General features: G+C 32.3%; 2 protein-coding genes across 5 annotated transcripts in view; one reads left to right on the forward strand and one right to left on the reverse strand.

Annotated features, from left to right (window-relative positions):
* Positions 1-1,466: 1,466 nt before the first annotated feature.
* On the forward strand, positions 1,467-33,183 carry LOC115883717 (facilitated trehalose transporter Tret1-like). 2 transcript variants are annotated; one of them, XR_004050437.1, is made up of 3 exons: positions 1,467-1,752; positions 14,774-16,332; positions 16,469-16,974. XR_004050437.1 is itself a non-coding variant. In XM_030902117.1 (3 exons), exons 1-3 carry the CDS (start codon positions 1,701-1,703, stop codon positions 33,028-33,030), a joined length of 1,461 nt encoding a protein of 486 aa, XP_030757977.1. In that variant the 5' UTR covers positions 1,499-1,700; the 3' UTR covers positions 33,031-33,183. The 2 variants fall into 2 exon arrangements, 1 of the variants encoding a protein (XP_030757977.1); XM_030902117.1 differs by lacking the exons at positions 14,774-16,332; positions 16,469-16,974 and adding exons at positions 23,432-23,714; positions 31,905-33,183 and having other exon boundaries at positions 1,499-1,752.
* Positions 33,184-59,113: 25,930 nt separating this feature from the next.
* The window catches only part of LOC115883729 (zinc finger protein DZIP1), a 21,461-nt gene continuing 8,485 nt past the window's right edge, over positions 59,114-72,089 (reverse strand). For all 3 annotated transcript variants that reach the window (XM_030902138.1, XM_030902137.1, XM_030902136.1), the window contains 2 exons: positions 67,739-67,899; positions 59,114-59,976 (listed from right to left, as the gene is read on the reverse strand). In XM_030902138.1, the coding sequence (XP_030757998.1) occupies positions 59,571-59,976; positions 67,739-67,899 (567 nt within the window). In that variant the 3' untranslated portion in view covers positions 59,114-59,570. The remainder of the gene's footprint in view (positions 59,977-67,738; positions 67,900-72,089) is intronic.

Genomic DNA, 72,089 nt, shown 5'->3' on the forward strand with positions numbered 1-72,089 from the left:
TCAAAAATCGCTAAACCGATTTTAACCAAATTTGGCACAAAAATACTGTGGCACCCGAGAATCTGGCCATTAGTTTTTGGTGGGGGTGGGAGGTTGGTAAGGGGGTATGGGAGGGGATTAGAAATTTAAAAAAATCGTAACAGCGCCCTTCATTATGTATTTTCTGTGTAAATACTAGCACCTCAATAAAAAAAAATAATGTGTTCTTATTTTTATCTGACTCCGTAAAAAATCAAAGATGCCGGCTTCTTTCATAGCATTGCCACCGACCGCTGTCGGGTTTCTCGGAAAAAAACCTACGTCGCCGGGCGACAACTAAAATCCAGTTAATATTTTATTATAATCGATCCTGACGAATAAATGAATTTGATAAATGAATGAATTTTATAAATGAATGGTTTTTGCTGCCGAATTACTAGAATACAATGTTTCAAGGCAGATGACGGATCTATTCGATAATTTTTAACGTAAAAAACTATAAGTCTCTAAATTTTACGTTTAAAATCGTAACTCCAAAATTACTGTAGCTAGCGAAACGCGGTTTTCAATTTAAGATTAGGAATAATATTTGCAACAAAATTTGTAATAACATCAAAATCAGTCAAAGTTGCAGTTTTTGAGATATTCCGTGTTTCCGTAGTCCGTTTTTGAGAAAATCCGTGTGGAGAACTCCAAACTCCCATCGGACGCGACCCCAGGTGGCGGATAGGGGAAATAACCACGGACCAAAATTGGAAAAATTCCTTTACTTACTTTGAAACTAAAGTGCCTACCAACTTTTTATTAACATATTTTAGTATGGTTTGGTTTGGTTTGATTTGGCTATACGTGCCTCCTGGCGCCAATTAAATTTTTAATAATTTGTATAGTAATAAATTTATATTTTTTTATAAATTTATTACTATAAATTAGATTAAATAAATCATTTACTAATTTCTTACTAAAAAAATTAAAAAAAATACGTTTATCGCATCGAGGAGATCGAAATGGATAATATATCTAGATATAACTTTTAATCGGCCCTCCCCATTAAGTAATTTAATTTTTCCAACAAGAGGTAAAAAAGTCAGTGGCGCACATGTTTTGTTAGAAAAATATCCTAATGATAACCCATATGCACATCCCTGGTAAATCTATCCACACTTTTTTAGCGTTTAAATATCTAGCACTTATAGTAACTTTTACCTTCAAAATTTCATTCAAATCGCTAAAAGCGGTCGGAAGAAAATTATAATAAATCGAAAAAAAATCAGATTATAACCCGCTGTAGCGAAACAAAGCAGAATCGGACCTATGTTGATATGAAAAATAAATCCTATTTTTACATGAGGAACCTCTACACGAAAGATGGAACATGCTTTTTGAAACACCCTGTATGTAAATATGAATTTTAGTAAAATAAGAAAAAATATTATATTATACTTCGAATGTGTTTAGTAGTGATTTCCATTTTTTCAAGCAAAGTCCTACTTATATACCCCGTATAATTTCAAGCCTGTGCTGTGTACGGCAGCCTTGAAACTTAAACATACAGTCGTATTTTTTGTGCTTCAGGTTGGAGAACTTTTGTTTTCTACAACAGCTGTTCGTTCGTAGTAGTCAGTAGGCAAAAAGTTATATTTGAGATGTAAGCGGTGCGCTGGTGCTTGGAAATTTTTTATTATTAATTCGTCCGTTAAAAGTGTAGAAAAAACTAAATAATGAATTATATTGGAGGCTCCCGTTATCTACAGTACTTAGCAACAATATCAGGTAAGCAATTATTAATATTTTGTTTAAACAAACGTGAAATGATGGAAAATTTGCATAAATAAATCTTCTTATTATTCAAAAAAAAAAATATAAATGAACAAATAAAGTGTAAAAAATACAGAACATAATATACGCTTAAGAAATGCTAATTGCATACATTTCATAACTGAAAACTGAAGAAAAAATTTAATTTCCTTTTTTAATGTTACATACATAAAAAAATATTCGTTTTTCATTTAATGCTAACGGGTCAAGGTATGATACCTTCCGTCTTAATATGGGCAATGGGAAATTTAAAATATTCCAAATTTAGAAATAAGATAAGATTTATAAAACTTTATAGCGAAAATCAAAAAACAAAATATTTTTCAATAAACTACTCAAAACAATATGCGATTGTAAAAAAAATATTAATTTCAAAAACAAGACACTTTGATGACACATCCCTGACTTACGATTTGAAATAGTATGGATACTGTGAAGAGAAATTCGACACAATAAGCCTACGCGCTGACCTGTAATTTTTAGTCGGCCGACTATTTGATTGCATTGTGAGCGCAGCTCCATAAGGATATATTGATTACAAATATGCAACTAAATAGTCGGCCGATTAAAAATTGCCTGTAATTGATAATGTGATCAAATATTGAGCCGATCGGCCCCATAAGAATGTATTGTTTTCACTTTTGCAACTAAATAGTCGGCCGACTAAGAATTACATGTCAGTGCGTATCCTAATTATCCTAAAAAACTCACAACAGAAAAGCAGAAAAATGCATGCTTCATTTAGAAATATGTAATAATTACTTTTATTCAAATAGTCGATTAGTTTAAAAATAATAATATTCAAATAGCTCAAAAAGCAAACTTGATTAAATATCGTTTTAGACAACAGCTTATTTTAATATTTTCGATTCTTGTGAGACTAAAATACAAAACTAGCAGGATGACATGGCATTATTTTGGAAACACAATAAAAGGACCTACAAGAAATCGCAACAACTTATTTGCAGAAACGCAAAAGTGAAACTATAAAATAGTCAGATAACTTTCACCACACTGACATTTTAACTAATATCAAAAATTTAAAAAAAAATTATACAGGGTGGTCCAAATTGTGATGCAGATAAAAATAGTAAAAAAGTTCGTATAAAATAATGTCCCAAAATGCTTTGTTTTGGAGATATACAAAGTGTAGAAATTTCATATTTATTGCGTTTTTTCTAAATAAATTTTACTAACGTCCATATTTGGATGAAAATTTGGTGTCTCGATATTTTTTGAGAGAGACGAGAAATTCGATTTCCGCTAGAATGACTCCTACTTATAGGGGGGCGCTACCTATACAGGGTCCTACAAATTCGAGGTACGAGCACTGGTATCTCGTTAACCGTAACAGATACGAACATGGTTAAATTGGAGCAAAGTTGCGCTTTGGGATGTTCACCAAGATGCCAGCAAAAAAGTTTCAAAAATTTCAAGGATTGCTGAGTTTTTATGAAAAAACTTATTTTTTTGAAAATCAATTTTATTTTTTCTTGTCGTTACTTTTTAGAAAATCAAAAAACTAATTACACGTTCTCATAGCCACTTTATTAGGGCTATCTGATAGTATTTTTATATTTTAAAATTAGTTGATAATTTTTGAGATACAGAGGCGTACTTGTTTTTTTTTTTAAATACGCATTTAAATTTCAGGTTTTGAAAGAACTCGGTCTCCTCAGTACAATGATATGCCACACTTAATTTTTTTTTGTATTGATATTTGAACACAATTTATTTAAACTAATTTCAAGTCCGGCTGTGTTAGTTTACATATTTAATCTTTTCATCGTTACAATATTGATAAGCTTTGAAACTTAAGAATAACGTGGGGTAAAACATTGAGTACGGAAAATCGAATGCAATAAATTAATATAAAATAATTAGTATAAATATAATATAATCAGGGGCGGATCGTGAATTTGTGGGGCCCTGGGCTGAAACTACTTAGAGGCCTACCTAAGTGCTTAACTAATAGCCATGTCAAAAAACTGTTTCTATAATGATATATTATTATTATGTATTCTTTATTGCACAAAAAAACATAAATGTTACTTAAATCTACGCAAGTATTAGTTGTACAAAAGGCGACCTTATTGCTGTGGTAACAATCTCTTCCAGGCAATCTTTGGGTGAGAGAGAAACCGAAATAGTGATATTATAATAAGAATAAAAAAAAATAAAACAATTTTATTTATTTATTATGAATTAGTAAAAGAAATTGATAGGTTGCAGTCACAGAAATTGACAGTTATTTGGTCATCACATTGCAAGTCTTTTGTTAGATCACAATTTATGGAAAGAAGTGATAAATTATTTAGTCGATGGTTTGACATTGTTGTCCTATATTTATTTTTTACATCTTGGAGAAGGAGCGTTCTGCTTCACAGCTAGTAATTGGCAGTGTTTAAAAAAAATTTAAAATGGTATAGCAGTTAGGGAACACGTCAATAAGTTTATTTTCATACATGAGCATAAAATGTCACTGCAGGAGGTGTAAGACTCTGGCTTAGATTGGAGTAAGTACGATTTTAATTGAATGCACTCATTCACTAAATGCTCGTCTACGTCATCGGGATAGTAATCGATAATATGACTAGCAATTTCTAAATCTATGTTTTTGATATTTTTGTCTTGCAAATCCATTAAAAATTTGAATTTTTTGCTATAAGTCTCATATAGACTTGGCTCCTTTTATTTAAATCCATAATCAGCTTATCCAACGCAACGTTTAACGTGTCTCTTTTAAATCTTTCTGCGCCGTATACTGAGAATTCACCTGTAGACTTATCTGAACATTGTGGAGTAATGCGTCTCTTGTTTATGTCATTGTAGTCTATTCCCACACTAGTACTTAATTTTTTAGCTTTCTCTTCGTATTCCTTTAGCTTTTGATCTGATTGGTGTCGTATGTTGTTCTAAAAGTCTTTTAATGACAGAATTAACTTGTTGCCTTTACAAATGTCTAAACCAGGGCTCTGTATTTTTTTTTATTAACTAAATGAAATCTCTCCAAAACTTCTTCCCAAAAGATAATCAAAATTGCAGCCTCGAGTTTCGCCATTTTATTGAATAAATTTCGTGCCTCTTTCCGGAAATCAACTTTCTCAACCTCATTTTCGGTGAAACTTTCGAAAATTTTCATAATGTCATCATAATTATTTTTTAAGGCTTTGACAGCATCATAGTGGCAAGACCATCTGGTCTGGCTTAAACTTTTTAACGTGAATTTTAATTTTATTTCACGATTCAACAGTTCCCACCTATGGGTCTGTTGTTTTTAGCGGGGTCTGGGGGCCCCTTGTAACCTCGGGGCCCTGGGCTACAGCCCAAACAGCCCTTAGGTAGACCCGGCCCTGAATATAATATAAAAAATCAAATCATTTTCCCAGAAGATGGGTTGGAAATGGTAGAGCAGTATAATGTCCAGCGAGGTTTCTGGACCTATCGCCAAGGGGCTACGTTATTTGATGTCATTTGTAAGAGTGAAATCAATTCATCTCAACATTTACAATAAAGAGTACAAAATGCATTTGGAAGTATAAGAAGAAAGTTCAAAGAGCTATAAATAAAATTGAGCGACAAATTAATTTGTGCAATAGGGAGGGTGGTAACCCTTTCGAACATGTAGAACATTAGAAACTAGTTTGTAGAAGTTGATTTATTTATAATAACTACGATTAATATTATGCATATTATTAGATCGCACAGTAAGATTTCCAATTCACAATAAAAAAAGTTAAAAATAATAACTTTAAATTTCTGATCTGGATATTATTTATCTAAATCTTCCAATTGGCTCGATTTTCCTTATTCAATGTTAATTAGCGCTGATCATTATTTTTGCGATGAATATAATCAGATTAAATAATTTAAGACACCAGAGACGGACTTTTTTTAAATAATAATTAAAAAGTTTTGTTGCTGTTAAAGTATCCAAAACAAAAAAAGTATAAAGTGTGGCATATCGTTGTATTCAGGAGACCGAGTCCTTTCAAAACCTGAAATAAAAAATGCAGGTCCGTATTTAAAAAAATTAAGTTGGCCTCTGTATCTCACAAATTATCAGCTAATTTAAAAATCTAAAAATACTACCAGATAGCCCTAATAAAGTGGCTATGAGAATGTGCAATTAATTTTTTAATTTTCTAAAAATTAACGACAGGAAAAAATAAAATTGATTTTCAAAAAAATCAGTTTATCCAAAAAACTCAGCAATCCTTAAAATTTTTAAAACTTTTTTGATGGCATCTTGGTGAACATCCCAATACGGCAACTTTGTCCCAATTTAACTATGTTCGTATCTATTACGGTTACCGAGATACCAATGCTCGTACCTCGAATTTGTAGCACCCTGTATACAGGGTGCCCCAGAAAAAAGTACAAGTATTTTAAGGGATGGTAGATCTCGATAAAAGAAACATATTTTTTCTTTATCGTTTTTCAAATAAGTCCAAAATAACGGAGTTATTTTACTTTGAAAATTTCTAAAAAAAAAATATTTTTTGCTAAAATTTTGAGAACCGCTGGATCTTTTCTGGATTTCCTTTCTTGTAAATTTAATCTACTACGTATGTTGCCGTATTATCAAGAAAATATGTTTTTTAACTAAAAACTAAAAAAATTTCCAAAATTTTTTTTTTCGTGTAAAAAACCAAACCAAACCAAACTTCTACACCCTGTATCTCCAAATCGAAGTATTTTAGGCCATGAATTTATACGAACCTTTTTACTTATTTTTATCTGCAGAATATGCTGCCGAAGTTTCCAGAAATACAATTTGGACCACCCTGTCATAAATGCAATAAATTATAAACTGGATATATAATGAAATAATGTCTGTAGAGCTTTACTACCTTTGAGGTGGGTTCGTATCTTGAAAAGTCACCATAAAATATATCAAAATTTAATATAAACTCTACTAAATTGTATCCTAAGTTAAACAACACAACGAATATTCAAAAATAAAGAAAATAATATACATTATAATCCTATAAAATAAATTACAATGACTTTGCGGTTGATGCATAAATGATGTGGTTTTTATATCTCAAAATTTTGCTGTACAATGAAATCGTTTTATTTTCTATACAGAGAACAACAAACAGAAAAATGTTTATTCATTATTTACGTACCACACAATCGAAAAACATTTTTTTTTGGAAATAGATTTATGTGTCTGGACACGTTCGATCCTTTTTTAATCTTTCTATAATTAGTATTAATTTTTGACAAGTTTTATGTAAATTTTTAGTAAATCACATCTAGAGATTGACCTCGCCAAAATTATAATCGATTGTCATTCCTCAGCCGTCTTTGACGCCGTTTTTCGAACATACGGTATATACAGGGATGTTCACCACATACGACACAGAGTATTGTAGCTAAACGGTTAGATTTTTACAAATTTTAAGTTTTGGGTTCGTTGAAGGACTATTAGAGCTACAATTTAAAAATATTTTTACAGATACAGAGTGTCCCAAATAAATAAAAAATATCAAAGTATTTTAGGAGAATCAGATGCATAATTTAATTGTCTATCAAATTGTATTATACCACTTTTTACCTATCCCTTCAAGTTTTCGTAGAAAATGCATTTTCTTATAATTTAGACCTCATTTATCAATATACCCATGGAATATTGACATTTTAGATTGTTTTTAAAGCAACAAATGTACACAATGTACAGGCTAGTAATATTATCGTTTTTAACAAAATGATAATATTATTAGCCCATTTGTATGCAAAAAACTATTTAAATCTTCATAAAAGAGTATACCATTAATTAAATATACCACCATTATTTCCGCCCAAATACTAATTAATTACATACTTAATTATGTTCGTGAATAAATTATTCTAAATAAATGTGGATTTGAATAAGAAATCAATAAAATAATAAGTTATAAAAACGAATGTCTCTGTTGTTACAAATAAGCATTTGTCAAAAAATGAAATATTATTTTTAAGGTGTTACTTTTTACCACACTGTCTAATACACATAAAAAATTCAGTTTTTTAGTTTTTGGAGCAATTATTATTAATCAACGGAAACAGTCAATTAATGTAGTTTGAATATTGGAATCATATTAATTGGTCCTCTTTAACAAATATTTAAACAGTTTTTTTTTATTTTTTTAATGAAATAAACAAGCTATATCGACAATATTAGTATCTGTACTCTTTAAAAATTTGGTACATCTTTAAAAATAATCTAAAATGTCAGTATTCCGTGGGTATATTGATAAATGAATTTAAAATTACAAGAAAATCCATTTTCTACGGAAACTTGAGGCTATAGGTAAAAAATGGTATAATACAATTTGATAGACAATTACATTGTGCATCTGATTCTCATAAAATATACAGGGTGTTCCATTTAAATTAAACAAGTTATTGCCGTTTAAAGCTAGTAATTATTTAAAATAACATTTTAGACACTCTGTATAAGGTAGTATAATTTTTATTATTGCAACACAATAACTGATCAATAAATAAACTTCAGTAAATATTTAGTATTAAAACTTTGATACCCTTGGAGAAATGAAGCCTTAAAATTTTGACTGCAATTTCACAAAATTAAAAATATTTCAAAAAACGGTAAGGTTTAAGTGTGATAAACCTTTATCAAATTTACCTTTATTTTAATCGTAGAAACTAAAAATAGTCCTTAACGAACCCAAAAGTTCCATTTAAAAAAATACAACTTTGATATTTTTTATTTATTTGGGACACTCTGTATCTTGTAAAAATATTTTTAAATTGTAGCTCTAATAGTCCTTCAACGAACCCAAAACTTAAAATTTGTAAAAATCTAATCGTTTAGCTACAATACTCCGTATCGTATGTGGTGAACAACCCTGTAGATATCGGTCACATCTTTTGTAGAAAAAACGACAGATCACTTATCGACAAGTAATATAAATATTTTCCATTAAAACCAAGGTTTTGATTAGCCCAGAGGAAAATATCTAATTACTTAACTTTGTCAATAAAATTTATGGATTCTAAAAATACTTTTGTTTAATTTTTGTTCTGCAGTCTCCGTCTCCGTCTAATCATCTTAATTAACCTATTTTCAAATTAATTTTTTAATTATAAATATTAATCATATAACTTTTGCTCAAAAAAAGGTTGACATGTAGCAAGTTTAATATTATTTACTATTATACCGGGTACATCTCAAAAGTGGCTCACCCCTATAACTTTTTATTTTTTCAGATAAAAAAACGACTTTTGGTATGTTAGTATATGACATAAATTAGGATTGATTGACGTATTCAATTGTTTTCGGTCACTTCCTGTTTCACCGGAAATGACTACAACTTTTGATTTTTAAATGGCATTCTGGATATTTTTTATTTTATTCGATAGAAAATAAAACGCTGAATAGAATGACATATCATATGTAAATTTTTGACATTTTCGCATATTTCGGTTTATTTGGAATGATAACTTGTGGTTGGTAACGAAAATTTGACTCGAAATACCAAGTGTGTGGTATCAAATTATTCGCAAAAAAATGCTTATGAGCCACCCTCGTTCCTTTTGAAAAAATTGATATGATTAAAAATACGATTTGAGTATTTTCTATCTGGCCAGGAAAAGACACAAAAAACATTAGACGATCAAATTTATTTTCTAAAGCCCTTTGATTAAGAATTAGTGTTTTTAACATAGCCATGGCACTCTAGATTTAATTTTAAAATACGATTTTTTATTAAGCGAGAATGTCAAAAGTTGACATATGACATGTCAATCTATTCAGAATGTCATTTCCTATCGAATAAAGTAAAAAACTGCATTTAAAAATCAAAAGTTGTAGTCATTTCCGGGGAAACAGGAAGTAACCAAAAACAATTGAATACGTCAATCAATCCTAATTTATGTCATATATTAATATACCAAATCTCGTTTTTTTATCAGAAAAAAATAAAAAAGTTATAGGGGTGAGCCACTTTTGAGACGCACCCGGTATTCATCAATATATATCAATAATTATAGTCTTTTCTAATTAATATTTGACACTGGCATAAGAAAATTATCAATAAAACCAACGCTATTTATATGATATACATTATAACAATATAAGGCTCAGATTTTTATCTTTTTATCTCTGAATATTATCTATTTGTCTATTTATTAACTCCCAGACTAATGAAAATTTGTGTCAATAACACTTGTCACAAAGAATTTGAAAAATGTATCAGTAATATAATAATTTAGCGGGTTTATGGGATTATTAAAACCAACAATGAAAATTTAGACTAAATATAATCAAATATATAGTTCATGTGAAGCTAAATTAAATTTTGTCTGTTAAGTACAATCGATTTTCTGAAACATATGGTGTAACATGAATTCCTTAGAACGTGACACAAAAATCAATTCAAAAAATGGTTATTGGTACTTGAATATATTTTTTCAAACTACTGCTTGCTTGAGATTTAAAAACTGGCGTCTCTAAAGGTCATCTGGCAGACTTCCATAGAGAAAAACGTAAGAAATATTTAGGTTATACAGAATAAAATTATAATCGCATTAAGCAAATGATCGATTGGTGGTGATGGTTGAGTACCAGTGAATAATAACTTTGATGAAAACTGACTGTTGTAGAAAAAATTAATTGAAATGAAATCTGACCAGATAGATATTAAAACAAGCTTTTGGACTTAATGACCATTCTGACCATTTGGGAAGGAAATATGTCAAAATAAAACACTAATTCACCACAATACACCAAAATTCTTTACGTTTAACACTGGACGCGCATTTTGCTAATCATGTTTAAGCATCATCAGCAGATGTTGTAACACCAAAGATTTCAACCCCTAACTCTAAGAAAATATTTCATTTTGAATTCTGCCGTATACCTACATACAGGGTGGCCCATTGAAAACGTTCCACAAGGCATAACGGCCAGAGTGTTTTTATTCCAAAAAATCCAAAAACACGTCAATTTTGTTTGTGAGGGGGACAACTTTTGCCCCGAAAATGATTGCGAAATCTTCAACCCTCTAAGCGGAGGTGTCATCCCCCAACTTTTTTCCAATGGGAAGGGGGGTCAAGTGGCACCGCAATGAAAAGAGCTTTCTATTCCCTATATTTCCCCGCTTCGTTTTTGGAAATCGGTCCAGTCATTGAGAAAATATGAAGGATTGAAATTTGAAAAGTTTATTTAAACATTTATCAGAGTAAATGATAAGGATAAGTTCCTTCGACTAATTTGCTGTTTTTTGTTATTATTTCTCGATGTTTACGCATTTTTTCACTTGCCACAAGGTTGAACAATCAGGTGCGGTAGTTGCTAGATAGCTGTTGTGGGATTTGTGCGTTGAAGTTCTTCTCAATAACGTTAAACTGGCCTACAACAGGATTTCCAAAAATACCAGCCCATACATTCAATTTCTGAGGGTTTTGTGTGTGCACCTCGTGAAAAACCCTGGGGTTGTCCTCAGCCCAGTACCGACAGTTGTGCCGATTAACTACACCGGTCATAAAGAAACTCATCCGAAAAACACACATTAAATAGGAAATTATTATCATTCGCCACTCGTTCACTCATAGTTCAACAAAATTGCAAGCGACGATCAAAATCGTCTTCGTTAAGTTCTTGTACCAACTGAATTTTGTACGAGTGGAACTTGTTTTTTTAATATCCTTTGGACACTTGTACGATTCACGCCGGTATCATTGGCTAATTTTCTTGTACTCAGCGTACTATCCATGGCAACTTGGCCCAATACGAATACCTCCATAGCTTCATTTACTACAGGATTTTCCCTTTTTGCCTCTTTTTATTCATAACGGAACCAGTTTCGCGAAATTTTGCTACTATAACTAGCGAACAATTTTGCCATAAAAGTGTTTGTCAGGATAGCGTTCATTGAATATGTGCGCAACCCAATACATTCATTATTTTTAAAATAAAGTTCGATTATTTCCACTTTTTCTGCAAATGAGTACACCATAATTGTTAAAAAGTTTAATTTAATTAAATTATTTATATATTTAGTATTTTTTTTAGTATAACGATTATAATTTATCATCAAATTTAAATCGTTATACAGTCTTACATATCTATTCAATCGAATATACGATACGGGTAAAATTCCAAACGACTGGCTAAAATCAACTTTTATAACAATTCTTAAAAAGGCATCTCCAAAAGACTGTAGTGACTACAGACTTATAAGTCTAATGAGTCATGCTCTGAAACTTTTTCTTCGAGACATGCATGCTCGTATATACTCGAAATGTGAAGAAAAAAGCGGAGATACACAGTTCGGCTTCATTAAGGGGCTGGGTACCAGAGAGGCTTTGTTTTCAATCAAGCTACTAATCCAGAAATGTTATGATCAACGCCAAGATGTCTTTGTGTGCTTCATAGATTATCAGAAGGCTTTCGACAACGTTAAACACGATATTCTCCTAAACAGACTGCTCGAGATAGGAATAGACGCCAAAGGCATTAGAATCATACAGGAACTATATTGGAACCAAACCGCAGAGATAATAGTTAACAAAAATTTATCCACAGGTACCTTCAATGTCTGTCAAGGAGTCCGCCAGGGCTGTATAGTGTCACCAATACTTTTTAATATATACGTCGAAAAAATATTTCAAATGGCCCTGGAAGGAGGAAGTGGAGGAATTAAGATTAACGGAGTTCCAATTAACAATATAAGATATGTAGATGATACGGCAATACTAGCACGAACTTTAGAGGATCTCTAGCAAATAATAAATAAGATAGTGGACATGGGAAATCGTTTCGGTCTTAAAATCAACGCTGCCAAGACCAAACTTATATATGGTAATAGGACGCCAGCCTACAATCAACACCGCATTGACCGTGGATGGAAATATTATAGAGCGAGTTCCACGATTTAAATATATGGGTGCCATGATCAATGAACGATGGGACTGCGATGAGGAAGTTAAACTTAGAACGAATTATGCAAAGTCAACATTTTTTAAACTTAAAAACTTCCTATTAGCACGCAGTCTCTAACTGGAGACTCTGGACTCTCCGGAGACTCTTACGTGTGCCATGGACCGCACATGCAACCAACGAAGAAGTTTTAAGAACTGCAGGCTATGAACGAGAAATGCTTAATATAGTTAAAGAAAGGAAAGTCTCATACCTCGGCCATATCCTTAGAGGAGACAAATATTACATTCCTAAGCTGATTCTACAAGGAAAAATAGAGGGACGGCGAGGCCCAGTAAGAAAACAACATTCGTGGCTAAGAAACATACGGGATTGGTGTAACATCAGCGACGCAGCCACCATATTTCGAAGAGCCGAAAACGGCACTCTACACATTGTATGAAGAGTACAGACAATCGCCAACGTGCGGCTAAGCACAAGGCACAGGAAGAAGAAGATACAGGGTGTCCCAGAAATAAGTCCAAATATTTTAAGGGGTGATAGATCTCGATAAAAGAAACATATCGTCCCATTGATGCCAAAAGTCACTAACTTACTTTTTATTACTTCCGAGAAAAATGCGTCTAAAGAAGAATTGCATTGCATAAAGATGTTATAGTTAATAACTATTCGGTATTAAAATAAAACATAAATAGCCAGAAATCGTAGTTAATGACTTTTGCAATCGATTCTCCGATTCAAAACATAGTTAGTGATTGAATTTGGTTGTTCGGAAAAATGTTAGTTAGTGACTTTTGGCAGCAATAGGACGATATTTTCTCTTTATCGTTTTTCAAATAAGTCCAAAATAACGGAGTTATTTTACTTTGAAAATTTCCCAAAAAAAATATTTTTTGCTAAAATTTTGAGAACCACTGGATCTTTTCTGGATTTTCTTTCTTGTAAATTTAATCTAATACCAATATTGCCATATTATCAAGAAATTATGTTTTTTAACAAAAACTAAAAAAAATCCAAAAAAATTTTCAAAAAATTTCGAATTTTCAAATTTTTTTTTTCGCGAAAAAATCTTCAAAGGCGTGTTTCTGGGGTTGAATTATACTCCCAGTTAAAATATTTGCACTTATTTCTGGGACAGCCTGTATAACAACATTTATATGTTATTGTTTAAGTAGATTCTATAAGATTGATTTTTTCTGCATATTTTATGACAAAATGTGACGTGTATTATAGAAGTCTAATTTATTATCTTTACAATACGTGCTTGTGAAATATTAATAAAATGATAAGGACTTATCTTTACAAGTATTATTAATATTTTACCTAAATTTAAAATGTACGATAATAAAAATCTTCCAATGTGCACTAATTTGTATACAATACCTACTTACTATTAGTTGATTAAACTTTATTACTTTCGCGTACTTGTATTTATAATACCGAATGATCGAAAAAAAAACGACGTCAAAGACGGCTGGGGAATGATATTCGATTATAATTTTGGTGAGGCCAATTTCTAGAAGTCATTTACTAAAAATTGACGTAAAACTTATCAAAAAATAACACTAATTATATTATAGAAAGCGTAAAAAAGGACAGAACGTTTTCAGACACACTAATAGATTTCCAAAAAATATGCTTTCTCGAATTTGACTACATCATTTAAAAAGCATTTTTACTCTATATAAAAATAAATTAAAATCTTAAGGCTAACTGGCAGTAAACGTAATTAAAAAATAAAGAAGAGTTCGGGCCAATTATATTCGCGTCCAGTCCGAATGTATTATCTTGATTTTTCTATACGTAGTACCGTCCCTGCGTGCACAATTTTAAAGCTATAAGCTAAATTCCCTCCCGCTACCAGTCTAGGTGGCCGCGCCGGCCCTGGCGCGGCGGTCGGTATTCATTCGTCTTTCGTGCACGGTGCAGTGCGGATCGTAGCTCTCCGATTTCTTCGTCGTAGTCGATGAAGCCATTTTGTTTATTCTCTACTCATTTTGGATATTACTATGTAATATACGGTGTTCTACAGCTAGGTAGAACACAAGGAACAATATGTAAGTATTGTATAATATTTATTTTTAGAGAAAAACGAAGTGGACGTAAATAACGGAATATTAGAATTAGATAAAAGAAGAAAACAATAAGAATATTATATATATCGGACTGTTGTACTCTCAGTGAGACAAAGTTCGTACGTGTAAAGAATGTCCTTCTCCTTGTAAGAGGAATTCTCATTTATATAAGGTTCTATATCTCGCAGTCAAGAGAATATTATAAATGCCAAAGTGTTGCATCTCCGAGTGAGTCAAATTTCGTACTTTTAGAGGATGGCCATATGAGAGAGATTCCTTTTATAAGTCAATATTGATATCCCACTATCGAGAGATAAATTACAGGTATCACAGGTAAGTATCTTATAATATTTATTTTCAGGTAATTAAATAATGGAGGGAAATAATTGAAGTGGAAGCAAATCTCTAAATGTAGAAATTAGAGGCAAGGAGGAGACAATGGAAGTAGACAAATGGAGAAAGCAATAAGAATATCGTATATATCGAACTGTTGTGCTCCCAGTGAGACAAAGTTTCCTATTTAGAGAATGCCCTTCTCCTCGTGAAAGGGATTCCTATTATATGAGGTTAGAAATCTGGCTATCAAATAATATTATAAATATCGAACTGTTGTTTTCCCAGTGACGCAAAGTTTCCTATTTATAGAGAATGCCCTTCTCCTCGTGAGGGGGATTCCTATTGTATGAGGTTCTAAATCTCTCTATCAAGAGAATATTATAAATACCGAAGTTGTGCCGAAGTGTTGTATCACCCAGGGAGTCAAATTTCTCATTTTTCGAGAATGGCCGTCTCCGTGTGAGGGATTCCTTTTATAAGTCATTGTTGATATCCCCTATCGAGATATTAATTACACGTATTACCGGTGAGTATCTTATAATACTTATTTTTAGGAAATTAAATAATGAATGGAAATAATTAAAGTAAAAGCAAATTTCGAAATATGGAAATTAGAGGCAAGGAGGAAACAATGGAATTAGACAAAAAGAAAAAATGAGAATAACATATATATATCGAACTGTTGTCCTCTCCGTGAGACAAAGTTTCGTACTTACAGAGAATGCCCTTCTCTTCGTGAGAGGGATTCCTATTATATGAGATTCTAGATCTCGCAATCAACAGAGTACTATAAATGCCGAAGTGTTTTATCTCCCAGCAATGAAATAAGGTATGAAACAAAATTTTGTACTTTTAGAAAATGCCTATCTCTGGAATGGATTTCTTTTTTTATGAGATTTTAGATCTCACTCTCAAGGGAATATTATTTATATATTTAGGTGCCAAATATTTGTATCTCCCAGTGAGACAAAATTTCGTACTTTTAGAGAATGCCCATCTCCGTGTGGGAGGGATTTCTTTTATACGTTATCGATAGCCTTATCGAAAAATTAATTACACGTATTACATGTAAGTCTTTTAGAATATTTATTTTTAGACGAATATTGGATGGAAATAAATAGAAGTACATCCCGAAATGTGGGGATTAGAGGAAAGGAGAAAACAAAGGGATGAGGAATATTGTATAAACACGGACTGTTCTTCTCCCAGTGTTCTTTTCATAGCGAGACAAAGGTTAGTACTTTTAGATAATCCTCTACTCCGTGTGAGAGGGATTCCTTTTTTAAGATATTCCAGAGCTCGCTATCGAGATAATATTATAATAACCGAAGTGTTGTTGTCTCAATGATACAAAATTTTTTAATTTTAGTGAATGCCCTTCTCCGTGTGAAAGGGATTCCTTTATAAATGACGTTCTCGGTCTCGTTATCGTAGAAGTAGATTTCACAAAAGAATTTCAAGTGATAAATCTAAAAATTTTAGACCCTCAAAAAAAAAACGATATATTTCAACAGGAAAACTCCCCCACACATTATATTTATAAGGCTGTACGTTCAAAAAGCAGGACAGTCGTTATTTAAGTGTCACTATCTCATAACAGATCGAACACAAGGTCAGCAACTAGGAAGAGGAAAATAACCAAATCTAGCGATTTGTGCAGTTTGTTGGGGGAAGGGCAATCCAAAGAGACTACAGAACATTCGACTCTTCGATGATGATACATTCTTCTTCGGGAGACGAATTCAGTCTTAGCCAATGATCTGGCTTCAGCACAGAACAAGGTCCAACTTTTATATCTGAGAAAATATTTTAGCTCCCTAATTTACCAAGGAGCCATGGCATGTCGCCTATCCTCTCCTGTGTCATAATTGTTAAGATGAAGTCCAGCATATTTTCGAAATCAAACTCTTAAAAAAAAAAAAAAAAAATCTGGGTTATAAAATTTAACAATAGTCGTCGTAGACTTAATATTCTTTTAAAGGAAGAGAAAAATATTCATAAATATAATCATGGAACAAATATGGACGGTTGTTATAGATACCGGACGCATAGTCCTAATGTGGTTGACGGTATCTTGTACGAAAGGTATCAACTATTTTTCCCTCTGAAGGATCTTCAAATGAAAATCATGAGGAAGAAGGACCTCTGGATAAATTTACTTTTGAACCTTGCTTAGAGGAAAAGATACAAACAACGGAATGTATCCAGATATTTGTGACAGATATTCGAATATGTCTTTACCTTCCTTCTTTGAAAAAAGGGGGGGGTGATAGATGAGGCATGAGCGGCCAATTCATTAGGTACCCTCCAGTTTGCTGCCTTGCCAGCCTCCTACCATAAAATAGGCGACAACCAACTTAACGTTGACCTCCAAGTCATTAAAAGTAATCAACTTAGCTGACCAGCTAATAATATAATAACTCAAATATGTATATAATAATAAAATAGCTAATATCCTAGATTTTCATAGCTAATATGTAGTGTGTGTGTGTATATATATAAAAAGGAAAAAAAAAACGTCTCCTATTTTTCTCTATTTTGGCTAAAGAAATTTCTCTATTTTGGCTAAAGAAATTTCTCTATTTTGGCTAAAGCTATTCTAATGGAAATGTAAGTTTTATTCTAAACCTTAAGAACACGTAACTGTGTCTCATTTCAAAAGGAGGTCCTTATGATAACGGCTGTTAAATGCTAATTTGTTTATGTAAATCTTTGACTTTTATATGTTGGAATACTCACCATCTACATTTAGAGTTTATATTTACCCATTTCGGTCTATAAAAGCAGTGTTGTGTTTTGGCCAATACTTTATACATTTTTTGACAAAGTGACAGACTTTGTGCAAATTATCGAAACAAAAGTTAGTTTTTTCTTACAGCTTACAGTATATAATATATATTTTCTCCTCTACAATACACTTTCGAAAGAGATGATTATAATAACATTAATGTAAACTTTCGCAGACTTTGATTTTTTTCTTAAATATATCTGGATGGTTTCTCGTTGAAAGAGGCTTTTGTAAGATATGATGTGTCTAAGGTTTACTGCATTAAAATTTTACCATAAATGTTCCCTAACAGTTCTACTTTCTTATCTAGAAATTTCGGAAAGAATAGACATATCAATTAAATCATAAAAGTAGAAATAGTTTTCTTGCAGTTTTACGTATATAAATAGATTATATAATTCTTGCCGTGAACTGCTATGAAAAATAATAAATCATATATTGGTTTCACGTTTAACCTTAGATATCAGAGACAGATGTCAGTTTGTTTTTAGTCAGTATATAATTATATATGCATATCATAGTTACTGAAAATTATCAACAAAAAAAATAATACAAATAATAATAAAACTTCTGGTATAAAATTGACGCAGATCAATATCTGTGTCTACTTTATATCAATGTCCACAATATCCATACCAATGTATGGATCGAAACCTAATATATATGATGACTCTGGTTTAATTCATCGACGTAATTAAAGCATTTTGGAAAATAAATTATTGAGAATCTTAATTTCTTACTAAAGGCTTAAAAAGTAAGGCCTTTTAAATATTAAGCAATGGGTTATAAACACCTTAAAAATATATATATCGGTTAAACCTCACTATAGTCGAGTTATCCACGCAGTTCTACATTGAGACAGGGATTTCTATCGACACGATGAGTTAACTGGTTTATAAAGTATAATTGAACAATTTTGGCAGAATCCTTTATGGAAGTGCCATCTTATGGGTTTCTGTCTCTGCTTAGTATGCATATATGTATAGGTTAAATTGTCACAATTTAATAAATCCATGTATTGATGGCCGTTAAATTGGTTTCATCTTGGTTGCATTCAATAAACATATTTATAATTTCAGCTATTTTTGTCTCAAAAAAAAAAAAAAATGCTTTCTGCACCACATTCATTAATTTGCAACCATCAGTTCTTTAAACATCTACGTATAGAAAAATCAAGATAATACATTCGGACTGGACGCGAATATAATTATACGATCAAACGAACTTACCTGAAGTGAAGTTCGATCGTAATTATATGAGGCGTCCAGTCCGAATGTATTATCTTCCCACCCCTCCCGTTTTGCCCCATGGTCGCTTGAATTAATGAATAAATATTTGAAAAATGAATACCGACCGCCGCGCCAGGGCCGGCGCGGCCACCTAGACTGGTAGCGGGAGGGATTTTAGCTTATAGCTTTAAAATTGTGCACGCAGGGACGGTACTACGTATAGAAAAATCAAGATAATACATTCGGACTGGACGCCTCATATAATTACGATCGAACTTCACTTCAGGTAAGTTCGTTTGATCGTATAAGTAATAACATCTAGAGTTTGATATCGCCAAAATGATCATCGGCTGTCATTCCCCAGCCGTCTTTGACACTGTATTTTTCAAACCTTTAATATAACAATATCGTACGTATATCTAAGAAGTAATTGATTCTTAAGATAAATCATTTCACAAAACGAGGAAGTAATTTCCGTTTGCCCTTGAATAATGTAATTTTTCCTCTTGTCGTCGGACTAATGCTAATTAAGAATACATATTGAACCATAAGCTATAGTGTCAATATGAAAAAAGGAATATGTCTAGAGACTGTTGACGAATAGAAGATTAGGATTAGTATTTTGCACTAAAAATAACTAATAGAGCAGTCAAGAATGTAAAATGTAATAAATTATTATTTGATATTGTGTATATTTCTCCTCATATAACTTTTCTATCAAGACACTATCCGTCAAAGCGTAACCACCGTAATAACAAGGCCGGACAGCTGTGACGTAAAAATCTCGTGACGTCACCAACTGGAGGCGCAACTTTATTTAGCAGCGTTGATAATTACCCGATAAAAGTTCAAATTGTGGATCTTTTTTCACTCACCAAATAGATTTCGAAGTTTTAAACCGTCTTTTTCCGAGTTATTAAAAATATTATAGTATATAAAAATAGTTTTAATAGAATACGGAAAAAATCATACCAGTCAATAAATGTTTATCTCTCACTTTTTATCAATCAAATTTAATAAAGGAATATTTTAATTTCACAATAGTGTATAATATGAGAAAAAAACAAAAAAAAATAGATATTCTTTATAGTACATATTATGCATTTTATCGATATTTTACGCCCCCTACACCTACGGCGCCTGTCGTAGCACGTAGCGGAGTGGTATTGCCGCAGTTGACAGTCATCGATTTATCGGTAGGTGTGCGGACGTGGTAAGTGGTAATTATAATCGATAATAGAAGGGTGAAAAAAGTTATAAATCTGTAAAAAGAGGTGTTTAAACTATAAAGTTATTATAAGTGTGTGCAATTATACAGTTTAAAAGGTATAATACCTTGGGTTTCCAAAAGATGAAATTACTAATATAGTTTTATTTGAATATACAGGGTGTCCCAGAAATGAGTGCAGATATTTTAACTGGTAGTATAGTTCAACCCCAGAAACACGCCTATGAGGTTTTTTTCGCGAAAAAAAAAATGTTGAAAATTTTATATTTTTCTTGACATTTTCCGGAAAATGTTGAAAAACTTTTGAGTGCCACTGTTCACTCCCCGGGAAATTCGTTTACCGAGCATAGAGAGTGTCGGAGAGAATGCAACGTTGCCACCTCCTACCATACCCACATTCTGCATGTTTATCTATAAATTCCCAAATTCCCAAATAAATTGTATAATTTTTAACAAAGTTTTGCAAAGCCATGTTTCTCAAAATTCACAATAAAAAAATATTTTTATCAAAAATATCTTTGGATTACATTAAAAGTAATAACACCATTATTAAAATTTCCGCAATGTACTATTTATAATGCTAAGTTATTGTAAAAATTGTCATAAATTCTATTAGAAATACACGTCTGAAAAACTACTGTTGATATGAAATAATGACTTGAAAAAGGAAATAAAAGAAACTTAGACACACTTACAGCATAAATAAATACAATGACGATGGATAATATGAGATGGGATATCAATCTGATGTTTTTTCTTAATTAAAAATGTCAGAAGTTGACATACGATATGTCGTTCTATTCAGAATGTTCTATCACATAAAGTAAAAAAATATCAAATATCGAGAGTACCATTTGAAAATCAAAAATTGCTATTTCCGATGAAACACGAGCGAAGTGACCGAAAGTAATCGAATAAGCCAATCAATCCTGATGTATGTCATATACTAACATTATAAATTTCCTTTTATTATCTGAAAAAATAAAAATGTTATAAGGGTGGGTCACTTTTGACAAATATCCGGTATATTTACTGTGTTTTCCAGAAGTATAGTCTATCCAACGAGAGGATCACTGACAGTGACAGTTGTATCTGTCATTTTAATGCACAAGCAAATCGTATTTGCTGACATTTTTTGGATGTCATTTGTCTAAATCTTCCCTGAGTCGTTGGTCAGACTATACAGGGTGGCGCACCTCATTCGCCTCGGTTGATTATACGAAAACGGAAAGATGTAGAAACAAAATATTTTATGGGTATATGTGGGGAGGTAATGTGCACAATTTAAAATTATTTTGAAATATACAGGGTGTCTCAGAACTAAGATTCATACCAAAGTTATATTTTTTCTTATGGAACACCCGGTATTTTATTTCATTTTTCGATCCTTGGCCCCAAAAAAAGACATTTATTATAAGGGTTAAATATGTTTAAAATCTTTGGTTTTTGAGATATTTAAAGATATTTAAATTTGCATGCTGCAATAGAATAGATTATTAACAACCTGTACATTACATTTCAGAATTAATTCTTGTGCTAAGTTTAAAGGTAGAGAAGTAAACTTTATTGAAAAATGTTATTGCTTCCTTAAATTTATACAGGGGTATCAAAAATTGCTGATATATTTTAAGGATTTATTTTACATGAAAACTTTGTTATTTTAAATACAACACACTGTATTTTTTTAAATAAATCGAAGCAGATTCAAATGTCTTTCAAACTATATTAGGGTTTCCTAAACCTATCTAGCTCATATTTTGAATAAAAAGCGATTTTTAAATAAAATTGCAATCAAGGTGGCTGGTGTCGCCATGGCAATTTTCTAGCGATAGTTAGTAACTATTTTTAAAGTCGACATCAGTTTATGGACTTTATTATTTAAATTGATAGCAGTTTACTTTTATTTAATTTACCTACAATAGTTTAATAAGTAATATCTATGAAATATGTATTTATTATTCTACCAAGGAAAACAAAGAAGTAGTCTTTGATTTATTTTACAATGACTTGTAGATATATGGATTTTCTATAAAAGAGCCAATTACGGCAAATTCATTTTCTTCATTTCCAATGACAGGTTTCTGCCTAATAAATTTTTATAAACCACACTACCAGCTCTGCAATATAGGACAAGTAGTTTTTCAAAAGAACGCTTATCAGGAAGACTCCTATTTATATAAGCCCTTGAGGGCAAGAATCAATTTTCTTCACAAAATAAAATCACTAGTAACATCCATTCGTTCCGCCAGCAGATACTGCTATATTTTCCTTGATAATATAGTGAATACTTACTTATATTAAACTATTGTAGGTAAATTTAAGTAAACTGTTATAAATTATAAATAATAATGTCCATAAACTAATGTCAACTTTAAAAATATTTACTAACTTTCATTTATTTATATTTTTACAATTTTATTTAAAAATCGCTTTTTATTCAAAATCTGAGCTAGATAGGTATAGGAAACCCTAATATAGTTTGAAAGAGCATTTGAATCTGCATCGATTTATTTAAAAAAATACAGGGTGTTGTATTTGAAATAACGAGGTTTTTATGTAAAATAAATTCTTAAAATAGATCAGCAATTTTTGATACGCCTGTATAAATTTAAGGAAGCAATAACATTTTTCAGTAAAGTTTATTTCTCTACCTTTAAACTTAGCATAAGAATTAATTCTAAAATGTAATGTACAGGGTGTTAATAATCTATTCTATTGTTGCATGCATATTTAAATATCATTAAATATCTCAAGAACCAAAGATTTTAAACATATTTAACCCTTAGAATAAATGCCTTTTTTGGGCCCAAGAATCCAAAAATGAAATAAAATACCGGGTGTTCCATAAGAAAAAATATAACTTCGGTATGGATCTTAGTTCTGAAACACCCTATATATTTCAAAATAATTTTAAATTGGGCACATTACGTTCCCACATATATCCATAAAATATTTTGTTTCTACATCTTTCCGTTTTCGTATAATCAACCGAGGCGAATGAGGTGCGCCACCCTGTATTATTATATTCTAGTACATCACAGAAATGTTGTACTTAAAACTTTGAAAACAATGACTTTTTAATTTTAGGAGATCTTGCTCTTGTAACAGATGGTATGCATTATGGCTGGCCTTCACCGTCGCTTCCTCAACTGCTCAATAACACAAATTCATCGTTAAGTATTACAAATAGTGAAGGAGCTCTAATGGCCGTGATGCCATTATTGGGTGCTGTGATTGGAGCAGTGACTGCCGCATATATAGTAGATTATTTCGGCAGAAAGAAGACCATTCTTTTTACAGCTATACCTTTTTTTATAGCGTGGATCATGGTGGCCTTTGCTTCAAGTGTAATTTATCTTCATATAGCCAGGTAGTTCTTTATTTTTAATACTTACTATTGTATAACAAAACCATTGTATAATGATGAGCGATAATGGTCTTGATCTTGCACAAAAAAACAAGACCAAGACTAGCGTTTTATATGGCATAAAGCAAGTATAAAATGTTTTTTGTCGGAACATACCGAATATTACCGTATTAGCGTTGATTGAAAGAATTGGAAAGATACGCAACCTAATGGGCGAATTTGTGACAAGGCTCATTTGATTTCCTCTTACCTCCCAAGTGCTGTACGGTGGTGACACAAATCGTTCTGCGGTCAACGCATAAAACACTTATTTTCTCTAACTCGGCCAGCGAAGGCATATAAGACGGTGTAGCGGGTGTAGATCTGAAAGCGACAATGTTGCCATACTAAAATGTGTAAAACAAAAGCCACAAGTTTCCGTCCCATATCCCTCACTAACCATCTTTGCAAAATCATGGAAAGTATTGTCCACGTTAGAATTTCCTGGCTAATCGAAAGCAAATCTCTAATTAGTAAACACCAGTATGGCTTCCGTCATCATAGATCTACAACCGATCACTTAATAGGACCCAGCGAGGATATCTGGGATTCTTTTTCCAGAGGAAACCAGATGGTTTCCTCTGCTAAAACTGCTTTTTTCGATTTAAAAAATGCCTTTGATACCTTATGGAAATATAACATAACTAAAACTTTGTATGACTAGGGCATTAAAGGTCATACACTAAATTTTATCTCTAATTTCCATTAACATAGATCTTTTAGAGTAAAAATAAATAATTCTTTCTCGGATGAACTTATCTTAGAGAACGGAGTTCCTCAGGGTTCTGTGTTGAGTCCACTCCTTTTTAACATAGCCATTAACAATGTAACTCAACTCTTTCAAGCAGGAATAAAACATCGACTATATGCAGACGACATAGTAATATATTATTCTTCTCATTCCCCTCACGTCTCTGAAAGGAAATTGCAGATATGCCTCAATAACTTGTCTAAATGGTGTCTCACTTCCGGCTTCTCCTTCTCCCCTTCCAAATCCTCATCTGTGCACTTTTGTAGAAAACACAACTGCCCGAGGTTACATCAACTCTCTCTCACTCTCAAACCTGCCCATTGCATCAAAATCTTCTGTCAAATTTTTAGGACTTTATTTTGACTACAGACTCTCATGGAACGAACACATAATCAATATAAAAACAGATTGCAGTAAAACCATCAACATCATTAAATGGCTATCCCACTCAAAATTTAGCTGCTCTCACTCCGTACTTTTTCACCTTTACATCACTTTGATAAGATCTAAATTGGACTAAGGATCCATAGTCTATTTATCTAGTCCAAAATCATATCTTGCTCAAAGACATTATAAAGATAGACCGAACATCTCATTCATAAATACTCGTTGGTAGTGTATCAAACATTCCAATATATCAAACAAGGACAGAAGAGACAGAGAAGTCTAAAATTTCCGACCCCGGCAACTAGGAGCATTTCGATTGTTCTAATGGCCAGTGGCGTATCGTTTTTTGGAAAGCATTTAATTAGTAAAGTAAAAGTAAATTAATTAGTAAAATTTATACTCCATATTGATATACTATATTAACACTTTTTCGTCAGATGAGTTTTGTTATAAGGTCTAATATAATAATATAATTAATATCCCACATATACCTATGTTGAAACGTTAGTAGGTGGTTTTGGAAAATCGCTCCAACGTCGATTTTCAATTTAAACTTTCAGTTACTTCTATATAAACTTTCAGTTACTTTTGAATATTCACAGGGTGACTCAGGCTTCCGAAACAGTTCTATATGAGGTTTGTGGTTGGTGACATTTCTTTCAATTTTTTTTCAGAATATGGAGGCAATGGTAAAACACATTTTAGACATTTTTGTAAACATAGGTGGCCGGAACATATTTTCAAACTAAAGTTGTAGATTTGCCATTAAATTTTCATTCCAGAAATACCTAGAGTTGCCACTTGTCCTTTTTTGAAAAGTACAGTCCTTTTTTGGAATAACTTGTCCTTTTGACTTTTTTTGGCTTAAAAAGTCATTTTTATTTTCGTATTTTCCCTGAGAAAATTACCTACAGCAAACAGAAATATTCTTTTCGTCCAAATTTAATTAGAGATGTTATAAAACTTTAATAAATTTTTCTTGTTTAGAATAGACAACATTATTTAGAACTTCCCGTTTAATCTGAGATGATAGTTTAGGTTTTAGTTTTACCATTTTTGATCTTAAAAAGAACTTCAAAATTAGTAATTAGTAACGATTTAGTTAGTTCGCAATCGATAGCTTCCTGCCAAGTACTGTGTAATAGTTGTTTAATCTTGTATTATTAATAACTTCCTATACATAAAATCAATATTTAATGAGAAAATGAAAATTGATTCATTAAAAGTATCAAACATGTGTGCTACAGTATGGGATTTCTGTCGCATAATAATGAATTACGTTTGCTTCATCTACGTTACCGTAGATGGAGCTCAAGGCTTGGTAGGGTATGTATAAATAAACAAAATACAAGAAGCAAAAAATTATTAAGGCCTAACCCCTACATATATGCTTATTCTCTGCATTAAGTTCAACAGACTTGTCTAAACAAGGCCGAAGGGGCAGATATAATAAAGCAATAAAATGTAAAAAAGGTCGGGTAACACCTTTGTTTATTTGTTGAGCAAAATTCCTTTAGAATATCGTATATAATGACCAGAAATGACGCAATTTTAAGAAAAAAATGTCACTTTCTGGCTTATAATAAAATTTCAAATGCAACGTTTATATTCAAATTTGTTATGATCTACAACAGTCATTGGGACGAATTATAATTCAATTACTGGCTACTACGTTCTTGTTTTAATAGATTAATTATTACAAATATAATTAGAAATTATTTTGATTGTGAGAGGCTCCCTTGTGGGACGCCTATGTACAATGACGAAAACAATACCCACCTGTGAAAAGACAAATTCGGGTAATTTGAGCTTATTTTTCCACACACTTGACACTGTCGTACCATACTGAATTCGCAGATTCAAAAGTACGTTAAACAAAAACAAAAACCACCGAAAAACACTGAAAGTTCACTTTCGTCTTGATTCCGACTTCAAACACACCGCAAGCTAAACGTAGTACGCTATAACGGACCAAGGGCCGTCGCGAGGGGTGGTGGGACGGACGGCTCATTTCATTCTGGAAGACAGCGACGTTAATAGTTCTTGTATTTGCTTCAGCACAAACAGTAAAACATGTCTTTTAATAGTAACGCATATCTTATGATGTAAAATGAATCAAAAACAAAATTAACTTTACCATAACTTTTTGCACTTGTATATAACAAAATATTATAGGATACGACCTTGGCAAACCTTTGAAACATATGGTAAATAAAAACTTTTTCGCCAATCTTCGACAAACGACGATATTGGACTTCTCGCAACACACGGCCACCCCTGTATATTTACGGTGGTTTAAAGCTAGGTGGCATCTTCCCTCAAATATATAAACTCAATGAGCGGTTCGTATTTATTTTGAATATTGGTTATATTACGACCACTTATAATAAAAAATAAATAAAATAAAAAAAAAACATAAAAAAAATACAGTCCACTCAATTTATAATAGATTATGTTTGTGTGAAATATGAATAATTTAGGAGACTTTAGATGTACAAAATATTTACTCTAAAAATTGTTTCAAAAACCAATCTATATAAATTATCTCGTAAATTATTATTGAATGCAGCCTACAAGTAAATCCCCTGACTAAAGAATAGCTTTCATGCGTATATTTGAGACAACCTTGTATATCTAAAAAAACTTTAAGATTTGCCCACATGCTAAAAAAAATAATAACATTTAATTAATTACATAATATCTCAGCTTCTAAAATAAACAAATATAATTAAATGTTTATTGATAATTACTATCAGCTTGCCGATTTACATCCGATGGAAATCTAAAAAAACTCAAAGAACAATTTTTTGAATTATTACTACAATTAATAGTAGCACACAGTAAGGCACTCATTTTTTGTCAATCCGTCTCTGTGCTGGGATGCAACGCTCGAACCTCGCAGCTCGACGGACGGAATTCAACTGAAACGCTTTGCAAGCTGGCGATATTCGACAGCTTGCAAAAACTGGCAGAAAATATTTGCGAGAGTGCAACTACTCTTTTCCTTTCGCAACTTCCGACTATTGATGTTAGCTCCTAAATACTTTATTGAGGTCACTTGTTCGATTGTTTGTCCCTTGACACGCAGGTGTGCATTTATTGGAGTCTTAGAAAAGACCAATAGTTTGGTCTTGGAGACATTGAGATGCAGTCCAAACATCTCACTATAGTGGACTACGGAATCTAAAATCTATAATCTATAATGTTCTTTGTTTAATCATATAATATTATATTAAATTGTTTAATGATAGAAAATCCGTATTATTAACGTACTGTACATAAAATGCGTAAATTTACGGATTAATCTCCGGCAGCCACTCACTTTGTTGACTGAAAGCAGAACCACGGCATATAAAACAAGAACTACGGTACAGTATTCTTTATCCGCTGCGCTGCGCTGTGGCGCAAAACTAAACTAAACCTCGGAATTTTCGGACAGGCTGACGGTAACGCCAGCTACATCTCGGACAGGTTTTGTGCCACGAAATTGCCCATAAGGTTGCGCATCTCCTTATTTCTTCTATCAACGGTATTAGTTAAATCGCTCATGTTTTTTGAACCATTCAAATCGTAGATTCAAATAAACATTAAACATAATATAAAAATGCTCAAAATTATTGTTTGAATTTATAGTAAATGTGTCGTGTTTTCACGACTTTTGCAAAAAAAAACGAAAAAGTGATGCTGATTCAATATACAGGGTGGTCGAATTGAAATCGAAAATCTTTGGAAGCATATTCTCTAGATGAAAATAGGTAATAAACATTTTTGGATAAGTTTATGTCTTGAAATGGCTTAGTTTCATACAGGGTGTAGAAGTTTCATTTTTATTTAGTTTTTTTCGAAATATTTTCTACAAACTAACGCCGATATTTGGATGTAATGGATATCTGGATATTCTTTTACATGACAAATTAGATTTTGATGTTCGTAGGAGTAAGACTCACATTTTAGGGGGTGTCAGCTACATGTTTTTTAACTGTTTTGAAGAGTAATAACTTATCGTCCATACCTCTATTACATTGCTAAGATAAAAAATATACTGTCGTTTTCAACGCAAAAAAGGTCTCTTGGTAAAAGTTCTCAAGATATTTGGAATCGAAATAATTGACAAAAAATCAATATGATGGCAATAGAGATACTTAGTTATTAGACTAAAGTAATAAATTTAGATTTTTTTTTTGTGCCAAAGGTTTAACAGAAACCATCCAAATATTCACGTTAGTTCGGAAATTATTTGAAAAATAAATGGAAATAAAAATGAAACTTTACTTGTATCTTCGAAATTCGCATTTTAAGACATACATTTACCGAACTTTCTTTTCAGAATAATATATGCTGAAGTTTCTCGATTTAAATTCGAACTACCACAATTTTTTTTCAAAACAAATTTTCATCTGTCAAATATTGTTTCTTTCTTCATAAAGTTTCATTTGCATTAATTGCTTAAAATTCTATTTATTTAAAGTGCCTTTACTAAAAATCAATTAAAAAGTACAAGACTTGAAAGAGTCTTGCAGCAAGACCAAGACTGCACTCTGCAAGACCAAGACCAACACTACTATTATACTGCAAGATCAAGACAAAGATCAAGCGAGTCTTGGTCTTGATCTTGCATTTGCTCATCACTAGCATTGTATCATAAAAAATAAATTCAATGTTCGTTTTAAAAATTATGATATATTTTAAATTTCACTAAAAATTTAATAAAATTATATTCTTTACGCTTTTCATAGGAACTTAATATTACAGTTATTTAATTTTCTAATAGATTTTCTGGCTCACACAATAAAAACGTTAAAACTTGTCAATTAGGAGAAGAAAATGCCAACGCTCTATATTTTCTCCACAGACTTAAATAGATCAAACCCTTATTAATTGTTTTTAGCTTTTGATTTGTTCTTAATTATTAACTATAAAGGGTGTTTCAAAATGTGCCATCTCTTGTGGTAATCTCATCAAATAAATCGAATTCGACAAAACATCAAGAGAGCTTTTAATCGACATTAAACTAGCGATGGGAACTATCGAATGAATTAGACTATCGAATGGTTGCTGAATGAACGATTTCAACTATCGAATGGTTTTATTCGAATAAAATCATTCATTCATTTGTATACTAAAGCATATGTGACAACCTCGCCGTGCGACTAAATGGTTATCGTTGCGCCACGACTATCGAATGCTTTTGATAAATGAAATATAGTATTCGTTTGATTTTTGTGTGCGTCAGTGGCATTATTAGTTCTTCCAAATTTTTATAACTTCGCCTTGTAAATACTATGGTATTTTTGCGTTTATTAAAATATTTAAAATACTAAAATAGTTGTTTTTTTAGTTGACGATTGTGTGCGCAGTGGTAAAAATTTTTCCGAAAATTTGTGTGATTTTCCGTAGCCCGATCTTTCAATTATTTAATTTTATATGGTATATTATGGTTAGGTTAGATTGCATTTTTTTAATGGGAAATTTTGAGAAGTAGCAATTTTTAAGAGAGATGAGATGAACTTACAATTAATTTTAAAAATACATATTTGTATTTTAGATGTTTTAATAATATAAATTAGTTGAACTTAATAAACATATTTAAGTAATGTGGTTAAGTAAATGGTTATCGAACTCAAATTTTGGGGTGAGAAAATTAAATTGAAAGTTTTACACGTGCCAATTTAAAAAAAAAAGTTAACAATGTTTGTATTTTGTTTATGCTAATTCTCTTACATGTAGTTTTTTGCGAAGAAATATTTCATTTATTTTTTAAAGTAAATGCCAGCAAAAGTAAATATTTTGAAATAGTAATATAAAGTAATAAAAAGTAATATAAATAATTTTGATTTCTAATTTTTTATTTATATTTTCCTTCCATTACACTGCATGCTTAGAAAATTAATAAATGTTTATATTTCATGATTTTAAAATTTGTTGTTAATATAACTAATTAGTTCTGTAATTATTATTATTTAATAAACCCACGTTGCCACATTTAGAGACTATATTATTTTTAAATAGGATCTAATATAAATACTTTTGACTTCTATTTGTTGTTTATATTTTGCTACTACTTAAAAAAAATGTTTATATTATTAAATGATTGTAAATTTTGTTGTTAATAGGTATAACAAATTATTACTGTTATTATTATTTATTAAATCAGTCTTTGCTTAAAAACATTAAAAATCATTTTCCTACATCCAAAATAAAAAGTATTATTGCAGTGTAACAACAGAATATTAATAAAAAATGCAAAACATATAGACATACTATCCCTAACTAACTAATGCTAAAGAATAATATTCTTTGCTAATACCAACTAATACGAATATATGGCAACAGCGCCCTTCATAATATATTTTCTGTGTAAATACTAGCACCTCAATAAAAAAAATAATGTGTCCTTATCTTTATTTGACTCCGCAAAAAATCAAAGATGCCGGCTTCTTTCATAGCATTGCCACCGACCGCTATCGGGTTTCTAGGAAAGAAACCTACGTCGCCGGACGACAACTAAAATCCAGTTTATATTTTATTAAAATCGATCCTGACGAATAAATGAATGGTTTTTGCTGCCGAATTACTAGAGAATACTATATTTCAAGGCAGATGACGCATCTATTCGATAATTTTTATTCGAATAGTTTTCGACGAATGTTTTCTTACTAGCTATCGAATTATTCGAATGAATTGCAACTATCGAATGTTTCAATAGTATTCATTCGATAGTTCCCACTACTACATTAAACCCACACAAGTGTGCTAATTAAAGAAAAAAGTCGGTGGCGTAAATTTTTTTTGGAAAAATATTTCCATTTTTTTTATTTAATAATTACATATGTTTAAATAAATACAGTTATCAGTTTATAGATTTGAGAGTAACAGTAAATAAACCCAGGCCTTGATTGTGATTCCCCATGAATGACTGTACAGGTTCTGTGGCGTATGCTGTAATTCCATGTATTTTTTTATTTATTTGATGCCTTAATTAAATATTTTTAGATATATTGTCGCTTTTATTTCAGATTTATAGCAGGAATGGCAGATGGAGTCTCATTCACCGCAATTCCAATGTACATCGGGGAAATCGCTGATCCCAGTGTTAGAGGTTTTCTAGGTTCTAGCTGCTCAATCTCTTGGATTCTAGGATACTTACTTATAAATATAATCGGTTCCTATTTCAATATCAAAGTAACAGCTTTGATATCTTCATCCTTATGCGTTATAGCATTCTTTACTTTTATTTGGATGCCCGAGAGTCCCTATTACTATTTGATGAAAAAGAAAACCGAAAAGGCCAAGGAAAGTTTACGAAGATTAAGAGCCAACGCTGACGTAGATGCCGAAATTGAGAAAATCAACAGGTCTATTCAAACAACTTCAAAAGCTAGAGGCCGTTTTTGTGATCTGTTTACAGTACCCAGTAATAGAAAAGCTGTAATTATTGTCGCGGGGCTAAGGGGTTTTCAGCAGTTCAGCGGAACCACGGCTATTAATTTTTACGCTCAGGAAATTTTTAAACAAGCGGGAAGTGAAGTGTCGCCCAAAGAAGCATCCATTATATATTTTGCAGTAATGTTCCTCATGACTATATTGTCGTCTTCGATCGTTGATAAAGCAGGAAGAAAACCCTTGTTAATAATTTCCATGTCTGGCTCCATATTTGCTTTATTGGTCGAGGCTACTTACTTTTACCTTCAACATAAGTCGACGTTAGATCTGTCCGATTTCGAGTTTGTGCCAGTTGCCGGCTTAATTCTTTTTGTTATTTTCTTTAGTTGTGGTATGCAAAGTATACCGATTTGTCTGTTAGGGGAGTTGTTCTCGACTAGTGTTAAAGCGTACGCGTTATGTTTAGCTGATGTCTACTACAGTGTCGTCGCAACGATCGCTTCCAAGTTTCTACAAGTGATGATGGACAACTATGGAATACACATGGCCTTTTACGGATTTACAATATGTTCAGTACTTGGTTTGATATTTATAATTTTTGTTGTTCCAGAAACAAAAGGCAAAAGTCTGGAAGAAATCCAGAGCTTTTTGAAAGGTGAGGAATACAAACATGCGGTCGAAATGCAGACAATGAAACCCAAAATAGGGAATGAGGTAAATGATAATATTGACGATGCTTTACTACCGAAATACTCTTAAGTGTCTAAAGATCAAGAAAAACAGTTTAAGAAAACACTCTTGGAGAGTCGTGTGTATACAGGGTTGTTCACCACATACGACACGGAGTATTGTAGCTAAACGATGAGATTTTTACAAATTGTAAGTTTTGGGTTTGATGAAGGACTATTAGAGGTACAATTTAAAAATAATTTGACAAGATACAGAGTGTCCCAAATAAGTAAAAAATATCAAAGGTGTATGTTTTTAAATGGAACACCCTGTATATTATTACATTTTTAGTTTCTACGATTAAAATAAAGGTAAATTTGATTAAGGTTTATTATACTTAAACCTTACCGTTTTTGAAATATTTTCAATTTTGTGAAATTGCAGTAAAACTTTTAAAGCTTCATTTCTCCAAGGGTATCAAAGTTTTTAATACTAAATATTTACTGAAGTTTATTTATTGAGCAGTTATTTTGTTGCAATAATAAAAATAATACTACCTTATACAGAGTTCCTAATAATTTATTTTAAATAATTATTAGCTTCAAACGGCAATAACTTGTTTAATTTAAACGGAACACCTTGTATATTTTACGAGAATCAGATGCACAATTTAATTGTCTATCAAATTACATTATACCATTTTTTACCTATCTCTTTAAGTTTCCGAAGAAAATGCATTTTCTTGTAATTTAGAACTTATTTATCAATATACCCATGGAATATTGACATTTTAGATTATTTTTAAAGATGTACCAAATTTTTAAAGAGTACAGATACTAATATTGTCGATATAATTTGTTTATTTTATTAAAAAATAAAAAAACTGTTTAAATATTTGTTAAAGGGGACCAATTAATATGATTCCAGTATTCAAACTACATTAACTGACTGTTTGCGTTGATTAATAATAATTGCTCCAAATACTAAAAAGTTGAATTTTGTATGGGCATTAGACAGTGTGATAAAAAGAAACACCTTAAAAATGATATTTCATTTTTTAATAAATACTTATTTATAACAACAGAGACTTTAATTTTGATAACTTATTATTATATTGATTTCTGACTCAAATCCACATTTATTTAGAATAATTTATTAACGAACACAATTAAGTATGTAATTAATTAGTATATGGGCGGAAATAATGGTGTTATATTTAATTAATGGTATAAAATTCATTCATTTAATTTTTTAATTCATTCTTTTATAAAGATTTAAATAGTTTTCTTTTTGCATACAAATGGGCTAGTAATATTATCGTTTTGCTAAAAACGATAATATTACTAGCCTGTACATTTTGTACATTTGTTGCTTTAAAAACAATCTAAAATGTCAATATTCCATGGGTATGTTGACAAATAGGGTCTAAATTATAAGGAAATGCATTTTCTACGAAAACTTGAAGGGATAGGTAAAAAATGGTATAATACAATTTGATAGACAATTAAATTGTGCATCTGATTCTCCTAAAATATACAGGGCGTTCCATTTAAATTAAAGAAGTTATTGGCGTTTAAAGCTAGAAATTATTTAAAATAAATTTTTAGACACTGTATAAGGTAGTATTATTTTTATTATTGCAACACAATAACTGATCAATAAATAAACTTCAGTAAATATTCAGTATTAAAAACTTTGATACCCTTGGAGAAATGAAGCCTTAAACTTTTTACTGCAATTTCCCAAAATTGAAAATATTTCAAAAACGGTAAGGTTTAAGTATAATAAACCTTAATCAAATTTACCTTTATTTTAATCGTAGAAACTAAAAATGTAATAATACAGGGTGTTCCATTTAAAAACATACAACTTTGATATTTTTTACTTATTTGGGACACTTTGTATCTTGTCAAATTATTTTTAAATTGTACCTCTAATAGTCCTTCATCGAACCCAAAACTTGAAATTTGTAAAAATATAATCGTTTAGCTACAATACTCCGTGTCGTATGTGGTGAACAGCCCTGTATACTTATTTTTATTAAGTATTTAAAACAAGCCATGTTTATTCTTTTGAAATTTGCAATAAAAAGAAACGTAAATAGGCTTATTATTTGTTTCTATTTATATAAATATTTTTATACATTTTTATATACCTATGTTACGGCTAAAATGGATACTGCAGCTATTTTGCAAACAGCGCTGTTATTTTGTTGGTTAGGTGTCAGTTTGTGGTGTTGGTTGTGCTCTTTGATATACAGGGTGTCCCAGAAATAAGTGCAAGTATTTTAAGGGTGGCAGATCTTGATAAAAGAAACATATTTTCTCTTTATCGTTTTTCAAATAAGTCCAAAATAACGGAGTTATTTTACTTTGAAAATTTCCAAAAAAAATGATTTTTTGCTAAAATTTTAAAAACCGCTGGATCTTTTCTGGAGATTCTTTCTTCTAAATTTAATCTAATACCTATGTCGCCATCTTATCAAGAAATTATGTTTTTTAAATAAAAATTAAAAAAAAACAAAAAAAAATTTCAAAAAATTTTGTTCTGGAAAAAAACCTCATAGGCGTGTTTTGGGGGTTGAATTATACTACCAGTTAAAATACTTGCACTTATTTCTGGGACACCCTGTATATATACAGGGTTATTCACCACACACGACACGGAGTATTGTAGCTAAACGATTAGATTTTTACAAATTGTAAGTTCTGGGTTCCTTGAAGGACTATGAGAGCTACAACTTAAAATTATTTTTACAAGATACAGAGTGTCCAAATAAAAAAAATTAAAAAAAAAAATTTAAAAAAATTTCGAATTTTCAAAAAAATTTGTTCTCGAAAAAAACCTCATAGGCGTGTTTCTGGATTTGAATTATACTACCAGTTAAAATACTTGCACTTATTTCTGGGACACCCTGTATATATACAGGGTTGTTCACCACATACGACACGGAGTATTGTAGCTAAACGATTAGATTTTTACAAATTGCAAGTTCTGGGTTCCTTGAAGGACTATTAGAGCTACAATTTAAAAATATTTTTACAAGATACAGAGTGTCCCAAATAAGTTAAAAATATTATAGTTGTATTTTTTTAAATGGAACACGCTGTATATTATTCCATTTTTAGATTCTACGATTGAAATAAAGGTAAATTTGATTAAGGTTTATCACACTTAAACCTTACCGTTTTTGAAATATTTTCAATTTTATGAAATTGCAGTAAAAATGTTAAGGCTTCATTTCTCCAAGGGTATCAAAGTTTTTAATACCAAGTATTTACTGAAAATTATTTATTGATCAGATATTGTGTTACAATAATAAAAATTTTACTACCTTATACAGAGTGTCCAAAAATTTATCTATATATATAAATCTGACTGTCCTGACTGATACTGACTCATCAACGCCCAGACCAAACCCTTGACCCTAGAAAGCTGAAATTTTGCACAGGGGTTCCTTTTATGATGTTTACGTAAGATAAGAAAGGATTTTTAAAAATTCATCCCCTAAGGGGGTAAAAAGGGGGGTGGGATATTACAATATTTTTTATTTAAAAAACGGTCAAGTTTCCGAAAAAACGCTGAAACACGTATATTTTATTTTCTTTTTTTACATATTTTCAGATTTTTTAAAAATGTATACAGGGTGTTTCGAAAAATCTGGTCATTGATTAATCACGATCCTGCTTAAAGCGCTTGACGTAAAAAGCTGATTTTTGGAAAACGGATTGACTTTAGGGTGTAGAGGTTCGATAAGAAGGGATTTTTCGAAACTCGAATTCTAAGGGGGTGAAACCGCCCCTCAAATATTAGAATATTTTTTATTTAAAAAACGGTCAAGTTTCCGAAAAAACGCTTAAACACGTATATTTTATTTTCTTCTTTTACATATTTTAAGATTTTTTAAAAATGTATACAGGGTGTTTCGAAAAATTGATTAATTGGTCATTGATTAATCACGATCCTGCTTAAAGCGCTTGACGTAAAAAGCTGATTTTTGGAAAACGGATTGACTTTAGGGTGTAGAGGTTCGATAAGAAGGGATTTTTCGAAACTCGAATTCTAAGGGGGTGAAACCACCCCTCAAATATTAGAATATTTTTTATTTAAAAACTGGTGAGTTTTTCGAAGAAAAACTCTTAAACACGTTTTATTTCGTTGTTTTACATATTTTAAGATTTTTTAAAAATTTATACATGGTGTTTCATAAAATATGACCATTGAGTAATCACGATTCTACTTAAACTGTTTGACTTTTAAAGCTGATTTTTGGCAAACGGATTTACTGTGGGGTGTAGAGGTTCGATAAGGAGGGGTTTTTCGAATTTCAAATTCCAAGCGGATGAAAACGACCCACAAATATTACAATATATGTTATTTAAATACGGCGAGCCTTTCGGGAAAACACTTGGACACGCTAATTGATTTTGTTTTTTACATATTTTGAAATTTTTTAAAAATCATACAGGGTGTTCAAAAAGTTGGGTAATTGATTAATCACGATTCTGCTTAAACTGCTTGACGTAAAAAGCTTATTTTTGGCAAACGGATTTTCGAAAGTCAAATTCCAACGAGATGAAACTACCCCTCAAATATTATACCAAGTTATATAATAATATCGCCATATTGTTTTTTCTCATGCTGACATAAATGTAAGAAAATTTTATCTTAGTTTGTATGTTAATGGAAATTCTTGCTTTGCTTGATCATCACCATTACAAATGATTAATCCGACGCGAACGAAGTCGCGGGTACACACTAGTATTAAATAATTACTAGCTTTAAACGGCAATAACTTGTTTAATTTAAATGGAACACCCTATATATTTTACGTGAATCAGATGCACAATGTAATTGTCTATCAAATTGTATTATACCATTTTTTACTTATCTCTTCAAATTTTCGTAGAAAATGCATTTTCTTATAATTTAGACTTTTAAAACTTTGATACCTTTGGAGAAATGAAGCCTTAAAATTTTTACTGCAACTTCATAAAATTGAAAATATTTTAAAAATGGTAAGGTTTAAGTGTGACGAACTTTAATCAAATTTACCTTTATTTCAATCGTAGAATCCAAAAATAGAATAGGGTGTCCATTTAAAAAAACACAACTATAATATTTTTAATTTTTATTGTTGTCGATCCAATAATATATAATGTGTTTTTTTTTTAAATTGGATTAGGATCGTAAGAAATCAATAGAAGTCCTTTGTTTTAAATTTGTCGACGTTTCGCAAAATTTATTTGCATCTTCAGGACAATTTAAATCTGGACTTTCTTAAGAATAATATTTTTTACTTATTTGGGAAACTCTGTATCTTGTAAAAATATTTTTAAATTGTAGCTCTAATAGACCTTCAACGAACCCAAAACTTACAATTTGTAAAAATCTAATCGATTAGCTACAATACTCCGTGTCGTATGTGGTGAACAACCCTGTATATATCAGCGTTTGTTATATATAAACTCTCTGCTATATACTGCTCTTTGTTATATATAAACTAGCCAGCTATTTTGCAAACAAATTTACTTAAAAAAAGTATCCGTTTAAAGGTGCACGCGCACTGAATCGGTACCAGTCCGGCGAGAAACGGCGAAGGCGGTGACTCGACTATCGTAGATAGGTAGAGGTAGGAATCTGGCCTCTACAGGCCGAAATGTTTTAGTGGACGCCGGCGCCGTCTATATATACGATGGTCGCAGTCGCTTTTGCTGGTCGGTCCGATCCGATGCAGTGCGCGCCCTCCTTTAGCCGTAACATATAAATATACTAAAATATATCTTTAAGTAACTGATATCTCAATACCTATACCTATGATCAAAATATTTTATGATCAAGCGAGCTTTGACTTGAATAGTTAAAATTATTTTAATGTAAGTTTTAATTATATAACGTAATTTGCCACAATATTTGTTTGCTGTCGTCATATAACGTTTGATCGTACGATCTATTTGGTGATATTGCATATGATAATATAATTAAAACATATTATATGATTATTTTATCAAATTCTTAAAGACTGGATAATAAGTAAGAAATGAAGAGAAAAAATCTTTAGAAATGTATAATTTACAGTACTTAGTTTTATAAATATATGTGTTTTTAATAAAAATATATTTCAAAACTGATTTTTATTTCTGACTGATGAGTGGTTTTTCTGAATCCCGACATTTTTTTCAGGATGTGAGTTAATTGTGTTAGATGCACTATCCAATAAAACGTAGGGGAAAGTCGGGTAGTATCGTACATGATAACAAATCATCACAAAATATACCTTTAATAACAAAGCTCTGCAACCAGGGCCGGCGGAAGGGCCGGGCGACCCGGGCGGCTGCCCGGGGCGCCATATACGAGGGGCGCCATGACGGCAACTAAAATATTTAAAAACAGTAACGAATGACCAGATCAATAATTAATCGGTACTATCAATTTCCACATTAAAATATTACCTATTACCACACACCAAACCACATAGGGAAGAATATCTGACTAAACATTATAACACTACTATATCTTAGACGTATCCTATTCTAGTTTACTGAAATTATGCTCAAAAAATCCTTTGCATGAAAGCTTTGGGATAGTTTTAATTTCTTCCATTCTATATGTTTTTTTGGGTGCTCTATTTGAAACTGGGATTTGCGAATTCATTTTCGTGGAAAAATCTTAAACAAAATAAAATAAAAAAATATAAATCTGATTTGTTCGTGGTATTTTACTTATAATTCAAAAGCTATCAAGTTTTTGTAAATAACCTTTCTTTCTATAATTCTTGTTTTTATAAATTTTCTCTAAACAAACTGTTTTGGGTCAAGAGCCAGCAAAATTGGCAGTTTTAGACTGACTCCTCAAAATCGCACTTTTTCTACTACCCTTTTATTTGTTATTAATGGCTGATGTATCCTAAAATTATATGAGGTAAATATTCTTTCGCAAGAAGCTGAAGAGGATCTCGATATGCTTATTATCAAAAAAAAGCTATATATTTATAGCTTATATACAGGGTGTCCCAGAAATAAGTGCAAATATTTTAAGAGGTGGTAGATCTCGATAAGTTAAGAGTTATTTTACTTCGAAAATTTCCAAAAAAAAATATTTTTTGCTAAAATTTTGAAAACCACTGGATCTTTTGCCATATTATCAAGAAATTATATTTTTTAACTAAAAACTAAAAAATTTCCAAAAATTTTCAAAAAATTTCGAATTTTCAAAATTTTTTTTTCGAAAAAAGTCTCATAGGCGTGTTTCTGGAGTTGAACTATACTACCAGTTAAAATATTTGCACTTATTTCTGGGACACCCTGTATTTTTCCAAGGCTCGATCCTCTAGATTGAAATTTAAAATATAATGTTTTTTAGAATGAAAATGTCAAAATTGACATATGATATGTCATTCTACTCAGAGTGTCATTTTCTATCGAATGAAGTAAAAATATACCGAGGTGCAATTTAAAAATCAAAAGTTTTAGTCATTTCCGATGAAACAGGAAGGGCCCCAAAAACAATTGAATAGTCATTCCTAATTTATGTCATATACTAACATACCAAATCTCGTTTTTATGTAAAAAAATAAAAAAGTTATGGGGTTGAGGCAATTTCGAGACGCACCCGGTATACAAAAAACAACAAACGCAGACTAAGAATGAAAGAAGAGTAGAGTTTTGAAGTATCTTTAAGTGAAAAGTTATTATTAAAGTAGCATAAATATGCTTAGTTGTAGTTAAAGGATATTATTGAGAAAAAAAGAGAATTATAATAACTATTGGGTGGGGGGGGGGGCGCCACATAGGTGACTCGCCCGGTCTCAATATTTGCCTTCCGCCGGCCCTGTCTGCAACAAAATCATATTCAAACGATTATTTTACATTAATCTTATACAGGGTGGCCCATCGAAAACGTTCCACAAGGGTGGGTATTCTATTTTTCAAAAAATCCAAAAACACGTCAATTTTGTTTGTGAGGGGGACAACTTTTGCCCCAAAAATGATTGCAATCTCCGGCCCTCTAAGCGGGGGTGTCATCCCCCAACTTTTTTCAAATGGTAAGGGGGGTCAAGTGGCGTCGCAATGAAAAGAGCTTTCTATTCTATATACAGGGTGTTTCAAAACAAATGCGGAAAACTTCAGGGGGTGATTCCTTGTTCAAAATAAAGGGTAGTTTGCTTCATAAACGTTGGGTCAAAAGTCAACCATTAGGGAGATATCGCGGTACAAAGATGGCGGAAAAATAATGTTCTTATTTTTTATCTTGAAAACGAAAAGAGATAGACTAATGAAATTTTATGGAAGCATTACTGTTATGAAAACACACTTTCTGGTAATTTTTTCACTTTTTTAAAATGACTGGAAGGGGTTGAAATAAACTACCCCTATCATTCTAGTTAACGAAATTTAACGAAAAATCTTATCAAACACATGCAAAAAATTTAATTTGGATAGTTTAGTTTGTTTAGAAACTTTTTTATCTCTTGTATTTTTTTGATAAAACTCACCGATTTGAAATTAAAAATAAAATGTAAACATTACATGTCAGGATTAAAATATTTTTAGATTAAGAATCTAGTGATAATAATGATAATAATAATAATCTAGATAATAACGTATTGCAGTAGGGTAATGTCAAATAAAACAATATTAGAAACATCCTAAAGTGACAGCGGCCGACTAGATTTTTTCCTAAAAAATTACAGCTGCCCACTAGATTCTTTATCTAAAAATGTTTTTGTCCTGGCATGTAATGCTTTACATTTTATTTTTAATTTCAAATGTGTGAGTTTTATCAAAAAACACAAGAGATAAAAAGTTTCTAAATAAACTAAACTATCAAAATTATTTTTCTTTTGCATGTGTTTGATAAGATTTTTCTTTAAATTTCATTAACAAGAATGATAGGGGTAGTTTATTTCAACCCCTTCCACTCATTTTAAAAAAGTGAAAAAATACCAGAAAGTGTGTTTTCATAACACTAATGCTTCTGTAAAATTTCATTAGTCTATCTCTTTTCGTTTTCAAGATAAAAAATAAAAACATTATTTTTCCGCCATCTTTGTACCGCGATATCTCCCTAATGGTTGACTTTTGACCCAACGTTTATAAAGCAAACTACCCTTTATTTTGAACAAGGAATCACCCCCTGAAGTTTTTCGCATTTATTTTGAAACACCCTGTATATCCCCGCTTCGTTTTTAAACATCGGTCGAGTCATTTTGAAAATATGAAAGACTGAAATTTGAACAGTACTTTTTGCAAAAAACGCATAAATTGAATTAATTAAAAAAAACTTATCTTATTAATGAAGCAAATGCTGAAAATGTTGCCCGTCAACCTCCATACAGTAATACAAATTATTTTCAAACCGTTCTCGAACAATCTGAAGAACTTGCGGGGTCACTTCGCGACAAACATCAATAATTCGTCTTCGCAGGTCTTCTAATGAGGCGGGTGGAGTGCTATATACTTTTTTTTAGGGGTCCCCATAGAAAAAAGTTTAAAGGAGTCAAGTCGGGTGACCGGGGAGGCTACTCAATTGCACCCCTTCGTCCTATCCACCGAACGGGAAAGTTATTGTTTAAATAATTATAGTCTGTCCAACGAGAAGATCCTTGACAGTGATAGATGTGTCTGTCTTTTTATTTTCAAAGTAGTTTATTTTATTTTACAATTAAATAAGTTGGTACAACTGGAACGCATAGAAGAAATTAATATATTTAAAATTTGACTGACAAGTGATTACTTCAAAATATTGTGAAAAAAACTGTATAAAACTGAAAAAATGTAATTGAGTTATTTTATTTAATAAAAAACGGTATGTTTTAATACAAAACAAACAAGACACCATATACCAAAAAATATAAACAAGAACTATTTCTTACTTTCAAGCTTTATGAAACTTCCCGCGTTTATGATTATATTTATCAATATAACTTATGTACAAATACAAATTTGTAATATTCCAGAGGAATAAATAAAACAACATAAATAAAACAAACTATTTTATTAAATAATAACACTTAGGTACCAAATTTTATACCTTAAAGGTTGATTAAAACTTTAATCTTAATTTTTTTTAATCAGTACCTTTTGACATTATTTTTCTGCAGTACTAAAATTCATTATTTACCTATCGTGTGATGTCGATATTTTACAGCTACTCCAGTTTTTAGTATGTGTTTAGTATGGTCCTTCTACCATATTCGAGATGCACGTATCTACGACGAGATGGTATACGAACTTTACTGATGGTAACTTTATTGTGTTGTATAAGACTTTCTGCCTGGACAGCGAGCATTAACCATAAACCTTTGACCATAAACTGTACTCTGGGTCTACAGTTAATTTTCACTCGATTTTTTCTCTCCACTTGACACAAAAGACACAAAAGACACAAAACACACGTAATAACACGAATCAAAATGCATCATCTTCCATAACGCAGGGTATTTGATAAAAGCTGACACAAAATTATAGCCTATAATTTGATAAGACTTTGACAAGCGTCAAAAATCTAAAGGCGAGTTCATACGCATCCGCGTCCGTTTGTCGTTCATCGTTCCGTCAAACCAATAAAATTGAAATACGATCTGTCATTTTTGATATAAACCAATAAAACTGGTTAAAAACAACAAGACACGACGCATGACGGATTTATATTTAAACCCATCTATAGTTAACTTAAAAATTAGAAACTTTTTTTAGTAAAATTAAATAGATTGGTATGGGACGTCATCTGCTTTTCTTCTGTCATCGTCTGTCGAAATCTTACCTGAGAAAAAAAACAGAGTATACGCACATTTTGAGAAATATTAGTTCCGCTGGGTCGATGGTATTTTCCAGTAAATCCAAGTATATATCACCTGTTAGATTTCCAGGAAGAAAAAAAGGACTCACAATAGAATTTCTAAAAATAGCAGCCCACACGTTCAATTTCTGAGGGTTTTGTGTGTGCACCTCGTAAAAAACCCTGGGGTTGTCCTCAGCCCAGTACCGACAGTTGTGCCGATTAACTACACCGTTCAAAAAGAAAGTACACTCTACCTAACCCGATCGTTCATCCTTGTGGCAAGTAAAAAAATGCGTAAACATCTAGAAATAATAAGAAAAAACCGCAAATTGGTCGAAGGAATTTATCCTTATCATTTACTCTGATAAATGTTTAAATAAACTTTTCAAATTTCAATCCTTCATATTTTCTCTATGACTCGACCGATTTTCAAAAACAAACCACTTGACCCCCCTTCCCATTTGAAAAAAATTGGGGGATGACACCCCCACTTAGAGGGTTGAAGATTTTGCAATCATTTTTGGGGCAAAAATTGTCCCCCTCACAAACAAAATTGACGTGTTTTTGAATTTTCTGAAAAAAAAATTACCCGGGCGATGTAATTTTCGATGGGCCACCCTGTATATCTAAAAACTAACAAACATAAATATTAAAAAATAAGTACAAAATTATCTGGAGAAAAAAACAACACTTCAAAATTCTGAAAAATTGGCGGGTAATATCGGAAACAGAAAAAAATGTGGATATTGCCGCAGAACACAAAAATTTCAACACAGATCACATTTGTAATACATTTGATCTTTTTCAACGCCAGAACAAGCTTCATGGGTTTAGTTTTTACATTTACACCGAGTCTAGTCTTCGTCAAAACATTCATGACAAACGATACAATAAGTTTCCTGGGTATCCTTAGTCTTCTCTTTATGTGTTCTTTGCTTCTTCTGTTCTTGTGCAACTGCTTTTTTCAGCGAGAATTGCACATTTTGACTTAAATTTTTCTTAACTCTATTAGCTTTCCAGCTCATTTTTAAATGGAGTAGAAGTAAGCATTTTACTTTTTTCAGCACATCTTAATCTTGAATCTTGAAACAATTCTACGTTCAGCTGCATTAGGGGCGGGAGAAATTTTCTTAAGAACACCACTAATACTTTTTTCTAAAATTCTATTGGTATCAGAATTAGGACTTATTTCTTCAAAATACGGAAAATTAGTTTTGGAAGTTGATGGTTCGTTAAGATTTGGTAAAGTTTTTGATAAAATATATATATGTGTGGAAATTATAGCGCTTTTATTACCCACGTACTTTGTTGTTAATAAAATTCGGCATTTTAAATATTCTATGACAAAATGTTGAAATTATTTTGCGTCCGGTCATACCCGACATGGTTGTGTCCGGTGACACCCTACTGCCACGCCCTTTCTAATTTGAAGTTCAATAAAACACAAGTTTATACTTAATGCAGAATGAGTTACATAGAGGCCACTAGCTTTTTAATTTTAACAGCCGGGTGGTCGGGATTCAAAGATATTAATAAAAGGGCGCCACGAGATTATACTCTATGAACTCGGCAATAGAGATGTAACTATTAAGTAGACTTCAACACTAACCTCGAACTGTTGAGTGCAACTACCATAAACTTCAAATCTTACTATAATTATTTGAACTTAAGTGACTCTAACTTAACTATGAGACTAGACTGCAAATAATACTACTAAAGATGTTTAAGCAATTTATTAAATATCAAAAGATAATATTTAAAGAAATGGAAATGAATAAACGTTGAAAAGTAGCATAAATTTAAATCAAGAAAACTAACTAAAAGTATGACGTCATAATCCCCCTTACTTAAACTAAGTACAATATCCTGGGTGGATTACAAATATCAAATCTAAAATTATACTAATCTAAACAGTCTTACCCTAAGCGTTGTATAAACTTGAAACAACTCGGAAGTTCCTCCGGCTGAGCTACGGTGTATAGCTACAGGGTGGCTACGGCGCGGCGGTGCACAGCAGCCATAGATTTAGTAAGAACAGATATCACATTGTGCATTTTAACCCGATCAAACAATCGGAGGTTGACTACGTACTGTAAAAACCAACTGAGATAGAGAAGGCGACATTGCCACATCTCAAATTTGCGCCTATCTACTTAGTTTGATTTGCAGAAAAGGTGACTTTAAAACCTTCACCGTATATCAATAAATCTCAATTTCTTAATTAAATTAATAGTTTATTTTCAAAAAAGCATGCGTAATAATATGTTATTAACCAGAGGATATATGCGTTACTATTCAAGGACATGTTTACTGTTTAATGTGCTGAAACGTCTAGAACTATTGGCAACGTCGCTGCTAGTCTTCCAGAATGAAATGAGCCGTCCGTCCCACCACCCCTCGCGACGGCCTTTGGTCCGTTATAGCGTACTACGTTTAGCTTACGGTATGTTTGAAGTCGGAATCAAGTCCGAAGTGAACTTTTCAGTGTTTTTCAGTAGTTTTTGTTTTTGTTTAACGTACTTTTGAATCTGCGAATTTTCAATAAGGTAGGACAGTGTCAAATGTGTGAAAAAATAAGCTCAAATTACCCGAATTTGTAATTTTTATATTTCCGCCGTAATTGTACATAGGCGTCCCACCAGGTAGCCTCTCACAATTAAAATAATTTCTAATTATATTTGTTGAATTTTGATCGATTAAAACAAGAACGTAGTAGCCGGTAATTGAATTATAATTGGTCTCAATTACTACCTAATTGTTGTAGATCAAAACAAATTTGAATATAAACGTTGCATTTGAAATTTTATTATAAGCCAGAAAGTGAAATTTTTTTTTAAATTGCGTCATATTTTGGTCATTATATACGATATTCTAAAGGAATTTTGCTCAACAAATAAACAAAGGTGTTTACCCGACCTTTTTTACATTTTATTGCTTTATTATATCTTATATCTGCCCCTAAGAAAATTTTTTACCACCGTACAATACACATACCTCTTCCTAGAGTTATTTGTACGGAGTGTTTACCTTTTTTTAGAATGGGACGAACTGTAAATAATTCTTAGGCTACTAGTTTTATACATACCTATATACAGAGTGACCCAGGCCTCCAAAAAAGCTTTTTGGTGTGTGATTTTTATTTCGGTTTTTTACATAATATCGGGGCCATTGTAACGCACATTTTCAAAATATTTTTGTCAACATACAGGGTGATTCAAACCGCAATACATATGCTTAATACAGTTCATGAAGATTGGGACATTTAACTAAAATTTGATTTTTGGCCCCTTTTTCCGCTACTCGTATTTTTGTTCATTTAAAATTTGATTGTCTGAAGCTACCTAAGTGATGGATTTGTAAATAAACGTAATATTCATTATTATGCGACAGAAATCCCATATTGTAGCACACAGATTTGATACTTTTAATGATAAATGCCTTCTATTGAGAGACTAAAAGGTAATTGCCTCGTATCAGAGCCATCATAATACGAGAAGAAGACCGAAAGTCAAATCTTGTCTTATATTTTCAAAAAAACACAATTTTCTCATTAAAATAAATATTGATTTCAGGTATAGGAAGTTATTAATAATACAAGATTAAACAACTATTACACAGTACTTTACAGGAAGCTATCGATTGCGTACTAACTAAATCGTTACCAATTACTAATTTTGAAAAGTTCTTTTTAAGATCAAAAAAGGTAAAACTAAAACCTAAACTATCATTTGAGATTAAACGGGAAGTTCTAAATAATGTTGCCTATTCTAAACAAGAAAAATTTATTTTATAAGTTTTAAAACATTTCTAATTAAATTTGGACGAAAAGAATATTTCTGTTTGCTGTGGGTAATTTTGTCAGGGAAAATACGTAAATAAAAATGACTTTTTAAGTCAAAAAAAGTCAAAAGGACAAGTTATTCCAAAAAAGGACAGGTGGTAACCCTAGGTATTTCTGGAATTGAAATTTAATGGCAAATCTACAACTTTAGTTTGAAAATATGTTCCGGCCACCTATGTTTACAAAAATGTCTAAAATGTACTTTACCATTGCCTCCATATTCTAAAAAAAAATTAAAAGAAAAGTCACCAACCACGAACCTAATATAGAACTGTTTCGGAAGCCGGAGTCACCCTGTAAATATTCAAAAGTAACTGAAAGTTTATACAGAAGTAACTGAAAGTTTAAATTGAATATCGATGTTGGAGCGATTTTCGAAAACTGCCTACTAACGTTTCAACATAAGTATATGTGGGATATTAATTATATTATTATATTAGACCTATAACAAAACTCATCTAACGAAAAAGTGTTAATGTAGTACCGTATGATCGAAAAAAAACGGCGTCCAGTTGGCTGGGAAATGAACATCAATGACATTTCCCATATAAATTTACATATAAAATGATAGCGATCTTCATTCCATAGCCATCGCTGACGCCGTTTTTTCTCGATCATACGGTATATTAATATGGAGTAAAAATTTTACTAATTACTTTACTTTTACTTTACTAATTAAATTCGTTCCAAAAAACGATACGTCACTGGCCATTAGAACAATCCAAATGCGCCTAGTTGCCAGGGTCGGAAATTTTAGACTTCTCACTTCTCTGTCTCTTCTGTCCTTGTTTGACACATTGGAATGTTTGATACAATACCAACGAGTATTTATGAATGAGATGTTCGGTCTATCTTTATAATGTCTTTGACAGCAGCTCGGTGTACTGTCACTGGAGCCCACGGATGCCAGCAGACGTACGGATGCCGGCCAGATGTAGGACTTCAAAAGGTGAACATAAAAACCTTAAATAACATTGGTTGTCTTAGAAAAGAGCCTCAATTATAGAACAAGGACTAGCACAACGTGTAGGAGTTAATAAAGGTGATAAAGGACTAATTAAATCTGAACTTTACCTCAACGAGGGTTTACGATGTCCAACGGTCTACACACGGGCAACAGGAACGGATGGAATTCTGGACTGTTCTGTGCTGTATGGTCTGGATCGGTCTTCTTGCTCTACAATTACGAACAACCAAATAAGACTTAAGAAAGATAACACTCAACTAATCTTTCTACACCACGTGGGCGTGGAAAAGTCGAAAACCAGACAACAATATGAACAAAAATCAGTTGAGCATTGACTTGGAATAGGCAGAAGAATTATAGCATACCTTGGAACTATTCGGGGACTTCTTGGGCACGTGGAATCGGGATATCGGTCGGAAAAATTTGGCTATTTAATCCCTTACGGAAATTGGTCGGTGGTCCATGTAAACTCAACAAAATCCAACCACGTCTCTGACCAAATGTGTTTCGGAAGCCTTAATCCTTCTTTGCGAAGACCTGCTATTCACCAACAGGGAATGCTTCACGAAACGGCAGCCAGTTCTTCACGACGATATTCTGACGGTGGATACACAAGAAGTGATGCAAGGATTCGATTTCCTTCACAAAATCAGATTTCAACCGGAAATCTCCCTCCAGGATATAGATAGAGAACTATATATCTTGACTAGTCCAACTCACAAAAAGGCATAAATAAAAAATGATGTTCTAGAATATTTTTCGACAGCCATATTTCATATCCGGTCAATGAACGAACTTAACTCAGAAATTCCACAATTAAATGAACAAATTGCACACTGTGATCCACATCAAAAATAACCAATTTAACTACAAAATTTTATCTGATAATTATAAAATTTCAATAACTAAAACAAAGGATAAATAAATCCAAAAACATCTGATTTGATCTGGCAGTGACAAGTGACAGAGGTGATGATCAAAGATATAGAGAGATAGACAAAAAGCCTACTACTGCTGGTGTGCCTGGTCCAGTGACAATATTGTGTATCTATAGCTGTATATCGGGTTACATAATTGTAAAATTTAAATAAAATAATATTTAACAATAAAATTATAGTAAACATGATGCAAAAATAATAATTATTTGCGATAATTTATGAGCTAGCACACAGAGGTCGTTGCGAGGAAATTTGACTGTTACACTACGTGCACCTTGCAACAAATTGTCATCAGGTAAGTAGATAAAATGCAGAGTGTCTGTACCTTTAGAAGTGCGTCGCAAGACTTGGTATTGTTTCACATTCTATGTGTTTGATGGCATCGCATTTATTTTTGTAGGTCGTTTTTTTCTCGCGTAATATCAAAGATGTTTGATTAGTGATAATTCATAAACTTTGAATCATTATTATTACATTGATATGCAAATAAAGTAAACAATATCAAATCGATTAATTATAGTTTTCTAACTGTTGGAAATCTAGTTACCAGTAGCGGCTAGACACCTATAACTTTTAATGCGCAAGGATCATTTCCTTCTGTTGTAAGCTTAAAGCTACCTAAATTTCAAAATTTAAAGTTTGTAAAACTTCTAGAACTACCTTAGAATTTTGATGACCGGTGAGTCACAGTCGAAATTAAAGAAATTTGACAAGTGATAATTAATAAACTCTGAGGTATAATATAGCCAGCTATAGTATGTCCTCTTGGTTAGTAAACAGTTATTAGTTAGTTGTTATACCGGGGGCGTTTCAAAAGTGGCTCACCCCTATAACTTTTTATTTTTTTCAGATAAAAAAAAACGAGATTTAGTATGTTAATATATGACATAAATTAGGAGTGATTGACGTATTCAATTGTTTTTAGTCACTTCCTGTTTCACTGGAAAGAACTACAACTTCTGATTTTTAAATAACACCCTCGGTATATTTTTTTTACTTTATTCGATAGAAAACGACACTCAAAATAGAATGACATATCATATGTCAACTTTTGACATTTTCGAATATGGTTTATTTGAATAAAGTATAAATATACTTAGGATGCCATTTAAAATTCAAAAGTTGTAGTCATATCCGGTAAAACAGGAAGTGGCCAAAAGCAATTGAATACTTCACGCAATCCTAATTTATTTTATACAGGGTGGCGCACCTGATTCGCCTCGGTTGATTATACGAAAACGGAAAGATGTAGAAACAAAATGTTTTATGAATATATGCGGGGAGGAAATGTGCACAATTAAAAATTATTTTGAAATATACAGGGTGCTTCAGAACTAAGATCTATACCAAAGTTATATTTTTTCTTATGGAACACCCGGTATTTTATTTGATTTTTGGATTCTTGGGCCCAAAAAAAGTCATTTATTTTATAATAAATATCAATAACCCTTATGGGTTAAATATGTTTATACTCTTTGGTTTTTGAGATATTTAAAGATATTTAAATTTGCATGCTACAATAGATTAGATTATTAACACTCTGTACAGGGTGGGTCAAATTCGACGCTTTTAAATGGAAACACCCTTTTCTATAGGAGATAGACGAAAACTAATATCAGTGTCTGGAGCTCAATTTTCATTAAAAACATGATGGTGAAAACTGCACATCAATATCTGTTACCGTTTCGGAGTTACGGGGTGTTTTTCAAAAATGTGCATTTTTAACAAATCGCTGTAACTTTTTTGCTATGGAAAATTTTGTATTTCTATGAAAACATTTCCAAAGCACCTTTTTACGAAGAATTTAATTGTTTTAGTATAATTTTTTTAAAATTAATAATTTAAGAGTTATCAACAGAAAAATTGATTTTTTATATGGGACACACTGTATATTTTTAATTAACTGAAAAGAATTTAAAATTAACTTTCCAAAAATATAGCATACTTGATATTTTGTTATAATCCCCTTCGAAATACAGAATTTTTAAAAATTTGCCACTTTTAACTAGTAGGCTTTGGACCCCTTACTGATGATATGCCCTTAATGGAACTGGAAAACATATTTTTCCAGCAAGACGACGCACCACCTCTGAACGCTGAAGTTATCAGCAAATTTTTGCAACCAATTTCAAGAATAATTGAATAGCTAACCAAGATCCCAGCCGTTGGCCGTCGAGGCCGCCTGACTTAGTGCCCACGGATCTAATCCTATGGATATATTTTCGGAAGAATAAATGTTCCTTATTCTTCCGTATAATCTAGACAAGAATTAGAAATACTTTTGCAGTTATAAGAGGGTATCTTTCACCCCCATTGAGTTAATGAATTCGGCGAGAAATGTTCAAAACTGCCCCGTCTGTCCATAACAGAAGACGGTTGATATGTTGAACACCTGTAGTAAAATCTGATGTCTTGGTTTGCTATTTATTTTTATTGTTAATAGATAGTTTAAATGTGTTGATGTTGGTTAAATATATTTAAATTGTTATAAAATTCTGCATCTCTTACAGCAAATATTATTTTCGTTTTAATTGATTCTCACAGCTAGATTTTTTTTGCATTACAGCCGATGCCGTTCAAAGCCTACTTATTTAAAGCGGGCGAATTTTTATATACTCTATATCTCGAAGAGGAATCGAGCAAAATATCAAGTGTGTTATATTTTTAGAAAGCTAATTTTAAATTCTTTTCAATAAATTAAAAATATACAGGGTGTCCCATATAAAAAATCAAATTTTCTGTTGATAATTCTTAACTTATTAATTTTAGAAAAATTATACTTAAACCATTAAATTCTACGTAAAAAGGTGCTTTGGAAATGTTTTCATAAAAATACAAAATTTCCCATAGCAAAAAAGTTACAGCGATTTGTTAAAAATGCATATTTTTGAAAAACACCCCGTAAGTCCGAAACGGTAACAGATATCGATATGCGGTTTTCACAATCATGTTTTTGACAAAAATTGAGCTCCAGACACCGATATTAGTTTTCGTCTATCTCCTATAGAAAAGGGTGATTCCATTTAAAAGCGTCGAATTTGACCCACCCTGTACATTACTTTTCAAAATTCATTTTTGTGCTGAGTTTAAAGGTAAAGAAATAGACTTTACTGAAAAATGGCATTGCTTCCTTAAATTTATACAGGGGTATCAAAAATTGCTGATCTATTTTAAGTATTTATTTTATATAAAAACTTCGTTATTTCAAATGCAACACCCTGTATTTTTATAAATAAATCGAAGCTTCAAATGCTCTTTCAAACAATATTAGAGTTTCCTATACCTATCTAGCTTAGATTTTAAATAAAAAGCGAGTTTTAAATAAAATTGCAATGAAGATGGCTGGTGTCGCCATTGCAATTTTCTAGTGACAGTCAGTAACTATTTTCAAAGTCGACATTAGTTTATGGACATTATTATTTATAATTTATAACAGTTTACTTAGATTTAGCTACAATAGTTTAATAAGTATTTATTATTTTATCAAGAAAAATAAAGCAGTGTCTGCTGGCGGATGGATATGTTTCTAGTGATTCTGTTTTGTGAGGAAAATTGTTTCTTGGCCAGTAACCAAAAACTAAACTGGTATAAATATAAATAAGCCCATAAACTAATTTCGATTTTGAAAATAGGGGTACTAACTGTTACTAGAAACTTGCCATGACGACACTAGCCCGCTTGGTTGCCATTTTATTGAAAAATTGCTCTTTATTCAAAATCTGAGCTGGATAGGTATAGGAAACCCTAATACAGTTTGAAAGAGCATTTGAATTTGCTTTGATTTCTTATAAAAAATGCAGGGTGTTGTATTTGAAATAACGAAGTTTTAATGTAAAATAAATCCTTAAAATAGATCAGCAATTTTGATACCCTTGTATAAATTTAAGGAAGCAATAACATTTTCCAGTAAAGTTTATTTCTCTACCTTTAAATTCAACACAAGAATTAATTCTGAAAAGTAATGTACAGGGTGGGTCAAATTCGACGCTTTTAAATGGAAACACCCTTTTCTATAGGAGATAGACGAAAACTAATATCGGTGTCTGGAGCTCAATTTTTGTCAAAAACATGATGGTAAAAACCGCATATCGATATCTGTTACCGTTTCAGAGTTACGGGGTGTTTTTCAAAAATATGCATTTTTAACAAATCGCTGTAACTTTTTTGCTATGGAAAATTTTGTATTTTTATGCAAACATTTCCAAAGCACCTTTTTACGTAGAATTTAATGGTTTAAGTATAATTTTTAAAAATTAATAATTTAAGAACTATGAACACAAAATTTGATTTTTTATATGGGACACCCTGTATATTTTTAATTAGCTGAAAAGAATTTAAAATTACCTTTCCAAAAATATAGCACACTTGATATTTTCTTATAATCCCCTTCGAAATACAGAATTTTAAAAAGTTCGCCACTTTTAACTAGTAGCACTAGCACAGAATATCTAGCTACGCAACAGAAAAATACTCGAAATGAAAGAGCTAAAATTGCACAAATAGAATACTAGATGGCGCGACAATATCATAATCAGAATATAATTAGAAATTTTGAACTTCCGGTTTTGGATCGACGGCTCGTCGACGGCCTTATAGCTCGGCTAAATATGCACAGTTGCCAGATTCAAAAAGACTTGAATTGACATCCCATTCTTTTTATTGTGTATAATGCAGTATGTGTTTCTTTCTGTTCTTCTTTTCTTGTCAGATAAACTTATATTAATTATTCCTTTGGCTATTAAAATAGTTTTAAGTATATTATTACAAAACATATACATTTTTAATATACACTACCTTATAATGTTAACTAAGAAAATACCTTTAATTACCTTTAAAATTAATAATATACAGGGCGATTGATAGTGATATTTATTAATGCTGGAACGTTAGTAATGAAATATAAGTTTAATAATAATGGAAATAATTTATTAAAATGCAGTACAAAAAGTGTTAACTCACTAAAATATACTATAATAACAAATTTCTTCCGTTTGCCACGTTATTTATATAGATCTAGGTAGATTTTAAAAAGTGACACAGGTACAATTAATAATATATTAGTTCGGCATAAAAGTTGCTGTCACGACATCGAACAATAAATTAAAATTCGTAAAATAAATTAAAATTATTAATTAAAGAAATCTTTATAAAGAAACGCAAGTATACCAAATTTGGGCCCAATCGAACTCCAGGAAATTATATCATAATAGTGTACTATATTATGGTACCACTTGATATGCTTTAAGGTACCATAATATTGCAATGTCACAGAAGATCCGTAATATACCAAATTTAAGAACAATCGAACGCCATGAAATGGTATCGTAATATGGTACTATATTAAGGTACCACTTTATATATATCATAGTACAATCATATTACAATGTAACCGAAGATACGTAGTATACCAAGTTTAAGCCCAATCGAACGCCAGGAAATGGTATCGTAATATGGTGCTATATTAAGGTACCGCTTTATATGCATCATAGTACCATCATATTACAATGTCACCGAAAATACGTAGTATAATATAATAATATGAAGTTTAAGCCCAATCGAACGCCATGTACGTAATATAGTACTATATTTGGTACCAGTTGATATGCTTCATGGTACCATAATAATGCAATGTCATCAAAAATACGCAAGTATATATCAAATATGAGCTCAATCGAACGCCAGGAAATGGTATTGAAATATGGTACTATATTAAGGTACCACTTTATATGCATCATAGTACCATCATATTACAATGTAACCGAAGATACGTAGTATAACAAATTTAAGTCCAATCGAACGCCAGGAAATGGTATCGCAATATGGTACTATATTATGGTACCTCTTATTATGCTCCATTGCACCATAATATTACAATATCACCGAAGATACGTAGTATCCCAAATTTAAGCCCAATCGAACGCCATGTACATAATATGGTACTATATTATGGTACCAGATGATATGCGTCATAGTACCATCATATTACAATGTCACCGAAAATACGTAGTATACCAAGTTTAAGCCCTATTGCCGCCATGTACCTAATATTGCTATGTCATCAAATATGGTACTATAGAAGGTACCACTTTATATGCTCCATGGTACCATGATATTACAATGTCACTGAAGATATAGTATACCAAGTTTAAGCCCAATCGAACGCCATGTATCGTAATATAGTACTATATTATGGTATCACTTGATATGCTTCTGAAAAAAACGGCGTCCAGTTGGCTGGAAAAGGACGATCGATGACATTTCCCATATAAATTTACATATAAAATGACAGCGATATTCATTTCATAGCCATGGCTAACGCCGTTTTTTCCCGATTATACGATATGAACTTGGTATGAACACAATTGAACGTCAGGAAGTGGTATCATAATAGTAGAACAATACTTATTATATTGTCGCCGAATTACAATGAAAATTCAGGATTCAATTATACAATCAAACGTCAGGAAGTGATTGTAATTTAGCTCATAAGATTTAATTCCAACTAACATGGCAAAGTGAAAAAATCACCTCTGATCTATTTTAATATGTTTAAAGATGTAGCAAATTTGAAGGTAGGCTTTATCAGAAAGTATTACGATATGAATTACACAATGGCAACACTGCACAAAATTCTTTTAAATTTTGTTTGTAGAAAACTGTTTTCTTTTAAATTTATTGCCCTCTATTATGTAGTAGCAAAACTACCACATCAAAATATCTGATTTGGAGACAGACTTTTAAAGCCTGTCTCCTTTTGCTACCTACAATTTTATACATGTAACGAGGCTTCTGTTGCGTAGCTAGATATTCTGTGCTAGTAGGCTTTGGACCCCTCATTGATGATATGCCCTTAATGGAACTCGAAAACATATTTTTCCAGCAAGACGACGCACCGCTTCTGAACGCTAAAGTTATCGGCAAATTTCTGCAGCCAATTTCAAGAATAATTGAATAGCTGACCAAGCACCCAGCCGTTAGCCGTCGAGGCCGCCTGACTTAGTTCCCATGGATCTAATCCTATGGATATATTTGCGGAAGAATAAAGGTTCCTTATTCTTCTGTATAATCTAGACAAGAATTAGAAATACTTATGAGAGGGTATATATACTTTATGAGAGGGTATCTTTCACCCCTACTGAGTTAATGAATTCCGCGAGAAATATTCAAAAACTGCCCCGTCTGTCCATAACAGAAGACGGTCGATATGTCGAACACCTGTAGCAAAATCTTATGTCCTGGTTTGCTATTTATTTTTATTGTTATTAGATATAGTTTAAATGTGTTGATGTTGGTTAAATATATTTTAAATTGTTATAAAATTCTGCATCTCTCATAGCAAATATTATTTTCGTTTTAATTGATGCTCACAGCTAGAATGTTTTTACATTACAGTCGGTGCCGTTCAAAGCCTACTTATTTAAAGCGGGCGAATTTTTATATACTCTATATCTCGAAGAGGGATCGAGCAAAATATCAAGTGTGTTATATTTTTGGAAAGGTAATTTTAAATTCTTTTCAATAAATTAAAAATATACAGTATGTCCCATATAAAAAATCAATTTTTCTGTTGATAACTCTTAAATTATTAATTTTAAAAAAATTATACTAAAACAATTAAATTCTACGTAAAAAGGTGCTTTGGAAATGTTTTCATAGAAATACAAAATTTTCCATAGCAAAAAGTTACAACGATTTGTTAAAAATGCACATTTTTGAAAACCACCCGTAACTCCGAAACGGTAACAGATATTGATGTGCGGTTTTCACCATCATGTTTTTGATGAAAATTGAGCTCCAGACACCGATATTAGTTTTCGTCTATCTCCTATAGAAAAGGGTGTTTCCATTTAAAAGCGTCGAATCTGACCCACCCTGTACATTACTTTTCTCAGAATTCATTTTTGTGCTGAGTTTAAAGGTAAAGAAATAGACTTTACTGAAAAATGGCATTGCTTCCTTAAATTTATACAGGGGTATCAAAAATTGCTGATCTATTTTAAGGATTTATTTTATATAAAAACTTCTTTATTTCAAATGCAACACCCTGTATTTTTATAAATAGATCGAAGCAGATTCAAATGCTCTTTCAAACTATATTAGGGTTTCCTATACCTATCTAGCTTAGATTTTAAATAAAAAGCGAGTTTTAAATAAAATTGCAATGAAGATGGCTGGTGTCGCCATTGCAATTTTCTAGTGACAGTCAGTAACTATTTTCAAAGTCGACATTAGTTTATGGACATTAGTTTATGAACAGTTTACTTAGATTTAGCTACGATAGTTTAATAAGTATTTATTATTTTATCAAGAAAAATAAAGCAGTGTCTGCTGGCGGATGGATATGTTTCTAGTGATTCTGTTTTGTGAGGAAAATTGTTTCTTGGCCAGTAACCAAAAACTAAACTGGTATAAATATAAATAAGCCCATAAACTAATTTCGATTTTGAAAATAGGGGTACTAACTGTTACTAGAAACTTGCCATGAGGACACTAGCCCGCTTGGTTGCCATTTTATTGAAAAATTGCTCTTTATTCAAAATCTGAGCTAGATAGGTATAGGAAACCCTAATACAGTTTGAAAGAGCATTTGAATTTGCTTTGATTTATTATAAAAAATGCAGGGTGTTGTATTTGAAATAACGAAGTTTTAATGTAAAATAAATCCTTAAAATAGACCAGCAATTTTGATACCCCTGTATAAATTTAAGGAAGCAATAACATTTTTCAGTAAAGTTTATTTCTCTACCTTTAAATTCAACACAAGAATTAATTCTGAAAAGTAATGTACAGGGTGTTAATAATCTATTCTATAGTAGCATGCAAATTTAAATATCTTTAAATATCTCAAAAACCAATGATTTTAAACATATTTAACCTTTACAATAAATGCCTTTTTTTGGATCCAGGAATCCAAAAATGAAATAAAATACCGGGTGTTCCATAAGAAAAAATATAAGTTTCGTATGAATCTTAGTTCTGAAACACTCTGTATATTTCAAAATAATTTTAAATTGTGCACATTGCCTCCTCACATATACCCATAAAATATTTTGTTTCTACATCTTTCCGTTTTCGTATAATCAACCGAGGCGAATGATGTGCGCCACCCTGTATACTAATATACCAAATCTCGTTTTGTTTTATCTGAAAAAAATAAAAAAGTTATAGGGGTGAGCAGGGTTCGGAAGTAGTTAATTAAGACGTAATTTACCTGAATAACTACGTGTAGTTTTTCTTCAAAAACTACGTCTTCTCCCGTTCATTAACTACATGAAAACTACGTTAATAAACTATGTATTGATATTATGAATAATTTTCATTTGTATGAGGTGTAACAGAGATAATATGATGTAAATATTATATTTAAAGCCATATTTCTTCTGTTTTCTTAAATACATTGTGTGTTTTTAAAGCTTCAACTTATTATAACCTCACCTCAAACCTTTGATTTTTGGAAGTTACATACATTGGTTACATAAACTACACCATCTACATAAACTACATTAACTACATGTAATGTAGTTTATGTAGTTTTTAAAAGTAACATGTAGTTTTCCGAACCCTGGGGGTGAGCCGCTTTTGTGTCGCATCCGGTATAAAAACATCCGGTACAAAAAATACACATATACGAAAGTATCTTTACACTTTATTACTTTACAATAACACATCTTTTTTAATATCAAATCCTATACATCTTATTATATCACTGCAATAAATAGAAAAATATAACCCATTCGATAAAAACGACGTCGCTGTATGCTTGGAAATTACGATCTATGGCATTTTTGTAAAAATATATGATGATCGTTATTGCCACGTGGTTTTTTTTTCGATCACAAGGTACCTAATTAATATAAACTATAATATTAATAGTATGTTTGTTTTGGTTTTGTTAGAGTTGGGCTTTAGAAATAAAACTTGCGTTGTCTGTATTTTTGCAGAATTATGCAACTACAACCTTGCTGATAATTAACCCTCTCTGTTATTAAGTAAAAACTGTAACGAAATAAGAAATAGGCAGGAGTATCATCCAGAATTAAAATTATATCATTATTTTTATATTATTCTGCTTTTCATCGGAATTTTCATCAAAATCATTTTGTCAAAGAAACAAATTTGGATTATTGTCTTCTAAATTACCATCAAAAATTGAACTTGCAATACTGGTTGTACTTCCACCTGGTTGTACTTCCTTTTGTTGGTTCAATGAAGTAGTAGTCAACTTAACGTCGTCACGAGCTATGTCGAATATGACCTTTTTCTTTGATAACGAACCAACTGATGGAAAACTTTTTAAAACTCCTTTCTGTTTGTCGTTTTCATTTTTCGCACTGCCCCCAGTGGCTGTCAAATGTTTATTTTCCAGATTTCTTGACTTTAGTTCGGTTATTACGTTAGAATAAATTGTGCTAGGACGAAAATTTTCATTGCTGCGTTTGTCGATATCATATTCACTATCCGAGTCTGTTTCATACAGAGCTCTATTATTTATTGTGACACTAGCCAGACTGAAACAAGAAAAATATTTAGAAGAGACAATTAATTAATAGTTGTAAATGGGTCATTATTTTGGTGGTCCATTATTGCGAGAAAATCGAATATCGTCGTTGTTGACAAAGATATTAAAAAATGTTTAAAATAAATGTTGCACGGTTTAAAAAGATGCATATCTTAGAAATATTTTCTTGTATAAAGGGATCCCAAAAAAAGTAAGTAATTTTTTTATATTGCAACCGCCGCAAAATTGAATTTATCTTAAAATTCGCATATAATAAGAAGAAGATGTGAAATGACAAGAGTGGCAGTGCGAAAACTCTCAAAGATATGGCGAGACAAAAACATATCTAAACACTTAAAAAAAAGACTTGTTCACTGCCTAATATTTCCTATATTAATGTATGGCTCCGAGTCCTGGACGATGAGACAGTCAGAAATGAAAAAAATTGACGCAACTGAGATGTACTGTTGGCGACGAATGCTCAGAATTCCCTGGACTGCCCGGCGAACCAATGAATCCATAATCCAAGAACTGAACATCACAGAACGCCTCTCAACTTCTATACAGTCACGTATACTTAAATATTTCGGTCACCTTATGAGGAGGGATACGGACTGTATGGAAAAACTCATTATACAGGGCAAGGTTCCGGAAAGAAGACCAAGAGGCCGCTCGCCCTCCCGATGGATAGACCAGCTATCAAAAATCACCCACAAGCCACTGCACACGCTTGTACATGAAGCACAAGACAGGGAATTATGGAGACAAACCTCACCCATCACCTGACCACTACATTCCTTTTGTAGGAATAAAGACAGAGAGAGAGATATACTACTAGGATACTTTTTTTAGCGACTATTTTTTGTTTCGTTCCCATACTAAAAATTTGATGGAAATGCTAAAAAAAATTCCCTGAAAATTTGAGCCCTTAATATTAATATTAAGTAAAGATTTAAAGTAAATATTAACTTTATTATTTTTATTTATTAATTATTATTAATAAATAAAGTTAACGTCTCCTTTTTGCTGCCAGGGCTAATGTGGACGGGGCCTACTTTGTTTACGCGGAATCCGAACCGCGGTCCTCAGCCATATCATGGTCAATGGCCTACCGACTTGCCAAGTGTCTAAATCGACTCTTACTCACGAGATATCCGATCTCATCCGGCCTCGAACCGGCGTGAATGGGCAGTGAGTGTCAAAAGATTTTACACTTTTGCCTTTTTTGGACAACAGCACGATACAGAGTTTCGAACCGGTCACTCGTCTATCCACTAGTATCGCCCTACGTCGTTTAACTTTGGTGTTTTAATTAATATTAAGTACTCGCCCAAGACATCTAAAGATTTTCCATTTAAAATACACGTATAAACTTTCATTGCCGTTTTTTAATTTCTATAGCTCAGTGGCATTCTATAGTATTATTTTACTCAATGGAGGGTTTTTCTCAGAATTGAACGCTCTACAAAAGTGTTCATTGCGGCTTACCCCTAAAGGATGATTCACGGTACACCGGACCGTACCCGAGCCGGGCACGTTCCGTAAAGTAGACACCGAGCCACGTCCGGGCCTTCAATATATGCAACACCGAGTGGACAACGGGCGACAACGGGGATCATGTCCGTGCCGATTATATTCTAGAAAACAGTGTTGCCGCAGTGGTACATTTGTACCAAATTTGATACTTTTAATTCTATTTGGTACAGTTGTACTACATTTTCAAATCCAGGATGATTCGGTCAGGGCCGGCGGAAGGAAAATATTGAGACCGGGCGAGTACCCTATCTGGCGCCCCCTCCTTAACAGTTATTATAACTCTCTTTTTCCTTCAGTCCTATACTTTAACTATACAAACTAAGCATATTTATGCTACTTTAACAACAAATTTTCACTTAAAGGTACTTCAAAATTCTTCTCTTCGATCAATCATCTTAGTCTGCGATTGTTGTTTTTTCTACACCGGTCTCGAAAGTGACTCACTCCTATAAATTTTTGATTTTTTTTAGATAAAAAAACGAGTTCTGGTATGTTCGTATATGACATATATTAGGTTTGATTGACGTATTCAATGGTTTTTAGTCACTTCCTGTTTGACCGGAAATGACTAAAACTTTTGATTTTTAAATGCACCCTCGGTATATTTCTACCTTTATTCCAAAAGAAAATGACATTCTGAGTAGAATGGCATATCATATGTCAACTTTTGACATTTTCGCTTAAAAAAATCAGTAGTGCCAGGGCTGTGTTAAAAATAAACAAATTATAGGGGGAGAAACTTCTGAGACGCACTCGGTATATAGAGCATAAGAAATAGAATTCCAACTTCGGCAGTCTCGTTCTGGTATAAGTGATCTTTGAAAACATAACAGTATTTAATTGCAAGCAGTTGCATTATTTTTTATTATATTTTATTATTAAGAATTTAAGAAAAATTTCCTTTCTTTTTCACAAACAATTACATATTTAGTGCAGAATCAGTATTATGATCAGACGGTTTTGTCGGTTGCAAAATGAGGATCAGCCAATGTTTGAGATGCATTTCTTTGTGAGAAATTTTTCTTTGTGTGATTCCTCTAATGAGAAAATTCTACGATTTTGCTACCATTTTCAGTGTATTACTACATATTCAATCCGGAACAATCAAAACCCCCAAAAGATTAATATCTTTCCCACTACTATTAATAAATTAATTTAATTAATGAGGCAAACTTATAAGTTTTTTTTTTGATAATAATGATATCGGGATCCTTTTTAGCTTCTTGTGAATGAATATTTGCCGCATATAACTTTAGGGCATATCAGCCATTAATAACAAATAAAGGGTGTGTGTAGAAAAAGGGCAATTTTGAGCGGTCAGTCTAAAACTGTTAATTTTGCTGGCTCTTGACCCAAAACAGTTTGTTTAGAAATTTATAAAAACGAGAATTATAGAAAGAAGGATTATTTACAAAAAGTTGCTAGCTTTTGAGTTATAAAAATGCCACAAACAAATCCGATTTATATCTTTATTTTTTATTTAATTTTGTTTAATATTCTTCCACGAAAATGAATTCGCAAATCCCAGTTTCGGATAGAGCACTCAAAAAACATATAGAATAGAAGAAATCAAAACTATCCCAAAGCTTTCGTGCTAACGATTTTTTTGAGCATAATTTCAGTAAACTATAAAGGATACATCTAGGATACAGTATAGTGTTTATAATGTTTAGTCAGATATTCTTCCCTATGTGGTGTGGTATAGTATTTTTAATACCTATTTAGAGGTACCAGCCGTTTTAGTAACTTAACGTATGCGGCTTCTTGAACCATCTGAACCCGCATGAAAAACTGGAACTTTTAGTGCTTTGGACGCTTTTTGAATTGCCTTAAATTGAGATCCTAAATCGTTTTGAAAATAATTTGCTACATTAAGTATAAGTATTTTGGATTCATCAGAATATCGCATTTTTATTATTTTTATATCTTATTTTACATTATGACATTAACATGAAATCAAAATTTGACGTAACTTTAAAAACGTGACATCTAACAAATTAGTTATCGACGTTCCTTTTTGTTGGTAATTTTTTGTTTCAACTGATTTATTAATAATAAATAAGGATGGTGTTATTCTAAATGGGTATTAAAAATACTATAATAGCTAATGTGTTAATATGGAAATTGACAGTACCGATTAATTATTGAACTGGATATTCGTTACTATTTGTTTAGATTACTGTTTTTAAATATTTTAGTTGCTGCCGTGGCGCCCCTCGTTACAGGCGCCCCGGGAGGCCGCCCGGGTCGCCCGGCCCTTCCGCCGGCCCTGGATTCGGTACAATAATTATTTCCCACGCGCACCGAAAATGAATAGATATTTAATAATTATCGTCGTTGATATTGCATTAAACGCGCTTACTGATACCATTCGGAGACAATCCGCATTAATTAACGACGTATTATAAACGTTGTAATGTCCATAGGGTTGCCTATATTAAATAACCCGAAGAAAAGATTTAAAAATTTGCTGTTTCTAACATGCTTCTATATTTGCGTTTTTTTAAATAAAATTTAAGTTATCAAGTAGAAGAAGTATCGTGTGTAGTATTAGAATTACTTACATTTCTTCAACCTATACATACTTATAATTGGGTTTTCTGAATTTCTATTTCATGTTTTTCGTCTCGATTTGTGTCTTTCTCCAGGAAGTTTTTTTATGTAGAAATTTATGAAGAAATTCACAACGACCAAACCGGTTAAAGTCATTTGTAGATGTATTTTGTTGTGCTTTAAAAAATTGTACCAAAGTGGTACATTTTTAGTTTATAATGTGGTACGCGCTAAAAGTTGGGTGCGGCAACACTGCTAGAAAACAGTCGCTATAGGCCCCTAGACGAACGAAGTATTTAGCCGCGGCGGCTCATTTATGTTTGCCGCAACGGGGCCGGAACGTAGCGGATCCGAGGAAAAATGTACACCGACATTTCTTGGACGGGGCACGGACGCGTTCCGGCGAAGCTCGGACCGTGCTCGGCTTAGCATGAATGTATAAGTTACAGAATATACTAACGAAAAGAAGCCCAAGTTCCTTGTAATAAATCGGTTCCATTTTCGTAACGCCATCTCTCGACATAGCTGACATTATAGGTTAGCCAAAGGGGTGCGGAGCCGGGGGAATTGTAAAATACACTTTTTTATTTTAATTATTTTTATTCGCTATTTGCAATTTTATTTTTAAAACATATTATGTGAAACAATCACATAATATGTCTTAAAAATAAAATTACAAACGGAAACAAAAGGAATTAAATAATCTGAAAATCTACAAAGTTTATTGATAAAAAAGTTAGGCTATGCAAATTGATAAGTATATTAAGTATAACATCTTTGGTATAACATTGTTAAACAAACATTAACAAATCATAACATATCAGATCATAGAACTAAAAAAAGTACTATTACATAACAACAGGTGATACAATACTTCAAAATTAATTTTAACATAATATCAAAACCGAAAAATCAAACTGCAAACACAACCACACTTATCACAACAGAAATTAACACACACTTTCGCGGCAAATGTCCAAGAAAGACTGATCATTCTGATTGGTCCTGGTTCGGTCGTAGCTCACATCGTATTGTCGGTAAGCAAAATCCCTGTCCAAAAATTTTGACGATCAGCGCCATCATCCGTCATAATTGGGAAACTTTTGCTGGAACTATTTTTAATATTTCACTTACATGGCCCTGGTACAAGTATAAATAACATTTGACAATGTTTGGCCGTGCCTTCACCGTCGCACGGCTCCGGCCCGTCACGGTGTACCGTGAATCATCCTTAACTCGCTCTAACGGGGTAGTACGGGCCACTAAACCCAATTTTTTCATAAAATTCTTGTTTTTCTGCCATTATCTCGTCAATGACAAGAGCTGGAGAAAAAATGCGAAGAACAGTTTAGGAAATTTAATTTCCTATAAAAAAGGTCCATTTCCTATAAAAGAGTCACCCATAATTGGCTAATTTTGCAAGATATTAGTCGTTAACGTTTACGTCGTCGCTATTAGTCAAATTTTTTTATTGCAAAAATGCCTCAGAGATTTAACCAAAATGAACAAGAGCTCATTGCTAAGCTTATAAATTATTTGTCTTGAGAAAGAGACAGTAGAACACTCTTGCCCGTGGACGTCGTTTAATAAGTAAGTACAATTAGTCCAATCAGTGGGGGGCCATTATAGGCCTCTACCATACATAAGGTGGTGTACAGCTGGTTCCAATAAAATTGAATACGATTTAAAACATATTTTTATTATTTCGGGCAATCTATTCTATGATACCAGTCCCCCATTTCACTACTCATGTCATACTGACGTTCTGAAAAGTTTATTTGCCACTTTGTCAAAAGCAAAGTTGTTTTATACAATGTCACAATAACCTTGATATGTCAAAATACTTGACGCCATAAATATACACTGCCCAAATATTCGAAAAAAATGTGTAAAGAGTCGTATTCATTTTTTTTGGAACCAGCTGTACCTAGTAGTAATTTTTTAATATGTTGTTAAGGTTTAGGTCTTGATGAAAATCCCAAGTTTTCGACCTTGGGGTGCGACATCTCGAGCCGCCATCTTGAATTAAAGATACAAAAAGCTGTATTTTTCAAAATATATCCGCAGCGGTTAATCTTACGATCAAAATGTTAGAATAAAAGGTAGATATCGATATTTTTTCGATATATCAAGTATAACGAGACATTCGGAGATAACCAAATCAATATTTTGGATGGAGGATACCTTTTGCACAAAGTTGTATGGCACCGTAATGGTTCATTTGCACACATTTCCGAAAAGTACGTTCAATATGTACGAAATCACTACGGTTCACATGCAGTCGTTGTTTTTGATGGATATCCGAGTGATGGAGCCAAAAGAAATACCAAGGCCGCAGAAGGACTTCGCCGATCGAAGAAGCATTTGTCTGCAGATGCTCTCTTCGATGACACAATGCCCGTTCAAGTTTCCCAAGAATTATTTTTAGCCAACAAAAACAATAAAGACCGTTTAATTTCGATGCTCACCAAAAAAATGGAGCAGGCTGCTATTACCGTCAACCAGGCGGAAGAAGATGCTGATGTGTTGATTGTCAGAACAGCGATTTCCTTGTGCCCAAAATTTGATGTTGTTTTCGTAGTTTTGCTGACGGCATTGGCACCGTCTCAAGGCAACATCTACCTCCGCAAACCAGAAAAAGGCAAAATTACCGAAAGAATATATTCAGCTAATAGTTTAAAACATGAAAAAGTAGCTGATAACATTTTGTTTCTCCATGCTTTTAGTGGCTGTGACACGACATCGTCAATCTTCAACCAAGGAAAAATTAAGTTTTGTTCGCATCTCCAGAAAACAGCAGGACTCAGTGACACCATTGGTATTTTTAAACGTCAGGATGCAACACCAGAGGACACCGCAGATGCTTGAACACGCTTTCTCGTTGCTTTGTATGGTGGCAACTTAGAAGAAGATGCCTTAGAAGAAATCCGCTACCAACGTTTTGCTAGATCTACCACAAAAAGTAAATCCAATCTTGCTTCATTGCCACCAACGAAGGATGCTGCGCGGTATCATTCTCTCAGGAAATATCATCAAGTCCAGAAATGGGGTATCGAATCGAGAAAAAAACCTGAAGACTGGGACTGGAAACTGGGCAGCAATGGGCTTGTTCCACTCACCATGACAAAACAAGCAACACCCAACAACTTATTGAAATTCATTTTTAATGGATTTAACAATGGAAGAGCAATATATTCCCATAAGCACCGATTACGATGATACCGAAGACAATACTCAAAACGTTAAATGCAAAGTGTAATATTCCTATGAAAATTGATAGCGTTTTAAAATACTACAGCGAGTTGCTGATGCTTTAGAAATAGGAATTTCAACAGTGCAAAGGAATGGAATTAAAGGGATCGTAACTGGTCAAGAGTTCAAGAAAAAATAAATTAATGCTGAAAAAACGGAACTCGCTCAATCAATAATATAGAAACGTACTTAAATTTTTCTAAACAATATGAACTGATCTCAGACACATCCTAAAACTTATATTTGACAAATAATGATGATGTAACGGCGAACGATGGGTGAACAGTCTTTACATACATTATAAATTTGAGTTCAACTTCTCAGGTTTACACTAGTATACAGCATTGAACACAAATTTATAATATGTATAGGTAGTAGAAATTTAACTTTTAAAATAACTATAATAGTTTAAAAAAGTAACCAATATTTACGTTTGTCTCTTTGGTTTGGCTCTACATGTAAGTTTAATTATATTTTGGTGATCTGTCCTTTTCTGTCCATTTTTAAAATTTGCCTTCTTTTCCTTATTTGTACAACGATCTTCTATAGTTTTCACAATTGATTTCTTAATCCTCTCAAAATCTGGATACATCTGTAATTAAACAAAGATAAATTTAATTTTTGAAGAGAAAATTCCAATTTTTAATCAATTGGTACAAGAAATATTATTATAATTAATATATGTATATTAATAAGTGCAACAATATATTAATAAGGAGACGCAATTGAATTTGTAATCGAACATCTTTCAATTGTTTCAATGTTTTAAATAAAAATTAGGCGGTTTAACCGCCTCAAGGGCTCTTATTTGTGGTTGACTGGTCAGCGATGCTTCACGGTGGAGTTTTCAATGCATCCCACAAGCCAATTTTTTGTCAATGTAGTTTTTTATGAAGGTCTCTTTTACCACGTTGATGTCCTGAGGTAGGAATGAATAAATTCCGAAAGCTTGACAATTAACAAAGTGTATTAATTCTACTTTAAACCCTTCCGACTGCAACCCCACTAGTTCCTAGTTTTTCTTTCACTAGTCAGTTGATACTATACTGTCTGCTTATCCATATATTTTTTTTTCCTTTCTTGGGTATGAGCTTTTATAATAAATTGAAAGATGGAAAACTTTTTTTATGCGTCGTTATGCGCATTTTTTACGAATAATTTGGTACCACATACGATTTTGGTACCACTCTCTCGAAAATTCTCAGAGAGTATAAAATTGACTTAGTGCTTGTCCAGGAATCTCATCTAGCGGATGAAGACCAAGCTCGATTCAGAGCTATAATCCCCGGCTATGACATAATTGGCATTACTTACCATGACATTTACGGCCTAATAACATATGCTCGCAACGATATTGAAAACGTTAAGTTAATATCTACTTCCAGCAAAGATGACATCTACTCGATCGCTGTTACAATGGGTGAAACGCATATAATAAATATATACAAACCCCCCGCAACAGCATGGCCACGCCATATTCTCGATACCTTCCCCTGTCCAGCTATTTATGCAGGCGACTTTAACAGTCACCATACCAGCTGGAAATATAACCATAATAATCCCAACGGAGAAGCACTCGTCGAGTGGGCTGAAGTGCATAGTCTCCACTTAGTATTTGATGCAAAGGACAGAGCATCTTTCAGATCTGCTGCGTGGAATAGAGAATTCAATCCGGATTTAACATTTGTGACTTGCGATGATAAAGGGCAACCGATCAATATAGCCAGAAAGGTACTTGATGATTTTCCCAAAAGCCAGCACCGTCCCATATTGCTTGAGGTGGGCACTCAAATACCTGTTATAAGATCGCTCCCCAGACCAAGATGGAACTTCAGAAAAGCCAATTGGAGCCAGTATAAGGAGGAACTTGAGAACTGCATAGGTAGAATTCCTCCCAGGTATAATAACTACCATAGGTTTATCGGACTTCTTAAATCAATTGCTAAAAAACATATACCTAGAGGTTACCGAAAAGAATATATTCCAGGCTGGAATTCACATAGCGAAGATCTGTACAAAAATTTCCTGCGCAGCAAAGACCCTGAAATTGGAGACGAACTTCTTCATTCTCTTGACGCAGCCCGCAGGACTAGGTGGATCGAAACAACTAAAAGTCTGAATTTTCAGCATTCCAGTAGAAAGGGTTGGAGTCTCCTTAAAAAGTTAGGTGCTAGTAATCCGGTGAAACGCGAGGACCCTGAAGTCAGCCCAAACCAGATCGCTAACAGAATAGTCTCACTATCTAGAGCTCCTAGAGACCGAGAGCACACAATGAAAATTAAAAGGGAACTACGCAATTTAAAGGCCAATAGCACCGAAGAATGCCACCTTTTTAGACCTTTCGATAGAGAAGAGCTAACGGAAGCCCTAACGAATATTAAAACGGGAAAAGCGCCGGGGTTTGATGGAATTCATAACGAATTTCTCATTAATACAGGACCAAATGTAAGACAATGGTTCGCAAATTTCTTTACCGATATATTAAATAATAGTGCGATCCCTAAAGACATGAAAAAAGCAAAAATAGTTTCTGTCCTAAAGCCTGGCAAACCTAAAGATAGGCCAGAAAGTTATAGACCCATTTCCCTTCTTAGCTCTTGCTATAAACTCCTAGAAAGGCTAATTTTGGAAAGAATAGTGGGAAAAGTAAACAACTGTGTGCCAGCATATCAAGCAGGATTTCGACCAAATCGTAGCTGTACAGACCAGGTAATGAGCCTTACAACACATATTGAGGCTGGTTTCCAAAGAGGACTGAAAACATCAGCAGTCTTTGTTGACCTGACTGCCGCCTATGACACAGTGTGGCGGCACGGCTTGCTGTATAAGTTCCTGCGAATAGATCGAAATATAAAATTAGCCAAGTTACTTAACACAATGCTGTGCGACAGACTTTTCCAGGTAATAATGAGTGACAAAGCCAGCAAGTTAAAGACATTACAAAATGGATTGCCACAAGGTTCCGTACTTGCTTCAGTTTTATTTAATTTATATATATCGGACATGCCAGTAACGCAGTCTAAAAAATTTGCTTACGCTGATGACTTAGCTTTGGTAGTGAGTAATAAAAGCATGGAAGCTACTGAACAGACCCTAACCAACGATTTGGAGATTTTGGGTGATTTTTATCGTAAATGGAGACTAACACCAAACCCCAGCAAAACAGAAAGCACCTGCTTCCACCTAAATAATAAACTAGCTAACAGGGAGCTCACAATATAATTTAATGGTGCTATTCTCCGACATAATCCAACTCCAAAATACCTAGGAATCACACTGGATAGAACTTTGTCCTACAAGGCGCATATAATCAACACCGCAGCAAAAGTACGGACAAGAAATAACATTATTGGAAAACTATGTGGCACAACATGGGGTGCGACAGCAGAAACCCTCCGAGCTTATTTTATGTTATTTATTATTTATTCTACTACTGATAGTTGTATAAAGGTAGTAAATCTAGATGGAAATTGTGGCAGAACTTAAATTAACAGTGACACTATCGCGATTTATCGAAAAAGACTCTAAAATAGTTGGTTGTGTAGCGTGCGGTAGATCTCGGCAAAAATGTGTGAAATAATGGAACAACTTTTCGCTAGTAAGTGACTATATAATATACATACGTGTAGTAAACCGATCATTTATGAAATTCACTTAAATTAACTAAATTATATATTTTTCTTGCATTTTAGCTTTTATTTATTACTTGTCAAAGATTAGATGTCAAAGAATTTAGATACGTTAATTTGACTTACCTGCTTCAGTAGCGTATCGGATGTTTGTGGTAATAAATACTTATTATAACATCTATTTTTATTAGAATTATATATTTTTATAACAATTTTAATAACTACCAACATTTATTCACAACGTAAAATAAAACAACAAATTATTGAGTCTACCCCACGTCTACCCTACATCATAGTTTTACATTTTTTAAATAAAATTAGAACGACACTGATAAACCGGAATTTAAGTCGGCCATATTTGAGGCCCATCGCGGTGTACCTAAGATTTTTGATATGCTCCTTCCTTAGTCTTCTTATTCAAAGGTGTATACCCTCGGAGGAAGAACATCTGTTGTCAGTGGAGGAAAGGCAATACCCCGTCCCCCCTACAACAGAAAAATTCATGAGGGGTTATAGACTGTGTGATGAGTTATGACTCAAGGAAGCGGGGCATAATAGATCTTTAAGGTCGCAGTGATTAACCCCCCCTCCCTCTCTAATTCTACATTCTCTTTCTACAGTGGCGTCTGTCCTTTTTTACAGGTAAATTTTATTTTCATTTTCATTTTTTGGATGTCATCTATCGAACTACGGTAACTCGCTGGACAGACTAATGTTAACCATAGTGTGGAGTATATACTAAAAAAAATAGTTGTTTAAATTCTTTAAATTACGGACAATCCATTTAGAGATTGGGACGTTCGTAGTTGGAATCGGAGAAAAATGCTATTTAGGCTGTAACATAGGATACAAATTTGTACCATACCAATTCTTACAAATTCATATGACCAGTGTACAGGGTGTCCCATTTTCGTTCGGGGTACGTTTTATGAGGGGTTTATGAGAAATATAATGGCGCGATTTTCACATCATTGTGCTGCCTTTTTAATGAAAATAGTGATGACCGTCTTGGAGCGTCGTAACTCGGGTCCTATGTGAGCTAGGTGGCTGAAACTCGTAATGTATACGTATGTATGTGTTTTCATGATATTTTGACAACGTTTCGTGCACTACGAAACCCCACCATCAATGAATAAAATAAAAAAATCGTCAG

The sequence above is a fragment of the Sitophilus oryzae genome, unplaced genomic scaffold (assembly GCF_002938485.1).
Source record: "Sitophilus oryzae breed Bouriz unplaced genomic scaffold, Soryzae_2.0 scaffold_1977_pilon_pilon, whole genome shotgun sequence".
In the NCBI taxonomy this organism is placed as follows: Eukaryota; Metazoa; Arthropoda; class Insecta; order Coleoptera; family Curculionidae; genus Sitophilus; species Sitophilus oryzae.

Coding starts and splice junctions, on each gene's coding strand:
- LOC115883717 (XM_030902117.1), top strand. CDS start 1,701: ATGAATTATATTGGAGGCTCCCGTTATCTACAGTACTTAGCAACAATA. Junction 1,753..23,431: donor GTACTTAGCAACAATATCAG/GTAAGCAATTAT, acceptor TTTTAATTTTAG/GAGATCTTGCTCTTGTAACA. Junction 23,715..31,904: donor ATTTATCTTCATATAGCCAG/GTAGTTCTTTAT, acceptor CTTTTATTTCAG/ATTTATAGCAGGAATGGCAG.